We start from the raw sequence: 72,089 nt of genomic DNA on the forward strand, positions 1-72,089 counted from the left end.
AAAAGAAAATCGTGGCCTTTGAAATTTTGGAATAGCAATTGCCAATATGCAGAAAATGCAAGAGAGGAGTGAATGAGGTTTTCTGTGTGTTTTCCAGTTGTGGCTAGGGTTAGAAAGAGCAGGAAATGTGTTTTTATATGTCTGTTTAGCAATGGTTAACCGAGTGCTAAGCTGGCTTAATTCAAAAATCACCAATTGCCACTTTTGCTAATTGCTCACAAGTGGAAAATGGAGGGTATAAGTTGGTCGAGTGGGCCTTAAACAGGCTGTAAACAGACTTGCCAACTGCTGTTTTGCATCTGTTTTGGTCTTACTAACAATGCCTTGCTCAAATGAAAATGATTGTACAATTTGTCAATTTGAAAAATGTGGAAAATGGAGGTGCAATGCTGCTTGTTTATGGGCTGGAAAGGCTGCTAGCAGACCATGTTTGTGCTATTTGTAGTGGTACATGTACTGCTGTACTTTGTTTTCCTTTATTTGAAACCAAATGCCAATTTTGCCAATTTTGCATTTTAATTCAAAATGATGGGAAAATGGTGATAGGATGATGGTTTAAGGCTTGAGACAAGTCACAAATGTAATATGAAACACTTCCCAAATGACCAAATCAAGAAAAAGTCAAAAACTCAAAAAGTCAAAGTTTGGTCAAACTTTGAATTTAAATGCAAAAGGTCCAAAAATGCCATTTTGAATGGTAAGGTTTTAGGTCATGAAATTTATATTTTTGGAAAGAGGATGAAAAATGTGGTTTGTAGGAAAAAACCCCACCAAATTTGGCCTTATGGTTTGAGAGTTATGGCTTGTTGAAGTTCAAAAATTGGTGAAAATGATTTGATCATATCTTGACAACCACACATGGGATTTTGATGTTCTTGGACTTTTTGAAAATGGGAAGACAAGATCTTCAACTTTCATGTTGGGCAAAAATTCATTTGGAGCTTGTATCATGATGTAAGTTGAGGATCAAGAAGTTTCCATTTTTGGCAGTTGAAATTACAGGTCCACTTTCTATTTCTGGAAAATTTTCTGATTGACTTGATTTTCTTCCATGATGAGGTTGAACATGATAGATGAGGTTTATACAAGAATGAATGAGCTTCTTCAAATCAATTCTATCCATTAAATCCTTGATTAAATCCACAGTTGACCAAGTTTGACTGTCTGTTGACTTTTCTAGGGTTTTGAGTGACTGGACTTCTTCTGACGATTTCCAAACCCTAAATCCTTGAGACCTTGATTTCAAATGATGTCCCAAGATGTATGAACCTTTGATTATTGATCATGGTGCCCAAATTCTGCAAGAATGGCCACCATCCATTGCTTTGACTGATCAATGACTGACTTTGACCTAATTTCTGATGATTACTTTATCTGCAAGCAACAAGGTTAGACAGACAATATTTTTGTACTTTTTGAATGATAAACATATGAAAAGCAAGAATATACAAATGCAAAGTATGCTTGGTGATCAAGAAACAACCCACAAGGCAATCTATCCACCAGGAGGAAAACAAAAGCATGCATTGATCCTTGAGGTTATGATATGAATGATATGGGCCATGAGGGATCTTAGGGCCCAAAATTGGGGTCTTACAGTTCCAACCACAAAAGTGATTACCCTCCTGATCTCATCGATAACAATTTGGTTACACCTCTATATGGCTTCGACAATCCAAGCTATCATGCCGAAGAAGAAGGCGAAGAAGATTGTGATCTGTTGGAAGATTAGCCAGGTTGTTGAAACAAGAGGAGAAGGTGATTCAACCACACGAGGAGCGAGTCAAGATGGTAATCCCAAGTACCGCCGAGGTCAGAAGGGAAATGAAAGTTGAGGCCGCTTCAGAGGCAAGTCAAGAACAGAATGGTAGCCCTGTTGAAAGAGCAGGTTGATATCTTCACCTGGTTGCATCAAGGTACACCAGGGTGGAATACCCATGTTGTGGGGCACGAGCTACCATCGAGAGAAGATTATCCTCTAGTGAAGAAGAAGGCCGGTGCCACGAATCAAAGGGTTACGGTGACTTTGTTTCATGATATGACTCACCGTGAAAGCGAATGCCATGTTGATGACATGATGACAAAGTCCCAAGTAGAAGAGGGGCATCCGGTGGACTTGATCAAGTTGTTTGACCGGTCGGGATAACTCACACTGTTGAGTCAGAATCAGTGCACTTATGGAGTGCTGTCCGGTAGGCTGCCGAGGCTTATTGTGAACGAAAGAGGAGTCGAGGTCGATCCTGCTAAAAAAAAAAAAAAAAAAAAAAGAAAAAAAACAATACTAGAAACGCCTGAACCGAAAAAAAAGAAAACAAAAGAAATCAAATGGTCAGGTGGAATGATGACTGCCAAGGGGCATGGAAAGAAAAAATGAGTTGTAGGAACCTCCGATTCCGATACCTTCCGGGGAAGAAACAACTGTTAATCTGGTACTTGACAGCCTTTAAGGGGTCTATGAGGCGTATTGGGTCAGCATGACTAGTCTTGTCGAAAAGAGCACGCAATTTACCTAAGCAAAAAGTTTATCGACTGTGAAACAATACACTCACTGTTCGAAAAAACTTGATGTACTTTGGCATAGGCTGCTCGCCGACTGAGACAGTATGCTGATTCATACCACCTGGTGGATGTCCAAAAATGGATCTGATCAAGTATGTGCTTGAGGAGATAGCGTTGAACGGACGGGTGCGAGAGGGCAAAGGGTGTCGACTGAATACGATATTCGGTATACCTCCCAGAAAGCAATCAAGAAGAGGGTATTGTATGGTTATCTCGCCCAACAACCCATCGATGATTCTCAACCAAGGAAGTCTGAAGTCCCTGATGAGGACATCTCGAGGTACTCAAATCGAAAGATTGAGAGTGACCGATCCCGGAGGAGGGGCCTGACCCTGAATCCGAACGGGTTCTGATGTCTGATGGGGAGAGTTTAAAGTGAGTGAGCTAGTGCTTCCCCGATAACATTTGAATGCACCAACGATGGTGGCTGAGTACGAAGTCGGTATCCTGAGTGTCGTACTTCGACACGTGCATCTACTGGGGCAACACCTTCCTCATTCAGTACGGGATGGAAATGATATCGCCTGCTGGAGGCTAGATCTCATTGTGGAGAGTCCAGATGGATGAGAAATTAGGGAAGGCTGAGTGGATGAGGACTCGGTATAACGTGTTGAGCCTGATTGAGAAAAGAGTTCGACAGTTACTTGTCATGGGGCAATTGTACCCAGTGAATGAAGCGTGTTGTTAACTAAGAAGTGAGACCTCGTGGGTAGCATGGAAGAGATGTGGTGTTGAAAAGGATCCTTCCTCCTCAACGATCGTGGGGCAAGCGGACACACAGTTATGAATGTCCATTCGTGGTCAAGAAGGTTTTCTCTGACAGAGCCTTGTTGCTGACGACCACGGATGATGAGGATTTTCCCTCCCCTGCAGATGTGGACGCAGTTAGAAGATACTTCGTGGAAAAAGAGACCCGCTGGACAAAAAGAACAAAAGAGTCCAGGCAAAAAGGGGCATCCCGGCGAACCAAAAAAAAAAAAAAGAGAAAAGGTTCGGGCAAAAGTTAGGGATAATGAAAAAACTGTACACCCGGCAAGTCGAAAACCCCACAAGGGCGACTTGGGCAAAAAAGGGTATCCCGGTGGACTGAAACCCGAAAGGGCGGTCCAGGCAAGAGAGGGATTGAAACGAACAACTGCGTCCAGCATGATCATTTGTGCTTTGGTTAAGACATCACAGCTAGTCTCCGACAGAGATCGATTGGAAGCGTCTTGTTCAGAAGGCCGAAAGTGCGGAAAGTCTTGAGGACATATGAGGTTTAACCGAGTTGGAACCCGATGAGATCACGGTTTCACATTGCCATTAGGATAGATTTTTTCCTTTTGTGCGCAATCACCTCTTTCCAGGGTTTGCCTCCTGTGTGTTGCTCAATTCTGAGCCATCCTTTTTGTTTCAGTCAATAAAGTGTGTGTTCAGTCAAATAGTTTTGTTTTTGTTCTCATTACCGCTTTGATTACGAAAACATCCGTTCGTTTTGATAAGAATATTTGCATTTTGAAACATAGAGGTCCCTTCCGATGCATGCTTATAAGATTGAAATCTGGAAATCTTATTCGGAAGTTGGAGTGACTTAGATGTTGAAGTGTTGGCACGCCTGGGGCACGCTTTTATCTAACAATCTCTTGTGCAGGTGCCGTTAGATATCTTCATTCGCTGGCAAGTAGTGATATGAAGCCTTTTGACAAAAGATCCCCACAGAGTCCAACCAGGGGCAAGGGATAGACGAACAATGAAAGGACGGTGAAGGATTACGACGACGATCCTGGAAAGTTAACCAAGAGGACTCTTCAAAGTCTAAGGACTGGAAAGTTTGCATGAATCCCAGGAGTTCGATCCTCGTGGGATGAATCAGAAAAGTCCAGGTGAGCCTGGGAGTTCTCAAAGGTGGAAAGTCAACACTATGGTAGGATGGTGAACACCAGTGTTCGACGAATCGAAGGGCGGCCCGTGTCCGATAGGCCGTATTTCCCCAGTGGGTGTGAGAAGGTTATCTCCCTAACAGATTTGAGATCGGTGCCTCCTCAGCAAGCCTGAAGGTTACCGTATCCCCAACGGAGTTGTGATTGTTTTCCAAATCTGAAGCGGTCTTCCCAGCAGAGTTTGTGTCGATGGTTTTCCCTCAGCGAGGTCCTCGAGCGGATCGGGTTCGGAGAAAATCATCCCCAGTAGAGATAAGCATGGGTTGCCTCCCCTAGCAGGGTGATCGCCAAGCAGTCCGGGTTCGATGGAGTTCATCCCCAGTGAAGATTGTCTTTCCCCGGCAGGGTGGAAATTGACGTGGCAATGAGATCCTCAGCACAGTCCCTGGAGTTCCCCGATGTTGTCTCTGGAGGGGACGCGTGTTTATGCATTCATCATGTAGATAAACATAGCATATTGCATCATTAGTGCGTAGCCTTTCCATAATCATGGGGCATTACGCTAAAAAAAAACTCATGCATCTGCATTGCAAGCATATCCATTAGCCCGAGGCCGTGGTGAATTGACCAAGAATGGGTTGTTGGAAAGAGTTTAGCATCGCTTGGATCGATTTCAGAATTGGGTTCCCCAGCAGGGTTGAGAGAGGGTGTTTCCCCAACAAGTGACCCCGCAAGTGAGTGGGTATCCCCAACATTGTTACTCCCCGATTGGTAGCATCTTGCCGGCTTGGATCTTTTTCCCTAGCAGGTGTGGGTGTGTCTGATCTCTCCATGTAGAGTCTACCCCTTAAGCAGAAAGTGTCTACCATTTCCTTCTGTGTTCCCCCACTGAGTTAGATCCTCGTGGATGACGGTTGTTTCCGTTCCCTCCCTCACGGGACGGGTTTCCCTATTGAGTTCTTTCCTCATTAGGATGAGTCTTGTTTCAGTCTGCCTTTTGGGATTGATCCTAAATTGGCTCCCTGTTGACTGTTTGTGGGCCTCTACCTACAAACCGGTAGTTGTAAGTCCTATCTTTGTGGTTTTCTACCTACTCCTGGTAGTTGTAAAATCCCACTTTCATCCCCTAGCAGAGGTAACCTTTGTGGTTCATTCTGATCGTTGGCGGATTTTGTGGTCTTCTACCTACTACCCGGTAGTTGTAAATCCTTTTTTCTCACTCTGTCTCTCAGTAGACTGTTTGTTGGCCTCTACCTGCAAACCGGTAGTTGTAAGTCCTATCTTTGTGGTTTTCTACCCACAAGCTGGTAGTTATAAAATCCCACTTTCATCCCCTTGGTGGAGTTAACCCTGTGTGCTCATCCTATCGATGACTGGTTACTTTCCCGTGGTTTTCTGCCTACAAACCGGTAGATGTAATCCCCTCTTTGCAGTTATCAGTACCCAGTTTGCAGTGTTGATATTCTCTTCCCCTGGATACTTGCCTTGATCAAGCAGTATTGTCCCCAGTGGGTCTCTCCCTTTCTTTTGGGTACTTGCTCCGAGTTAGCAACTTTATCCCTTTTTGATTGGTCATCTTTTGCATACCTAGTCTGGTACCCCGATGCCTTTCTTTTCGGTCGTTTATCCATTTAACAACCTCAACCCGGTTATGGGTAATCTGCCATGCGAGTATGCAATCTACGTTTTGACGGCTATAGATAATATGTCTCATGCACTCTCTGGTCAGTCCTTTGATTGTTTTCTCCAGCAGAGTAAGATTCGTATTCCTCGTGGAATCGAATGTCCATCCTTTAACAAGTTTGCCTTTGCTCTCTTCAGGATGATGTCGGTTGATTTATCCATTTAACAACCAATCCGGTTATGGACAATCTTCCATGCGAGTCTATTATCTACGTTTTGACGGCTATAGGTAATCTGTCTCATGCACTCTTGGGTCGAAGTCGTCCTCCCCAGTCGAGTAAGATTCGTATTCCCTATGGAATCGAATGTCCATCCTCTAACAAGACTGCTTTTCTAGCCCTCTTCAGGATGTTGAGTGTTTTTGAACACAAACCAATTCATGTTTGGTCGATCACCCGTTTCACACCTGCAAACCGGTATCCTTGGTGTTCCTTCCTGTTGGCTCGCTGTCGTGACCTTGTTCCCCAGTGAGATCCCTTGCAAGTATGTGGCCTTGCCCAGACATGTAGATGTCAGTATCCTGTCAGCACCCGCGTGTGTTGTTTCTTTGGTGTCGGTAAACACCATCTTTCGGTGCTTCCAGTCATGCGTAAGTGTCTGGTCTCCTTTTGATGTTTGTAAACATCATCTTTCGATGTTCGTAACGTCGTCCTCCTTCCCTAGTGAAGTGATTTTCCTCCTCTCCGTTGGTGTCGATAAACGTCGAGTTTTTCCCAATTATTCGATGATAATTTGGTTGTGTTCTCACTCTCCCTAGAAGAGTTTCCTCCTCTCCGTTGGTGTCGATAAACGTCGAGTTTTTCCCTATCATCCGTTGATGATTTGGTTGCGTCCTCCTCTTCCCTAGTGAAGTTTCCTCCTCTCCGTTGGTGTCGATAAACGTCGAGTTTTTCCTATGCGTCAGTTGGCGTATAGTTGATATCTTTCCCCACAGGGTCTTCCCCAGTTGAACCTCCTCTCCGTTGGTGTCGATAAACGTCGAGTTTTTCCCGATCATCCGTTGATGATTTGGTTGTGTTCATTATCTCCATTACTCCTCTCTGTTGGTGTCGATAAACGTCGAGTTTTTCCTAGTCGTCCGATGATGTCTAGTTGCTTATTCCCTACAGATTATTTGGTAATACCATATGATTCCCCTCAGAGTTTCCTCCTCTCCGTTGGTGTCGATAAACGTCGAGTTTTTCCTATTCGTCCTATGACGTCTAGTTGTACCTTTCCCCAAGTGGATCTACCTCCCCGTTGGTTTCGATAAACGTTGTGTTTTTCTCATTCGTCCGCGAACGTCTGATTGTGTACCCTATTCCCATTCATTCATTAATGTCTGGTTGATTTCCCAACCCGAATTCCCAGTAGACGTCCTATTCGGTTTCCGGTTGTGGTGCCTTTCCCTCGTGAAGTGGCTTTCTCCTTCTCCCTTTCGTCCTATGACGTCTGGCTGAGTTTTCTCCTTCTCCCTTTCGTCCGATGACGTCTGGTTGAGTCTCCCTTTCGTCCTATGACGTCTGGCTGAGTTTTCTCCTTCTCCCTTTCGTCCTATGACGTCTGGCTGAGTTTTCTCCTTCTCCCTTTCGTCCGATGACGTCTGGTCGAGTCTCCCTTTCGTCCTATGACGTCTTGGCTGAGTTTCCTCCTTCTCCGTTGGTGTCGATAAACGTTGAGTCTCCCTTTCGTCCTATGACGTCTGGCTGAGTTTTCTCCTTCTCCCTTTCGTCCTATGACGTCTGGCTGAGTTTTCTCCTTCTCCCTTTCGTCCGATGACGTCTGGTCGAGTCTCCCTTTCGTCCTATGACGTCTTGGCTGAGTTTCCTCCTTCTCCGTTGGTGTCGATAAACGTTGAGTCTCCCTTTCGTCCTATGACGTCTTGGCTGAGTTTCCTCCTTCTCCGTTGGTGTCGATAAACGTTGAGTCTCCCTTTCGTCCTATGACGTCTTGGCTGAGTTTTCTCCTTCTCCGTTGGTGTCGATAAACGTTGAGTCTCCCTTTCGTCCTATGACGTCTTGGCTGAGTTTTCTCCTTCTCCGTTGGTGTCGATAAACGTCGAGCTTCTCCCTTTCGTCCTATGACGTTTGGTCGAGTCTTCCCATTCATCCTATGATGTCTGGTTACCTCTCCGTTGGTCTTGGTAAACGTTGAGTTTTTCCCCATTACGTCCGCTGACGTATGGTTGTATCTCTCCTTCCATTCATTCATTAATGTCTGGCTACCTCTCCGTTGGTCTTGGTAAACGTTGAGTTTTTCCCCATTACGTCCGCTGACGTATGGTTGTATCTCTCCTTCCATTCATTCATTAATGTCTGGCTACCTCTCCGTTGGTCTTGGTAAACGTTGAGTTTTTTCCCATTTCGTCCGCTGACGTATGGTTGTATCTCTCCTTCCATTCATTCATTAATGTCTGGTTACCTCTCCGTTGGTTTTGGTAAACGTTGAGTTTTTCCCATTGCGTCCGTTGACGTATGGTTGTATCCTTTCCTGGTTATCCCCAGTAGAGTTGATTTACCTCTCCGTTGGTCTTGGTAAACGTTGAGTTTTTCCTAGTTGTCCGTTGGCATCTAGTTGAGATGATTTCTGTTCCCATGCAGCGTGTGTCGGGGTTTGGATGTGGTTGTACCTCAAAAACAAAAAAAAAAAGAGACAATTCCCAGCAGTGTGCAAATTCTACGGTTCTTGGTATTCAATCCCTGTTTACCCTGAAAGTCTGACAGTCGTTGCTCTCATCCATTCGGGTTCCCAGTTGATTGAATAGGGGCAGCTGTAGCACCTCAAATTTGCACCCTACCATTTTGTACATTCATTTCATATTAGGTCATAGCATTAACGATGTCCACTGCATAACATTGCATTGTCCATTTGCCCATGTGCAAGCTCAATTGATGGATTGGGTCAGACTGATCAAGAGAATCAGTCAATCAAGCAAGTGAGTGCCGTTTTCATTGGGACAAAGCCCTAGGGTTGATTCATCAAGCTCATATGGTCCAAGGATCATTTTGAAGTGGTTTGGCCAAAGATTGGGTGCTCAGAAGTCACCAGTCATTGTTCAGTCTACCAGAAACCCTAGAAAGTCAACTGTGGTCAACTGTGGTCAACTGTGCCTGATTTTATGGATTGGAAGGTGGGAGATGGTTTGAAAGGCCTCATTCATGTCCATATAAGTCTCATTTGACATGCCAAAGACCAAGGTTGAAGATTTGGAGGTCAGACAGAAAGTTTCCCAAAATAGCAGGCGACCTGTAATTTCAGCTGCCCAAAATGGAAACTTTTTCTCCTCAAAATAACTTCATCATACAAGCTTCAAATGGAATTTTGTCCAACATGAAAGTTGAAGATCTTGTTCTCACCATTCCAAAAAGTCCAAGAACTTGAAAATCCAATGTGTGGTTTGCAAAATATGGCTCAGTGAATTTCAGAAAAGACCCGTAATCAGGAGACCATAACTACCACATGGTTGGTCCAAAGTGCAAGTTCTTTATATGCAAAAACTCCATTTGACATGTACTTCAAGGGTGCATCATTGGATTTTTCCAAAAGTGGCCAAGGCAAAAAGTCACTTTTCAACTGGATTGTTAAACTGGATCAGGGGCAAAATTGTCCAAATGTCAAAATATTTGGAATTTTGAGATGGGACTTTTTGCAACACCTCAGGAATGGCATTTGGAATGTGTTTGAATCATCATTTCATGGCTAGGCTTCATAATTTGAGATTTGGCTCGAAGAATGAAAATGCAAAATTGGACATTTTTCTACCATATGGTGAAATTGCAAAATACATGACCAATGGAAATGGGACTTGTTTCTACACATCACATGTGATATTTTGGACTTGCTTGAATCAAATTTGAGCTGATATATGGACTGATTTAGAGGAAGGGTGTTTTGGCCATTTTGAGTGAAAATGCAATTTGCTTAACATTCCAATTTGGTTAATTACCTTGATTAATCATGGATTAGTGCAACATATATATTCCTAATCACTTCCAAATCATAACAGAATTCATTTTCACCAAAATTTTGGATCAAATCATCACAATCCTCTCTAGAATCTTCAAGAACTCACAAGAACCAAAATCCAAAAATCTCCACAAAACGGTGATCAATTTGCATTCTTCTTTTTGCATCGATCTCACTTTGGCCATTACTCCATCTGTTTGTGTTGAAAAACCATCAAAGCCGTGCCATTATCAACTGTCCAAAAGAGCTCCATCCATGGTGAATCGCGGATTCGAGAACTAGGAGCACAATTGAGCAAAACTGAGCTTCACATCACCTTGCCACGAGCTTGTACTGTTGCTGTTTTGCCAAATCGCGCCTTGATTCCGTCGAATTCAATACTACCATAATAGGTTAGCTCAAAATTCGACCTCAAGCTTTCGTGCAATCATTGTATGCGTGTTGTAGTGCGTGTTATGTGGATCACGAGGATGCTTTTAGAATTGCGAATGGTGAACCGTAGTGTAAGAAATCTTAACTCGAAGTTTAGATCTAGAACCCTAAGTTCATCGATTCGCACGATTTAGGAAGTCTTAGGTTAATTGGAATGCATATTCATGCTCTACGTGTTGTAACGGTTCCAACGACTATAGGATTGCGCATTTTGGTTAGGTTTTGAGTGAAGCGTATTCTTGAGCCATGGCTGCATTTTCTGGAAAATTCATTGTTGAAGACGATGAGATTGAAGCGTTTGATCCTATTTCCAGTTTGAAAATTCGAATTGGGAGTTTCCCTCCCCCGCGCCCAATAATTACAATTCTGCCATTATTGTTTTAATTTAATTAATTTCAATTAATTCTAAAAATCCAAAAAATACCATAACACTTTAAAAAATCATATAAAATTATAGAAAAATCACAAAAATATGGAAATAATTTTGTTGACTTTGTGGTTGAGTGTAGATGATTTTTGACCTATTGGTCAAAGTTGTGCATGGAATATTTTTCATTTGACCTAGGGTTTCTTCCACATGTGTATATTTTGATACCTTAGACTAATTTGATCATGAAATTCTCATATTGTATGATAAATGGCTGAAAATTTTTGTGATGGTTGTTGACTGGATGATGCTTGTTTCCATATAAATTTCTTGAGTTTTTGATACCTGGCTATGGAGTTATGAATTTTTGAACTTAGGTGTGACAATTTGTGTCACACCTCTTGATGCCAATTTGTTGGATTTTTTAGCATGACCTATCCTTGTTAGGATTGTTTGAAATTTGGGATGGATGTTCATTAACATGTTAGGATCCTTTGTGAATTTTTGTGGAATTATTCATGGTGTTTTCTAATTGATCATGATTTTTCATTTCTGATGATTGAATTTGCAAGCTTGTGTGACATAGGTTGGTAGATTCATTGTGAAATGCTCATATGGTACTGTATCATCATGAAATTTGATATGCTTGTAATAGACACATAATGTGACATCCCTGTTTTGGTCTCATCCATTTCTTTATTGTTTTCATTAAGATATGGATTTTTGAAGTGGAAGTATGTATTGATGTTGTGATTTGGAGCCTATAATTGTGCCTGTTTTTGTTGATTTTCATTGACATGGTTCCATTTGCCCAATTAAGCTGAAATTTGGTGTTCCATACCTGGATTAGGTCCTGTTTAGATGTAATTTATTTGAGAATTTTTGGGATTGTGTTGATGCGGATTTGAATGCAATAATTCTGTTTGTAGGCTTAGGGCTTCCTTTGAACTAGTTTGCCTTATTTTGTGCATAGAATGAGCATGATGAATGATATGACCATGAAATTTGGTAGAATAGTTCCTGACATGTGTAGCTTTCATTTGGCTTTGGTCCTACTAATTTCCCATGTAATGTCACTGTTTACCATTGAATTGAAGTTAATGTACATTTTGTAGCTTCATTTGATTGTGTTTTTGCATGCTTTGTCATGTTGAATTAATTCCCATAGTTCCATTAGTCCAAATTGCTTGAAAATTGACATGTAGCTTGTTGAATGTCCTCTGTTTAGGATATAATTTTTGTGGAATTTTCCATGCTGTTTTGGTATTTTTTGTGATGTGATCTTGCTGATTGCTCATATGTGGTTTAACATTGCTCACTTTGCCTTACATGTTGCATAGAATAAAATGTGTACATAGTTTGGATATGGGACCAATTGGGATCCCTTTGTTATTGAAATAGCTTGACTTTGATCATGAATTGGTTGCTGTTTTAGGATTTCTCCTTCTTTTGGACCCTAGGCTAGTCCTAGTGGTCTTGTCACTTACATTTGAACTTGTCTTTGGCTTTTCAGGTTAAGAAGTTAAGGCTTAAGGATATTGTTTCACATTTGGGATGTTTTGCTTGATACTTGTAAACTAATGTGGCTGTTTTGTAGGATGGTGGTCCACATGGACTTGTGCTATGCACATCATTGGGATTGTTAATTAATCATTATATTGTTGTCTGATTATGAATGGGATGCTGATTCTGTTTGACTGTTTCCAGGTACCCCTAGTTGCTCAGTTCTCTTAAGAACTTGCATTGCTTTGCTTATAAGCAATTGGCATTGAGGTATAGAACCTTCTTCTTCATGTAGTCTGGAGACCCGGCTGTTACCGGGCCGGGCAAACTGTCTGAAGTCCTCCTTAAGAGGCAATGCTTGTGTATGTTTATATTTGTCCCAAGCAGGAAAAGTCCTCATTTGAGGCAATTGGTGGAAGGTAGGGATAAGCAATCTATCCCCCACTATTCTGTGAGTCTTCTCCTTGCTCCCATTACATGGTTGTAGCATTGAGATCCAAGCCCAAGATCTTGTACATTGTACAGTCGAGTCTATGTCCTGAGCGTAGAAGGGTCCCCCCATTCTGGACCCACGCTCCCTTGTCTGATGCTCTCTCTAACCAGAGATAGAAGCAATGAGGCACACCCCTCATCACCTTTCATCTGGCTTCACCTTAGCCCCTCAATGGCAAGGTTAAGAGCCAACCTGACCCCGATACAGAGGCTTGTTTGTTGAGGTTGATATGACCCCTCGACTAAAGCCTAGCCCCGATGTTTGAGCCCCTTGTTGGTGTGTTTATTTCATGCTGTATATGTTTGTGTGGTGTGATTGTATCCCCTAGGTTTGCTAGACTCCGCGTAGTCTCGTTTGCATGTCAATTAAGGTAGCACGGTTCCTTCGTATAGGACTTCCTTTCTTGCTTGAGCTTTCCTAAAACACAAACAAATACTATCCCCTCTTAAGGATACGTCAACTCCTTCTACTACAGGTGAGTAAGTCTCCAAAGGTCGAGCATCCGGTAGATTGCGTAGTGACGTCGTCCACTTAAAAAACACAAACCAACAGGAATAGTTTAGCCGAACTACGGCAACTCTGATTCTCATGTTCAGATGAGATACGTAGGCACGAGACGCGATGTCTTGCCGAGTTTGACTAACAACTAACACTAATCCTTTTCTCTCGCCCTCGTTGCGATTGAGACCTTCCCCTTCTCTTGCCCTAGTTGCAATTGAGACCCTTCTTCTTGTTGCATGTTGTTGTGTGTTTTGGGTTCGGATGCTGACATAATCCCATCAATTGGTTGTCGGGCTCCATGTTTGCCCTTTTGAGTGTGTTTTGGTTCGGATGCCGACATAATCCCATCAATTGGTTGTCGGGCTCCATGTTTGCCCTTTTGAGTGTGTTTTGGTTCGGATGCCGACATAATCCCATCAATTGGTTGTCGGGCTCCATGTTTGCCCTTTTGAGTGTGTTTTGGTTCGGATGCCGACATAATCCCATCAATTGGTTGTCGGGCTCCATGTTTGCCCTTTTGAGTGTGTTTTGGTTCGGATGCCGACATAATTCCATCATTTGGTTGTCGGGCTCTACGTTTTCCTTTGCCTGTGTTTGTTTGTGCGCGTGTTAGCCGAGCTACGAATGCTCTGATTCTCCTTCGTCCAAAGGAGATACGTATGCATAGGATGCGACATCCTAGCGAGCATGTGTCGTTTCCCTAGTCCGAACTACTTAGACTCTGATGTCTATGCTTGATAGACTAAGTAGGCCCAGGATGCGATATCCTGCCGAGTCAGTTTCAGTCTGTTTTCCTGTGTCTCTTTCAGCCAGTTTATGTGTGTGTGAGCAGTATTTTTAGCAACCATTTCCCTTCCTATTGTGCGTGGATCCCGTCGAGTACGACGGATGCGTAGGGGTGCTAATACCTTCCCTTCGCATAACCGACTCCCGATCCCATTCTCTTTGGTCGCGAGACCATGCTTTTTCCAGGTTTACTCTGAGCGTTTCCTTTCCCTCTTTTGGGATAAATAACGCACGGTGGCGGCTCTGTTGTTCTTGTTTTCCCGCCGGTTTTTCGCGTAATGCGACATAGGGGAACTACGTCGCCCTGATCCTCATACCAGATGAGGTACGTAGGCAGGAGATGAGTTGATCTCTCCGGGCGCCCTTTTTCTTTTGTAACCCTTTTGTGTGCGTTGGAGTCTGACATAAGTCCAGCGATTGGCAGTCGGTTTCCTGTGCTTGTTTGTGTGGAGTCTGACGTAAGTCCAGCGATTGGCAGTCGGTTTCCTGTGTGGTTTTGTTTGGCGTGCGTTAGCCGAGCTACGAGTGCTCTGATTCTTCTCCAGTCCGAGAAGATACGTATGCATAGGATACGACATCCTAGCTAGCACGTTTCCCCTGTCCCGAACTACGTCGACTCTGATGCTTAGGGACATATTTTTGTGCTTTTGGTTACTAAACAAAATAAGAAAAGCAATGATATACAATTCAAGCATACTTGGTGATCTCAAACCACTCTCAAGAAGTCCCACCCAAAGGCAAAGGGAACCAAGATGCTTATGATCCTTGAGGCTTTTGCAAAATGCAATGTTATGATGCCATGAGGGATCTTAGGGTCAAAATTGGGGTCTTACAGATGCCCCTATTTAAGGTCATTCTAGCCGGAGAAGTGAAGGTTAAAATCTTCGTCTCGACGAGGTAGAATGGGCTTAAATAATAACAAAGAGACGAATTTTGGTCCCTAAGAGACCTCATGATGCAAATGTATGTATGCAAAAGGTAATACTCTGTGGAGATATATATCCACAAAGAAGAGAAGAAATCAGGCGAAACTGACAATTCATATGAGTAATTCACTCCATGGGACAGAGACTCTAGGACTCTCATGGGGATAGAAGAAAGGGAGTAAAAATGCGTGAGCAGGGCACGACTCAAAACTTGGGGGGCAGAATTCCCAAGGAACAAAATAATGGAAATCCCCGAGCTGACTCAGAGGTGCATGTATTGGGGAATATGCCAATACAGCAGAACTTATCCTTAACGGATACTTCGGATAAAAATCCGGACTCCAGATGGGAACAAATCCACTAAGGGGACAGCGCTGGGGAGAAATATTCACACAAAGAACTCTTCCGGGGAAACAAGGGATGAGGTATTACCGGTTACTGGGTAATAAGCTCAAAGAGACATGTGATCTGAACACCGGTATAAGGGTGAGAGATACAGCATGCCTGGGAAGAATGAATATCTAAGACCGGTATAAAGGTGATAGACATCAAACATTTCAAAAGTCATCTAGGGAAGGCCTAAAAGGTACGCTTCAGCTCAGGAAAAATCTGACTCCACAGGGGACAAAAAGTCATAATAGGGAGCAGAAGGGAAGGAACACCAAGGATACCGATTATTGGGCATATAATAGGTGACCAACCAAGGCGTGAATTGGGGAATATTCCCAAGACACTCATCATCCGAAAGGAGAGCTGAAAAAAGCAAACTCGATTACAGGATGGGCGTTCGACTCCAACTGGGGATACGAATCTTACTCGACTGGGGAAGAACAAAAGGCTTCGACCAAGGAGTGCATGAGATATATTATCTATTACCGTCAGAACTTAGATAATATACTCGCATGGAAGATTATCCACAACCGGTTACTGGGTTAATAAAGGATAAATCGACCGACAAAGAAAGGCATCGGGATACCACAACTAGGTATATAATGATGACTAATCCAGGAGAGAAACAATTGTTACCAACAACAAAGGGTAGACGAGAGATGACTTACTGGGGATAAATTGCTTGATCAGAGCGACTATCCAAAAGATGAAGGGATATCAATACCGAATATTGGATAAAGATAACCGTCAAGGAGGGGATTACATCTACCAGACACTGGGTAGAAAACCACGGAGAAATAACCATTACCAATTGAGGATGAGCAAAACAGTTACTCTGCAAAGGAGATACAAATAGGGTTTACAACTACCGGTATGAGGGTAGAAAACCACAGAAATAGGACTTATAACTCCCGGTATGAGGGTAGAAGGCCACAGACTCCGCCGAGGAAAAGATGGATGATTACTAATTACTGAGCAATCATTCATCTACACCATAGGGGAGTGCAAGAAACAGCCAGAGGAGGCCAATCTAGGATCAAGCTAGATAGGTACGCTGAAACAAATCTTGTCCCTATGAGGATATAACTCATTGGGAAACTCCATCCCAATATATGTGTTGGGAGGAAGCAGAAACAACCAACATCCACGAGGATATAACTCAGTGGGGAATATGGAAGGAAGGATAAATACTTTCTGCTTATGGGGCTGACTCTACATGGGGAGATCAAACACCAACATCTGCTTGGGGAAACGTAATACCCTTAAACAAAGGATAACAAGCGGGGGTATATGGCAAAGAATGCAACATGAATATTTGAATGTTAAGTATGCAATATGCATGGTTTATGTATGATGAATGCTGACGAACAGACATTTCTAACACAAACAGGTCCAACGAACAAGTATACACAAATCTGGTACTACATCTCAAGAGAGAAAGCCAAGCCTACTGGAGGACATCTAGTCAAGATCTCTGCAGGGGAACCAGACTACTGCTAAGGGAAAAGGATCACCACACAGGTAAGATCTATCGTAGAAACAAATCTACTGGGGAACTTACCGAAGAGGAGGATGGAACTCTGTGGGGAACAACCACCAAATCAGAAGTTGCCAAGGGTCATCAAATATTGTCCCAAATAATGAGATCACATTTGCTGAGGAGGAAGAATCACTACTCTGCTGCAGGAAATATGAATGAATAATCCTACCAAACACTCTGCTCGGAAGAACACCACAAAAGGCTCCGGAGAAAAAAGATACAGGCATGCCAGGAATACGAACAAATGTCTTACCCTGTTGAGAATCTTACCATCCTCGGGAGAGCACTGAAGATATCCTTAGTATCCTCTTATCTCTGTGAATGTTCACTTTGTTTAAAAACGAATTATGAAAGATTTTAGTAAAACAGTGATATTTTTCAATTAAAACATGCTAAACATTTGTTGAAACGGAAACAAATAAGAGTGCAAATAATTGGATAAAGGCTCGAATTTATTTGATGGAATGGTAGTCTGCAAATGGCAAGACTCCATAGATCTTTTGAAATTTGAAATTGGTGATATATATTGGAAAAGGGCTACATTGAACATAATGACCATTTCTCCACCAATTCTGAATCCGATGTATTTGAAGCTTCAGTTGATGATGACTGGGCGGAAATTTCTGACGGATGACAGTTGTAAATCAAAACTCTTGTCCGGACGCAGTTACTCGCCAAATCCTTAATTTTTGCCTAGATTGCCCCAGGGTGAGGTACTCAATCTAGCGGGATATACATTCATTTTTTATATGTCTCTAACTTTTGCCTAGATCGCCCTTTCGGGTTTTCAATCCACCGAGACGCTCATTTTTGCCTAAGCCGCCCTTTCGGGTTTTCAACTTAGCGAGCTATTCTGTTTTTATTTTTAGGCGAAGTATTTCTTGACTGCATCTGAATTCACAGGACGAGTGAAATCCTATCCATCCATAGTTGTAAGTATCAATGCACCGCCTGAAAAGGCTCTCTTAACAACATATGGACCTTCATAGTTTGGAGTCCACTTGCCCCTGGAATCGGGCGCGAAAGATAAGACTTTCTTGAGCACAAGGTCACCTTCTCGGAACACACGAGGCTTGACCTTCTTATCAAAGGCTTTCTTCATTCTCTGCTGATATAACTGACCATGACACATGGCAGTCAATCTCTTCTCTTCTATCAAATTCAACTGGTCGTAACGACTCTGAACCCATTCAACATCAGTCAACTTGGCTTCCATCAAGACTCTCATTGATGGGATCTCCATCTCTATTGGGAGCACAACCTCCATGCCATAAACAAGAGAGAAAGGGGTTGCCCCTGTTGAAGTGCAGACAGAAGTACGATATCCATGTAAAGCAAATGGAAGCATCTCATGCCAATCTTTGTACGTAACAACCATCTTCTGGATAATTTTCTTGATATTCTTATTAGCAGCTTCAACAACCCCATTCATCTTGGGTCTGTAAGGAGAAGAATTATGATGTGCTATCTTGAACTCGCTACACAGCTCTTTCATCATTTTGTTGTTCAAGTTAGATCCATTGTCAGTAATGATCTTATCTGGCACACCATAGCGGCATATGAGTTGATTCTTGATAAACTTCACGACCACCTGCCTGGTCACATTAGCATATGATGCGACTTCAACCCACTTAGTGAAGTAATCAATTGCTACGAGAATAAATTTGTGTCCATTGGACGTTTTCGGCTCTATCGTGCCAATCATGTCAATTCCCCACATAGAGAAAGGCCATGGTGATGAAATCACATTCAAAAGTGTCGGAGGAATATGAATTTTATCTGCGTAAATCTGACACTTATGGAATTTCTTCACATATTTGCAGCAGTCAGACTCCATTGTCAGCCAATAGTAGCCTGCTCTCAACATTTTTCTAGCCATGGCATGTCCATTGGAATGAGTACCAAATGAACCCTCATGGATCTCAGTCATTAACACGTCTGCTTCGTGTCTATCCACGCATCTGAGCAACACCATGTTAAAATTTCTCTTGCAAAGCACATCGCCATTGAGGTAGAAACTGCCTGACCATCTCCTCAAAGTCTTCCTATCTTTTACAGATGCCCCAGGCGGGTAAGTCTGGCTCTGCAGGAAACACTTGATATCATAATACCACGGCTTATCATCTTTCACTTCTTCCATTGCAAATACATGAGCTGGTCTATCCAAGCGCATCACAGTAATATTGGGGACTTCATTCCAAAGTTTGACCACAATCATTGAAGCAAGCGTAGCAAGAGCATCTGTCATCTGATTCTCGTCTCGAGGAAAATGATGGAAATCAACCTCAGTAAAGAACGTTGAAATCCTCTTTGCATAATCTCTATATGGAATGAGACCAGGCTGATTCGTTTCCCATTCACCCTTAATCTGATTAACAACGAGGGCCGAATCACCATAAACACCAAGATGTTTGACCCTAAGATCAATGCACTCTTCCAATCCCATAATACAGGCCTCATACTCTGCCATATTATTCGTGCATTTAAAAGTTAGCCTTGCTGTAAAAGGAATATATGTGCCCTGAGGAGTAATAATCACTGCCCCAATACCATTTCCATATTGATGTACATCGCCATCAAACACCATGCTCCATCAGGAACCAGGCTCTGACCCCTCATCAAGTGTAGGTTCATCACAGTCTTTCATTTTCAAATACAGAATATCCTCATCTGGGAAGTCATACTGAACTGACTGATAATCCTCAATTGGTTGATGTGCCAAGTGGTCAGCCAAGATGCTACCTTTTATCGCCGTCTGAGCTCGATATTCAATATCGTACTCAGACAACAACATCTGCCAACGGGCAATCCTCCCAGTTAAGGCAGGCTTCTCAAAGATATACTTGATTGGCTCCATTTTGGATATCAACCAAGTCGTATGATTCAACATATACTGGCGTAAGCGCTTAGCAGCCCAAGCCAAAGCACAGCATGTCTTCTCAAGCATTGAGTATCGAGACTCGCAATCAGTGAACTTCTTACTTAAATAGTAGATGGCATACTCTTTCTTTCCTGATTCATCTTGTTGACCCAATACACAACCAATAGAGTCTTCAAGAACAGTCAGATACATAATCAATGGTCTCCCTTCAACAGGCGGAGGCAGAATCGGAGGTTCAGACAAATACTCTTTAATACTATCAAAAGCTTTTTGGCAATCCTTGGTCCAATCATGAGATTGATCTTTCCAGAGGAGCTTGAATATCGGCACACATGTGGCAGTCATGTGGGATATAAATCTAGAAATATAGTTCAAGCGGCCAAGAAAACCTCAGACTTGCTTCTCAGTCTTGGGCGCAGGCATCTCTTGGATTGCTTTAACCTTTGCGGGATCAACTTCAATACCTCTTTCACTAACAATGACACCCAATAACTTGCCAGAACGGACTCCAAATGTACACTTGTTGGGATTCAGACGAAGCTTGTACTACCTCAAACGCTGAAAAAGCTTCAACAGGTGCTCTACATCTTCAACCTCTGTTCTTGACTTTGCAATCATATCATCAACATAGACTTCGATCTCTTTGTGCATCATATCATGAAACAAGGTAGTCATAGCTCGTTGATACGTGGCTCCGGCATTCTTCAAACCGAAGGGCATCACTCGATAACAGAATGTTCCCAAAGGTGTGATGAATGTTGTCTTCTCCATATCCTCGGGTGCCATTTTAATCTGATTATATCCGGAAAATCCGTCCATAAATGCGAAGACCTCGAATTTAGTTGTATTGTCTACCAACATATCAATATGTGGTAGAGGGAAATCATCTTTCGGACTAGCTTTATTCAAGTCTCTATAGTCCACACACATTCGGACTTTTCCATCTTTCTTAGGCACAGGCACAATATTGGCCACCCATTGAGGATATGTAGAAGTCACCAGAAACCCCGTATCAATTTGCTTCTGAACTTCCTCTTTGATCTTCACTGCCATATCGGGATGAGTTCTTCTGAGCTTTTGCTTCACAAGCACGCACTCAGGCTTCAAAGGCAAGAAATGTTGCACAATATCAGTATCTAGACCAGGCATGTCTTCATATGACCAGGCGAAGACGTCGACGTATTCTCGTAGTAACTCAATCAACCCCTTCTTAACAGACTCTTCCAGGAGTGCCCCAATCTTCACTTCTTGCGCACAATCCTCAGACCCCAAGTTGACTATTTCCAGATTCTCAAGATGCGGCTGAATGATCTTCTCTTCATGCTCAAGTAGACGGGTAATCTCGTCAGGAATCTCTTCAACATCATCTTCTTCTGCCTCAAATACAGGGAATTCGAAGTTGGGAGATGGCGTTGGATCATTATGTTCAATGGGTTTGATTAACCTGCATAATGATTTTGGATTTAAAGAGCTTTAGAATTCAAACAAGGCAAATCATTATGCAGATGAAAAGATTGATTTTATTCTTTTTTAGGGTTTTATGTGATCACCAATTTCATGCAAAAGCAAAAAGGGAAAATAATTGGAAAAACAAACATTTAACATGAATATATTGAATGAAAATATCATTGGATTTATGCGTCAACAATGTCATCACTCCTCCTTTTGGCATGGGAGAAGGGTTTTCAAACATAATGAACATTACTTCGACTTATGGATAACTGTCGGAATGTCCACAGCGACCCAATTATTGCAGATTCCTCCAGGGATGACGAAATTGCCAAAATCCTGTGCATCCTCTTCCAAGATAGCAGCAGCCTCCTCGTTTTGATTGGTGTGGATGAAACCTCCACTCTTGAACAAACCTTGCTTATTGAAAGCACCAGAAGAAGACCCTATGCCAGCCCGGGACTTGTTGTCTTCCAACTTGATCATTTGCCCCAATCCAGCAGTTGCACCATGCTCAATGGCCAACTTCGCATCTTTATAGGAAGCAAATGAAGGAGTTCTCTTCTCAACAGGTTCAGCAATAGATAAAGCTTGAAACGGAGTTCCAACTTCATCCTTAGCATCTATATACGAGAAAGAAGACAAATGGCTAACCAGGAGAGCCTTTTCTCCTCCTACCACCACCAGCTTCTTATTCTTTACAAATTTCAGTTTCTGGTGTAGGGTGGATGTCACGACGCCTGCCTCGTTAATCCATGGTCTGCCTAGGAGACAGCTATACGATGGGTGAATATCCATAACTTGGAAGGTAATCTGGAAATCACTTGGTCCAATCTTAACTGGGAGATCAACCTCTCCAATCACAGTTTTGCGAGATCCATCGAAAGCCTTCACAACTACTCCACTCTGCCTCATGGGAGGCCCCTGATATGACAACTTTGAAAGAGTGGTCTTTGGCAACACATTCAATGATGACCCAGTGTCCACCAACACATTGGACATGGCGTCATCTTTGCAGCTCATAGATATATGTAATGCCAAGTTGTGGTCTCTTCCCTCCTCGGGGATATCAGTGTCACTAAAACTCAAATTGTTACATGTGGTGATGTTTGCAACAATGTTATCAAACTGTTCTAACGTGACATCGTGATTCACATATGCCACATCCAACACCTTCTGCAGAGCTTCTCGGTGTGGTTCTGAATTCAAAAGCAATGATAACACAGATATTTTGGATGGCGTTTGTAGAAGCTGGTCTACAACATTGTACTCGCTCCTTTTGATGAGCCTTAGCATCTCATCACAGTCTTCTTTTGTATTGCCACTTGGGCCAACAGAAGTAGGAGTTTTCAATACAAAGGAGGGCTTAACAATAAGTGCCGGATTCGGAGAGCTCACAGCATTTCCAATCGGGCGCTCAACAAAATCAGCGTCAACACTTCCTCTAGCATCAGCTTGAGGCTTCGACGAAGCTGAAAATACACGACCGCTACGGGTCAAACCACTGACATCAGCAATATTAACAACAGATGAAGAGGGCAAGGACACCTCTTTCCCATTTTCCACTGCTACAGCATTATAGTGATAAGGAACCGCTTTCTCAGAAGAATACGGTACAAGGCCGGCAGGCTTGATGACAAGAGTAGGAGAAGCCTTTTGCTTGCTACCATCATACTTGATGACAACAGGCTCAGGTATCCGGAATACCGGAGAAATCACATTGACTTCGGGCTCATCTTCATCAACATTTCTATTCTGAAGGATCTCAATGACTCCTTCGTCCAACATCTCTTGCACATCTCTACGCACCTGGCGACAACCTCTCTGATTAACAGAGCATACTCGGCATCCATCGTGGTCGTGCTCATAATGACTATAATCACACAGCAAGCGATGCCTCTCAACCAGTGATTGTCAGATATGATTGACATATTTAACCTTGTACCTGCCAGGGCAGCCCTGGACCATATTGACAGACTTCCCATGTTCGGGCAATGGGTTCTTTTTCACATTCGGACCTACGTCCTCGAAAAACAAAATCCCACTTCTCACAAGGTCTTGCACCTTGGTCTTCAGGGGATAACAATTTTCCACGTCATGTCCGGGAGCACCGGAATGATATGCACAGTGAAGTTCTGGCTTGTACCACCACTGGGGGTTAGCAGGTACAGCGGGAGGGTCTCGTGGGGTGATTAATTTTCTATCAATCAGAGATGGATAGAGTTCAGCGTAGGTCATTGGAATTGGATCGAAAGTGACCTTCTTCCTCTCGTAGCTAGCACTGGTATTGTTGTTGTTGTTTCGAGGCTGGTAGGCCTGCTGTTGCGGACACGGTTGTTGTTGATATTGTTGAGTTTGTGGTTGCTGATAATGTTGAGCTTCCCTGAAAACAGGTGCTATATGAGCCACCTGATGCTGATTGTTGACCAGGCGAGCAATCTTCCTCTTCACAGAGGGTCTTCTTTTGATATGGGAAGACACAGCATGTGCCTCTCCATCCTTCTTCTTCGTAAATCTTCCATATCTCTTTGCTGAAGAGCCTTCATCTCGAGTCAAACGTCCTTCACGGACTTCTCTTCCACCCTCATTCCCATACTCACCATCTCGGTGAAGTCTGAGGGAGAACTGGCTATCATCTTCTCGTAGTAAAACGAGCTCAAGGTCTTCAGGAAGATCTTGGTCATCTCTTTCTCCTCAAGGGGAGGCACTATCTGAGCTGCCAATTCGCGCCACCTCTGGGCGTACTCTTTGAAGGTCTCTTTCTCTTTCTGCGACATTGCTCTCAATTGATCTCTGTCTGGAGCCATATCCACATTGTATTTGTATTGCTTGACGAAGGCCTCGCCAAGATCATTGAAAGATCGGATGTTCGAACTCTCCAAACCCATGTACTACCGGAGAGCGGCACCGGACAGACTGTCCTGGAAATAATGGATGAGTAGTTGATCATTATCAGTTTGCGTTGACATCTTGCGAGCATACATCACAAGATGGCTGAGTGGACAGGTGTTTCCCTTATATTTCTCAAAGTCTGGCACTTTGAATTTAATAGGGATCTTCACGTTGGGCACAAGGCACAACTCAGCAGCACTCTTACTATAGAGGTCTTTCCCCCTCAAAGTTTTCAGTTCCTTACGAAGCTCAAGGAATTGGTCCTTCATATCGTCCATCTTCTCATAAACGTCTGGGCCCTCAGATGGCTCAGAGTGGTAGATGGTATCTTCGACCCTTGGTAACATGTGCACAACGGGAGGTGGCACAGACATGACCGGGCTATATGCCGGTAGAGAAGCAAGAGTAGGGGAAAAACCCTCAGGCATGAAGTTGGCTGGCATTCCCCATGGGAACCCGGCTGGCATAGACGGTGCAAAATAAGCAGTTGCAGCAGGCACAGTAGAAGTTACGACTTCATAAATGACCGTCCTCTGGGGAGGAGTTGATGGCGTTGGAGAAGACTGGCTTTGAGCGGCCAAGAATGACTCCATCAGGGTAGTCAACCTGGCTACTTCCTCCTTCAGCTCGCGATTCTCTTGTTCTAGATGATCCATCAGTCTTGAAGAATTGGCTCTGGTGTAGTACCGATGAGTCAGCTTGTCTTCAAAATAAATGAAGAACACAGAGTTAGACCATAGAACGGGAGACCGGGAACAAAACCTGCTTATGCACATGATGCATGCAATGCTTGTGCATATGATTTATTTTTTTATTTCAAAGGAATTTTAAGGTTCTATTTGCAAATATTGGGAAATATTACATTTGTATCACATATGGAAATATCTCATCAATAATATCTGGTAAATATTTTTTTTACACCAAAGAAGTACAACATTGGTAACCAAATACAATACAAGAGAAAAGGAGAATGATCATCCTATGGATCCCTAGAAACAATCATCTAACGCTCGGGACACAGGAAGATGAGATGCACGAAGCCTCTTCACCTCCTCCTCATAGGCTGCCTCCATATCTGCCTTCTCCTTGGCGAGTCGATCGTACTTCCTCTTCCAAAACCTAGAAGACTGAGGAAGTAGAGAAGTCCATGCATCATTAGGATCATCAATAACCTGATGTTCAAGAAACTCAATCAAAGCATCATTCTCCTTAATCTGCTGAAGCAACTCTTCTCGCTCACGGATCCAAGCACGTGAACGGTCTTCGTCTCTCAACTCCTCTACTCCTTGATCAGGGAGGGTTGAAGGCCCATCCATAATCATAGGTGTAGGTCTTGGATACTCGTAAGGCATGAGATACTCAGACACTCTCTTCCTAACCCAAGCAGTATAAGGCTCCAAAGCGATGCAATTCTTCGGACCCAATTCCTTCCTTCCTTTCCTATGAATCTTGCGCCAAGCGCGGACCATCCTAGCTTTCAAGCCTTGGGGATCTTTACCCTCCTGAAAGAACACACCCTCTAACAGAATGTTATTGGGTTTATCCTTTAGGGGGAACCCAAGCTGACGACGTGCCAAAACAGGATTGTAGTTAATCCTACCGCCCGTACCAAGAAGAGGTACATTGGAGAATTCACCACAAGAGTCGATAATCTGCACACCATCATACACACGGTTGTACCAAGAGATATCATCATTAGTGAGAGACATAAGTCTCGTGGACCACCGTAGACATCCCTTGTTCTCCTTGAAGGCGACCGTCTGTGGCAAGTGAGAAATAAACCACTTATACAACAGAGGCAAACATCACACTATGGCACCACCACCCTTTGCATTCCTCATATGCAAAGAAAAATAAGTGTCACCCAACAGCGTCGGAATAGGATTAAGAGTAGAGAAAATCCTAATAGCGTTCACATCCACAAACTTGTCGATGTTGGGGAACAACACTAACCCATAGATGAGAAGTACAAATATGGCCTCAAAGGCGTCCTCACTCATGGCCTTCCCATACATAGTAGCTTGAGCAATGAGGAACTCAGAAGGGAGACCTTGAATTCCACCTTTGGTAGTCATATGAGCACCAACCAGAGACTCATCTATATGCAACATGTCAGCTATCTCTTGAGAAGTGGGAATACTCTCCAAGCCACTGAATGGCAACTGGTCTAGGATTGGTATACCCACAAGATAGGCATACTCCTCAAGCGTAGGCAAAAGCTGAAAGTCCAGAAATGTGAAGCAACGGTACAAGGGATCATAAAACTGCACCAATACGCTCATCAATCCTTCATCCACCTGAGTAGTCAGAAGAGGAAGAAGCTTCCCAAAACGAGATTTGAAACCCAAAGGATCTAATACATAGGATGTCAAATTCCTTAGCTCTTTCAAATCTGGTTGTCTGAAGCTGTACTTGTTTGTATTCCTTCTTTGTCTTTCCATGTCTGAAAATTTGCAAATAGACCTCTTAAGTTCCTTGAAATTTTTTCTTATTATTGATGATATGGATGTAAATGGGTGCATGAATGCATGAATGCAACAATCACACTCAAGGATCAAGCAAAGCACACCAAACAAAGGTCATGGGATGGCTCGTGTCATCCTTAATATCAATCATCCATTTTGGTGGATTAGGGTTTACACCTTATCAACACCCAAGTTCCATTGATATTAAGGATACATGAACAGATCAACCACGAATCAGGGGTTTGTTGCTAGTCACGAGCATGGAGTCTTGGTTAAGAACCACCCAAAGGGAGTGTACTAGGGTTTAAACCTGCCAAACATGTTCTACAAGAGGTTCCCATAGTCATCATCCCATCTCTCGGATATTATCGGAGAAACGACTACTCGTATTCCAAAAATATTCTCAAGAGATACTCTTATGAGTGTAGTATGGCGTAACAATCGTATCAAATCTTACACTTGAACGACTTTCGCACTACATCCTAAGAATAGGCCAAGATGGGCTTGGTAAACTAAGGTCCTTGGCTTCTAAGGTCTATATTGGAAAGAGTAATGTCTAACCACAACTTACTTGTGTGACATTATTGATCCCAACATGACCTCCACCAAGTGAATGGACTTGCAAATCAACTTGCTAAGGAATAACTCCACACAAGTCAACAAGATTATGCCATTCTCCTATCCTAAGTGCACTCGAGTTCGGGTATAGAACTCATCTCACAAAGATCACCAAGCATACAAGGAATTAATATTCAAGCAATTCAATCATTAAATACAATACAGTAATCCCAAATTGCATAAAAATATGTCACAAAGATAATATACAATACAATATAACAAGTATGAAAAGTAGGCAAAACCCACTAGGCAAAGATAAGATATCCCCAGCAGAGTCGCCACTTTTCTGTAGCGGGGTATTCGCTACCATTGGAGATATTGACTAAATCCAAGGTAAACCATACAAGTCGAGTCGCCACCTCACTTCTATTTATCCGAAGGAATGGTTAGAAAGCGAACAAAAACCTAAAAGTTTTATCGAATCAAAAACTAGTAAAAATGTCAGAGATCGGGGTAATGGGGTTGGTTATGTAATGGGAAGGTTTTAAGCACCCAAAATATCCTAGGTACTCCTAGGGAGCCCTTTTCATACTTGTTATAAGGTTGGTATTTTGTGAAAAATTTGTTTGTGCAAACATGATTGAAGAGATGAGAAAAGAATATACAAGTTATTTACATTTTGTGTTTGAATGGATGAACCCATTGCCTACGTACCATCTTAAAAAAGATTAGGATCAAAACCTCGTAGTTCGGGGTAAAAATCTCAAAATGAGTGAGTGGATTGATTGGTCCAAAAGCCTTAAGGTCTTTTGTTATCCAAGGGAGAAAACTCAACCTAAAACCACGAATCCACCATGTGAGGATAGCTTCAACATGCTAGTGAGGGGTTAACCCCATAATAAGCATGGAAGACTCATTGTCCATCACTAAGGATAAAGGTGAGTATTATATCTACCTCAAGGATAACTCAAACCTAATAGCTAAAGGTTATGAAAAAAGTTTTGATTAAGAAAATGGCCATTGAAACCACAAAAAGAAGACATTTGAATGGGTTATATTTACCAATGAAAAGTATTTACAAAAGATGGTCAAAGTTGATTTAGAATTTCAATTCAAAATAAGTATTATGAAAAGAAAGTTTGAAAATCAAAAGCATAAGGCTTAGGTTTATAATGTTTGAAAACAAAGATCAAATGTTTGCACAAAAAGTTTTGACTTGGGTTTGAGTGGAGAGAAGAAGAAGAATGGCTAAGATCCTAAGCACACAAGGAGTGAGGGATAAGAAACAAAACCACAAAAGGAGTTCCTCTCTTGAGATCATATTGATGATCCAAGTAGCTCCCATCCTTTGGAATAAGCAATCACATAAGCATAAACTCAAGCAATCAACAATCAAATAAAGCTCTTGGAAAGTTCCTCAATGTAACTTGGATCTCTCTCTCTCTTAGAAGCTCATGGTAATGGTTCCTTAATTTGGCTCAAGTTGGAATCCCTAGCACAAAGAAACACACACATCAAAAGGTTCTATAATCAATTAATGAATGGACAAGAGGGAGTTTAGAATATGGTCCTTTCATTGTTCATCTTCAAGCTTTAAGCATTCTAAAGGCATGAGGCCTAGTTTCTCTTTGACTTTTATAGCACTCTAAAGGCCCAATGCCTAGTTGCTCTTCAAACTCCATTAGCTTGGGTAAAGTCCTAAAGTCTAAGTTCATTTTGTCCAATTCTTTGCATTTTTATTCACAACAAACAGACAAACACAAGCACAAAAGATATATACACAATTTATGTGCTCAAGTGAGCAAAAGGCAAATGGCATTAACATAAACATGTGCTCAAGTGAGCAAAGGGAAAAGCAAATGAATAAGATGTACAAGAATGGTAAATTGCATAAAATTAAAGTGCAAAAAGTAAATGTTAATGGTTAATGGTTAATGTTAGTAGTTAATGTGCCATAAGGCAAATTTAGCGCTATGTTAAGCAATCGTAATTGGACTTATGTAGAAGTCACAACTATCTGAGGCCGGTCAATAATAATGTAGGCAACAACACAAGTTAGAAGTCTTGATTAGTGAACCAAGTTCCAACAACTTGCCATGCCAAAATAAAAAAAAGAATTGATCTTGTATTGGTTTAAGTCCTTTGCATGATTTAGGAAACAACTTATCCTTAATGCAAAGCCATTCACTTGATCAATTGATCAAGATGAATTAGATTTGGATCAAGGAAGATTAAGTCTCCCTAATTAATTCCAACTTATCAACCTTCAACTCATTGATCAAAAGAAAAAAAAGAAGAAGAAGGAGATGAATAATGGAAATGGAAATGGAATAATTAAAGTGCATTAAATAAAATAAAATATACCAATCATCATATGTTGACCAATGACATTGAAAGTCAAAGTCAAACAATCAAAAACAGAAGTGAGATGAAGATTAGAAGTCAAGAAATAAACAAAATATTTTTTGCATTTTTTAATATTTAAGATTAAACTTGAATTAAAAATAAAAGAGAGGTCAAACTTCAAAATCACTTCAAATCAACTTTGAAAAGTCCATGTGATTTATCCCAAGTTCAACAAGGTCAAACAAAGTTTGACAAAAAAATTTAGAATTTTTAAAAGTCAGAAACTATTTTAAATCAATTAAAAATGAATAAAAATAACCTAATTGAACTAAAATCTCAAATAAATCTCAAATCAATTAGAAAATTGATAAGAATATTTTTCATAGATCCATCATCATTCAAATAGGTTAGGAAAATATTTTTGTATTTTTTGAATATCAAAAACTATTTAAAATGAATTAAACATAACCAGAAAAGAGAAAATTCATAAAAAATATCAAATGACAAAATAAAAAATATTAAAAATAAAAATTAGAAACTAGAAATTATTTGGAGAAGAATGCAATTGGTCCCATATTTTTTGGATTTAAAATGAAGAAGATATGAATTTTTGAAAATAATAGGAATAAAAGAAATTAAATCAGAAAATAGAAAATGCCAAAAATCCAGGAGCGTTGGATCTGAGCTCATTAATTGAGCTGGCACATCACACGCTCCAGAAGCGCGCTTCCACCATAGGTCCAAGTCAATGCGCCACACAAACATTAAAATAAAGTCATAACATTGGACAGTGGAGATTAGATCTGGAAACTCAAATGGACGGATCAGATTGAATCTGGGGACCAGACGGTGGCCAGCGCCACCGTCTTCTCCGGCCAACCTCCGGCCATGTCCAAAATTTGCAGAGCTTAAAATGGAAACCAAAATGCACGATCCATACATCAAAATGAAGCTGGGGTGATGTACATCACCCCTGTAACCTTGAATCACACTCAAGATTCCTATAGAGTAAGATATCTGAGATGGAAGATTCAGGTATGAAAAATGCAGCTCAATAAAACACAAAATTGAAGCTACCACTAGCTTGCCTCTCAAGTGAGGACTTCAGCAAACACAATATCCAAGCAAATAGATCAAAGAATAGTGAGTTTCGAAGAGAAAACCAGTTGATGATAACCTTTGAATTCTGGTAATCTGAGCTTGCTTCCTTGCTTCCTTTGGCCAAACAGAAGTACAATGGAGTATGAGAGAGAGGTATAGGAACTTTAGATCTAGAAATCCAACCAGATGTAGTTGAATTTCAGATCTGAAAAATTTGAGTGAAAATGAAATAGTTCCTTTGGTGAGAGGTTTGGATTTCAATTCAGCAGCATTTCATGTTGATTCATGGATGGAAAATGAATGGGATGATGCTCTTATTTATAGAAGGAGAGGCAAGGCAAGTGTGATTCAATCCGTGTGCATGGCAAATGGAGCTCTTTGCATAGGCTAGCATGATCATTCAAAAGGCCCAAATTCAATGCCAAATGCAATCTGAGTCATAATTGAACTGAAATGGACGTGTAATTGGCAATGTGTAAGCTTGTATAATGAGTTTCAATGTGTTATGCATAATTGAACCAAAAACTTCTCCTCTTCGAAAATACCATTTGCCAAATCCAAACATGACCATGTGAGTAATGGTTGGAAAGGTCTTGATGTAAGGATCAAATGTTATGTTGGGCAAAACTCCATTTGAAATGTGGAAATTAGTGAATTTTGAGTTTAAAGTGTGAGGTGCAAAACATGTAAAGGCAACGTTTCCAAATTTGGCCAATGTTCAAGCCCCTCTGTTTTGATGATGCATGCTTCAAATGAAAAAATCTCCAACATAAAAGTTGTAGATCTTCTCAAGATAATAAAACTGGACTTAAATTTTGCATAATTTTGATTTTTGATGAAAGAGTTATGGGCACTTGAAGTTGGACTTTTTTGCTTTTCAATGCATTTGGTCCAAAGTGACCTATAATGTTTTGCATTATCACATGTATTTCTTTTGAGATTTTGAAATTTTGTTCAACATAACATTTGAAGTAGACATCTTAATATTTCCAATGCATTTGATCCCACCTTAAAATCATAAAAAATGAATGAGTTATGTTCTTGGTAAGTTGACCCAAAATTAGGGTTTCAGTCAAAATGACCTATAATGTCTTGGAATGGATGATGACCTTCCAAGCTTCAAATCAATTTTTGATGAACATGAAAGTTGTTCATATTGTCCTTCAGAACATTTTTTATTTTGGAATCATCTCCATTTGACCAACACATAAAAAGTTAGGTCTCAGTGCATTTCAAAATAGTCAGATGAATTGACTAATCAACTTCTCAAGTCCACAACTCATAACTTGACGGATTGATGATTGAGGGCACTCAAATAAGTTCAAATATGCATGAAATGATGAATTAAGGAACTTCCCTTGATTGTATTTGACCATGGGCTGAGGTTGCTTCATGAGCAAGGCATTGTGGTGCATAGATGAATTAGGGTTTCCTTGGGAAACAAGCCTCAAACCCTTTGATTTGGTTTGATCAAAATGATGAATTGAGATACTTGGGAGGCATATTTGATGGATGAGAGCTTTGGGAACCATTACCACACTTGCTATCATCTTCACTTGGCCATATCTCTGCACAAAGTACCTCCTTGAAGCTCTTGACATTGTGATTGCTCAAGCTACAAACAAGAAATGTTAGTGACATATTTTTGTGCTTTTGGTTAGTAAACAAAAATAAGAAAAGCAATGATATACAATTCAAGCATACTTGGTGATCTCAAACCACTCTCAAGAAGTCCCATCCAAAGGCAAAGGGAACCAAGATGCTTATGATCCTTGAGGCTTTTGCAAAATGCAATGTTATGATGCCATGAGGGATCTTAGGGTCAGAATTGGGGTCTTACACATGTAAAGGGAACATTCAAATAGAAGGAGTGAGAAATCACATTCAATAATAATAGGCACATACTATAAGGTAGGATACCAACACATAACATAATCTACACAATCTCAAATCACAATATATCAATTACATTCTCACAGCAACTCATCAATCACAACTCATTCACATACCAATCACACACCAATTACACACAACACCAATTTCCCATGCATTTATCTCATTATGGATCTCATACTCAAAATACAACTACATGCAACTCAATGCAACTCTATGCATATCGTACCAAATCAATAATGGTTCACTCATGAACCGAGTCTCATCTCTGAACCCATGAGCCCCCTCTCTGAGCTTAGGACAAGCCACTATTCCCCTATCTAAACTAGAAACATGCCTCTTGCACAACTCAACATGGATGTATGAACATGCTAACAAAATTTCAATGTGTTAAGACCCCTTTTCTGATCCTAACATACATGCATTGACAAACTCGCCTAATCCCCTCTTTTGGATTACCATACTAACTCAACATGATACTCAACATAGCAATACAACTTGAGGACATATAATAATTCAAATAAATAAATTATTAACTCACATATATGTAACTCACCTTTAACTCAATAATTCACATCTCAACATGAATAATTTATCCATTCATACTCATAACTCATAAGTAAATTCATCATAGCATTCATCGTCAACATAATGTCAACAATACATATAAGCCTCATCAATTAATCATATTAATATAACATATTCAGTCTCTAATTACATTATCACTTGATAGGAGTCGTGTTAGCTTTCTAACACTTCAAATGGTGCCTCAGTTGGTCCTACAGAATGAAAGATATGACAAAAATCATCATACAACGCAACAAAAACAAAAGCACAAGTTTTCACCATTTTGGCCTATGACAATTGATTGTCATCGGGTGCAATTGATTGTCACCAAAACATATTTCGCTACTGACTTTGTAAAAAATCACTTTGCTGGGATAAGCAGTCGATAAACACAAATTGAACAAAGGAGGACTTTTACCAAGTTAAGATCATTCATTCATTTTGGGAGATAGAATGTACATTCCATTAATCCCCTAAATCCAATGATCTTAACCTAACAAAGTCAAATCAACCTTGACCAAGGCCCAACAACACAAGTCAAACTCACAAAGTCAATTAAAATGGCTTTACACAATTTATTTGGCATTGAATCAATTAAAAATATTAAAAATAATGCATTAAATTAATTATGGTTGGTCAATTTCCTAAAACCTCATCAAAACACCAAAGAAATGGTCATGAGATTTATCATAGGTCAAACAAGGTCAAAGGACCTTGGAGAAAAAATTTCAGAATTTTTGGAAACTTAAAAGTATTTTTAAATAATTAAAAATATTCACAAAATCAATTAAATCATGAAAAATATTAATAATGATCCAGAAAATAATTTTAATTCAGAAAATGGAAGAGGATTTTTTTTTTGGTGAAACTCTCATATTTTTTGGATCAATATTAAATTTAATATGAATTAAAGAAAATAAGAGGAATAAAATGAAAATTCAGATAATCAAAAAAACGTGGACCACTTGATCTCCCTCATTAACTGAGGTGACAGATCAAGTGGTGAGAAACACGCGTTCCATGGTGCATGCTAGTCAGCGCTCCATACGTTGGGTAATCACAAGCAACGCCCCTGATTAAAACATTTTGAATCAATCCAATGGCTTAGAACACATCCAGCGCATCGCCGGAGCCAAGTGTCGGTCATCTTCTCCGATGACCCTGGCCGGACTGGTTCTTTCATCGCCATAACATAAATGAAAAAAGAGGAAATGATCTTAAAGAAAAAATGACGTAGATCACGAATATCACCTCAATTTAACCTAACTCCAAATATATAGAGAGATACGTGGAGTTGAATTTTAAGGTGTGTGAACTGAGTTTCTTTAATTTGAGCTCAAAGCAACTCAATCTTCTTGCCTACATTGGTAGGACTTCAGACAACCAAAGATCCAAGAGAATTGATGAGAATTGAGAGAGAATCGAAGAGAAGAAAAATCTGGAAAAATACCTTCAATGCTGTGCAGAAATGGATCTCTCTTGCTTCAAATCATGTGTGATCTTGCTTATGGAGCTTGTAGAAGTAGATTGGTAATGGTGCAAAGCTTTGGACCCTGGAGTTTTTGAATCTCCAAAAGGTGAGATTCAAACTTAAATTTCAAGTTAAATTTATCAGGTTTTCCTTTGAATTGTGAGGGTTTCAATGGTTGGAGGAAAAGATGGCGCGCCCGGTCCTTGACACTAAAGCAATGGACCTCTATTTATAGCAAATGGTAAGTGTTATTTGCACATTTGAAATTGCTTCCAAATTTGGCAATGTGAATGGCACGCGTGCATGAGCATGTACAGGCCCATGAAGCATTTCAATTAGATCCACAATAAAATGAAATGAAGTCTGAATGAAGATTGCAATGCAAGGCAAAGATGTTTGGATGTTTGAAGCATGATTCTTGCCAACTGATACAGCCATGTTCAAGCCATGCACATACCCTTCAAACTTTGTCTAAAATGAATGAATTTGGACTCTTTGGAAAGGTTAGATCAAGAGGAACAACTCTTATGTTGAACACTTTTCCATTTGGAACTTGTATCATGGTGAATTTTGAGGTGGAAGTTTATAAATTTTAACATGTCAAAATATTTTCTAAGTGTCAAGCCATATGTTCAATTTTTCCACCTTGGCTAACTTTTTATGTGAGCTCCAAATGAGGAAAGTGTCCTCATAAAAGTTGTATCCCTTTCAAAAACCTTCAAAATTCTCACCAATTTGACATCATTTGGATTTGGGATGAATGAGTTATGCATTTTTGAAGTTGAGGAAAATCATTTGTTCAATGGTATTGGTCCAAAATGACCTATAATGTATCCTCATATCACATACTCATAAAAGTTGATTTAACTCTTCCTCCAAAAATAAAATTTGAAGTAGACACCTTTAATTTGGTTGTGCAACTTGGAAACCTTTAATCTCATAAAAATTGAGCAAGTTATGACCTTGGGAAGTTGACTTTCAAATTAGGGTTTACACAAAATGACCTATAATGTTTCAACATACAAAATGTCTTTCCAAGCAAACTTAGATCTATACCTTAACATGAAAGTTGTTTGGAATGTCATTTAGAGTAACTTTTCTCTTGGAATCATTTTCATAGGATGAAAATTGTAGGAGATAAGGTCTAGGGAGACCTAGTTTTGATCAGATGAATTCATCTGGCCAACTACCATCAACCAACTTGCTAACTTGCAATTCTATTGACTTTTTAGGCTCATGGGAGATCATATATGCATAAGATGATGAAATTTTTAGTGTCCCTTGAAGTATTTGATCAATGGGTGAAGAAGCTTGTTGAAGAAGTTACTCAATATACCCAGATGAACTAGGGTTTCCAATGCAAACCAATTCCAAACTCTTGAAGAAATTTTGATCAAAATAATATGTAGAGATCATGGGGACTCATATATGATGCTTAGAGCCATTTTGGATAATTACTTGGTTGAGCTCTTAGTAATGACGGTCTTAAACCCTATATGTGAACTTGATAGATCAATGATGATCATATGCCCTACCTACAAAAGAGTTAGCCAAATCCAAAGACATATTTTTGGTATTTTGGTTAGTGAATGATAAAATAACAAGTATGATACAATCACATACTGCTTGGTGATCTCTCCCAATACAAACCCAATGAATTAGGGGTAAGGAGGATGCCAAGGTATGATCCCAATGCTAATGCATATGATGAGGTAGCATGAGGGATCTTAGGGTAAAAATTGGGGTCTTATACCTTGTCTTAAGGGTATGAGAACATTAATTTTAAGTGTATCATAATATGCAAGTTGGGGAGAACGTTTTATGAAAGAAAAGAAAATTAAGTATGTTAAAATTGGTGATGAAATTCAAAAGAAAAATTAATGTACTTTAACAAAACAATGGAAAATAAAAAGAAAAGAAAAAGAAAAGAAAGAAAAAAATGTCAAAGATAAAAAAACAAAAATAAAAACACCAAAGGAAGTTGTAAGTTGAAAAAAGAAGGCGTATTTATGGAAGCAATTGGACATAAATGGATTTATGCTCTCTTATCTTCAAGGCACCTTTGAATCCAAAGATAAACCAATATTGTTTGTAGCCTAGCCACATTAAAACCATAATAAAGACCTTAGTCATCCATAAATGATTGCATATATTATGATATTTCTTATATGAAATCCAAAATTGATTTGTAGTGTATGTATTGTCTAAAAATGAGGGAAACACAACCCAATTGAGTGATATTTAGTGAGATTATGATTCTGATAAAAATTGATTATTGATCTGAACATATATTGAAATAATACTTTTCTTAATCAAGGTCTTCATCTTTATGCTATGAATTATGGATGGTTTTGAGATTGATTTTGAATTTGCACTTAAAGAATCATGTAAAATTACAATGACTTATTTCAAAGTTTATGATTAATCATAAACCTTAAATGAAGTGTGTATTTTTGAATTATTAGAATCATTTGACATTTGTATGACTTTTATATCAGTACAAACAAAATGATAACTTGCGCAAAGTTGACTTATATAACAAAAAATCATATTAAAAACCTTAATTTGTCATAAAAAGTAGATAGAAAAACTGTGTGAAAATTTTAACTATGTCATTCATATGTACATATGAAAATATAAATGAAAATGACAAAACATAGATGTTGAGTAGAAGAGAACTCATTGGCAAAAGCAGGAGCTCTCCTAGTAAAGGAAGGACAATGAACAAAGCATCATTTTCTGAGACATTCTTTTTATGCGAAGACACATACTCGTTGGGCATACATAAGTGATTCAAATGACTTATGAGCTAAGTTACTTCATTGGAAAGCAAGATAATTTTACTAGGAAAAGTGTCAACCTCATTGGGAGAAACAGGACAGTTCAAGACCCATTTTGCTAAATTGCTTCAGGGTGAAGAAGGGTTTCCTCACTGGGCGAAAGGATGGACTCGGTAGGAGAAATTGAGCAGTCAGAAGCCTCTTAGAAGAGTTGAATATGTTGGGATAGAATATGGAGTAAGAAACAATCTACAGGGGGTGAATAGTGCTCCCAATTAAAAACTTAGTTGAAAATAGTTTTGAAAAACTTTTATGAGAGTTTGAAAAACAAAATGATGTGTGCGGCGGAAGCAACTTTTGGCGTATAAAAAGGTTTTGCTTATAGATGGGAATTTGCACAAAACAACTTAAACTGTATATAAAGCACTAAAGGTTGTATCAAAGATTTTACCTAACATATACAAATCAATGCAATGTATTGAATTTATATCAAAACTAAATAAGATGTGTATTTGTACAACATTAATACTATATGGATTCTAGAATGAGAGTTTTCATCTTAATCTTCAACAAGACAAACTCAAAGTGTTGATTATAACAAAACCTAAACACTCAACAATCAGAAATCTCCAAAGATAAGATTTAGACCCACATGACAATGCAAAAAGAATGAGATAGAAGATGAAAAAATATTGTTTGCAAGGGTTAAAGAAAGATTCAAAACTCTTTTAAAAATACGAGAAAACAAGTGAGTTGTGAGTTTTCAAATCAATATTGAAAGTGTATGTTTTCTAACATTGTGAAGGTCTTGAGAGAAGCTTGTGTTTATATGTGCTGGAGATCTATCACAAAAATGAAATAAAAATGGTGTATAAAGACAGAGGTATGATTGGCATCATAAAAAACCAAGTGATTTGAATCGAGAAAAAAAATGTATGTAAGCCATTCGTGTCATTAGAGTCATAAAATATATGATTCGAGTCACATGATTTAAATCAGACTAACTAGTGATTCGAAACAGAGGTCTAGAGGTAAACAATTTTTTTTCCAGTTCAATGTGATTTTAACAAACACTCTAATAATTCGAATCAGAATGGTGTGATTCAAATCATACATTCTTGTGATTTAAATAATGAAAACTAGAAATGCATTCCTGACCTCTCTGTGAGTCTGATTCCAGTTAGACAAATTGTGTGATTCGAATCACACAGACAAAATCTATTTTTTTTACAAAATTTCAAAGTATATTGAGATTTTACTATGATCATGACTTGAATCATTCTCAAACATAGTTCTTGATTAAAAAACTCAATAGTTTAATTTCAATCATATTGCTTAAGCTATAACCAAACACTTTGATTTATGCATGCTAAAATACAAATCTAAAAGTCAATCCAGAAATGCACAATTGACGAGGAGACTCAATGACAATAATAGAAAAATCAAAAGCTTAAAAGACAAGCCATCACAACCATAACCCTTGAGATATGAGAGACATGCAACTTCAGAACACATAAATAGAGGTCACAACCTACCCACAATTAATTCATTTCATATTTTAGATTTCAGAAATCAAATAGAACATAGAGAATTAAGAGCAAGAAATCTCAATAGAGGTAAATAAGATCAAAGGTGGAGACACCGTCCAGTCAGAGAAATCACCATTGATGTTTTTCCATCTCTTTTTTGATCATCAATGTAAAGCTATTATGATTAAGAGTAACTAAACTTTCTTTTTGTTTGGATTATATGTTTTTGTCAAAAGACACATGCATTCATCTTTGATTCTGGCGTTACATTTGTTCTAGTTATTCTTTAATATTGATAATTATTTTCATTCTTAATACTTAATACTTGTTATCACTTAGCTACTTATATCTTTGTTATATGATTTTGAGTTAAAATTGAGAAATACTTTTTATAATTGGATCAAAAAATTTCATATGATTAAATAGTAAAATTTTGGATCATATTCATATATTTCGTCGAAACTTATTACTATCGTATTTGTTAGACGACCGAGAGATCGTCGGATTTTGAACTTCATAATAAAATCAAATAACTCTTCAATGATACCAATAAATTGATTACATGATACAAAGCTGATAGCACAATCCTCTAATCATAAAAATTTAATTATGAAAATACTGATAAGCTGCAAAATAAGTCTGAGCAACAGTGAGAATCAGCAATACTAAAGCAGCAAAAGCAGAGATAAAAGACCAAGGTGTATCAAAATAAGTGTACTTGAAACTAGCCCATGTAACATGCCAACTATTTCCATAATAATGATGAACTTCATTAAACAAACCAGACAAATAACTCAAATCCAAATCAACCACAACATCTTTTCCAGCATTATTAAAAAAATGTGCCACTTCACCTTCTGCTCCAAAATGGTTCTCAATTATGTTCCTCTCACATAAATACTCAACATCCCTATAAGTATTTATCAAACAATCCAATAATGTTACATAGGTTGTGAAATACTTCATAGAACAACCACTATAACATTGTTCAAAAGCAACACAGTTTAGTAAAAACGAACTCATGAAATCGTCCATAGTAATTGTTGGCATTTCTATCACACCGTGTTTGAATTTCACTTGCAAGAAGCTTTCTCTCTCGCTGTTCTTCCCTGGATTTATCGTAATCCCAGCGTGACGAAGCTTCGAGACGCAATGAATCACGTGTGTAGGTGTTTTTATTCTCTTGTGCTCTTTTTCTTTTTCGCTAACTGGAATAAAACTCGAACGAACCAAATCAAGTAAATGCTTTGGTACCTCGTTTTGCTTTGATACCGTCGCGATTACTTCTTCTGGTCTTTGTAACGAGTTGTTGAAGAATTCCATAGCAAGACTTGAAAGTGTAAACGTTGAGTTTTCACGGGATGGTTTTGAAATTTCGAACAAGCGTTCAAGAACAAAGAAAGGTATTTGATTTTCAAGCTTAAGAAAATCCCTGTAAAAATAGGGTAGAATCCATTCCATGTGAACTAATGGGTCACCATCTTCAAAAGGTACACATCTTGAAACTTTACGAAAAAGTTCAATGATGAAACAACCATCAAGAACCATCATTTCAACGAATTCTTGTGAATCGAGTTGAATTACTTCAGAGTAACACTCTCTAGCTTTGTTTTCTAATGGAGCAACGGCGTTTAGAATCTCTTGTAAGGGTAATTGTGTTCTTGTGAGAAGAGAATTAAGGTAAGAATATTTATGTTCTTCGGTCATGTTGAGACGAGGTTGTCCGCGATGGTAAGGTCCAATGGAAACAATACGAGGTTGGTATGCTTTTCCGTTAGCTTCAATCAGGCTTTGTGGAACTCTCAAGATGCTACAAGATCTTTTTCCTGCGGACTTGCTTAGTAGTTTTGGGTTTTGTGAAATTTTGAGTTGCATTGAAGCTAATCTTTCTTTGTCTAGTTTCCAAATATCAATGACGTGGTTATTTTCATTGGTTTTCATCGTAAAACTTGTATTTGTTTAGGTGTTTCTTGCTGAGGAAGAGAATGTTGTTAAATGGTTAATGATGTGTGGAAATATATGAATTAGTTAAATGATAGTATTTGATGAAGTCAGAGATAGTAACGGTTTGAAAGTGATATGAAAAATTGAAGTAATGTAGAGTGTGGAGATAAGATTCAACATATTTGAACGGTGAGAATGGTACCACGTAATAATGAATTAGTCATAGCTACATCTTAATCCCAGTGAGTAATCAGCGTATTTGAAAGTTCAATTTTTTGTAGGCTCGGTCTTTATTGAATTAACTTATCTTTATTGAATTAACATAGCTACATCTATTAAATTGATGGAATTAACTTATCTTTATTGAATTAACTTATCTTTATATCAAAATTATATAGTTATTAAATTGATGGAATTGAATGACTCGGTCTTTGAAAAAAATTATAACATCTATAAAATTTCAAATTTTTAAAATATCAAAATTTTACAAATTCATTCTTTAAATTCAAATTCTAAATATAATCATCACACACAATAAAATAGTACAAAGTACAAATTCAATTAAATTTTGAACAAAATCTAATTGCAACATAAATTAACTAATAAATCAAATAAGTTTTGAACAAAGTCATTTTTTATTTTAAATTTATTTTTTTTATAAAAAATTTAAAAAACGGCGTCGTTTTGTATGAGTAAAAAGTCAAGCATTTAACCTGTCAGTTTGTCATTTTTTTTATTTTCGTCGGCTCTGAACGGTTCTCATTGGTTAAATAGCTTATTTGGTCCATCTGATTCTCAATTCAACCGATTCGATCTCGTCTTTTAAATACTTATTTAAAGTATCTGACAATTTATTCTTACTACTATAAATAATATATTTTAAAAAAAATAATTTATCTCAGCAGGCATGCCATATTTTAATATTTGTATTTTAAAATATTATATATTTCTTCAATTAAGTTGGTAACTGAGGGGGAAAATATTCAGAAAATACACATTTGAATTTAAACAATTGCATTTTAGAAACTTTTAATTTTTTTTATATTTTTTTATGATCTACTACCTCAGTTAAGTTGTCAACTTAAAAAAGTATTCATGGGACAAGTATTCGGAGCCTAAAACTACATTTTAGTATATTTTATTTTATTTTTCTTTTTCTTTATGATTTATTACTTCGGTTGAGCTGACAATCGAGGGAAAAAACCTTCAAATCCCAGCATTTGCCCTTTATCACTTTTTATTTTTATTTATTTTTGTTTATGACCTATTATATCAATTGAGCTTGCAGCCAAGAGGAAAAGTATTGATCAATTCCCTTTCGAATTTCAACAATTACATTTTATCGCATTTTTTAAATTTATTTTTTATTCATGACATACTACCTCGATGGCATATCACCAATCCATTTGACGAAAAGGTTAAATAATGAATCTTTACCGTCCATTTATAAAGTAGCAATGATCAAGACAATGTCATTTCACCAATCCATATGAAACAAAAGTGATTAGTGAAATCCTCACCAACCAATCTGAACATGAATGTCAGAAGGATCCATTTTAGATGCAAAATGCTAAAACCTAAACTTAACGTAATGAAAACAATTATAATCAAAACACTTACATGAAGTACAATACCATTCTCTGACTTGGATTGTAAGAGCATAAAAATATTAAGGTTGATTCCTTAATGTATTTTTTCTCTCTTATAATTTCTTGTTAAAATATGTTTAATGTTAGTTATTAAAGCGTGGAGTTAACTTAGTAATGGTACTTGTCATTGTTGCGTCAAGTAAGATGTTTATTGTTATTGATATTGTTGTTGTTGAAATTTAGTGTTTAATGATTCTATTGATATTTTTTTTTAATATTGTTGTTATTTTTGAGATTTAATATTTAAATACTCTATTGATTTTATTGGTGTTGTTGTTGTTGATGTGCATTTTCTCGATTAACAATTCAACTAAATGGAAAAGTAGTGTATTTTTTATAATACTCTTCTTTACCTCGTCCACCAAATTAAAGTAAAATCCTCTTTACATCTGAGCTAAAAACTCCAATTCGTAATAGTGTGTTTGAAAAACTTTTATTTATAGGAAAAAGATACAAAGTAACTCCCACTTCAATGACGGACCATGATTGTGTTTACTTTGAGGAACTATTCTTAATAGATTGTATTCTAGAAATTTAGACACGCTCTAAAAATTGCCCTGTCGACTGATATTTTTTTGTTGAATTTGTGCTCGTTCTACAATACTAGTACCTTGTATTTTATCATGAAAAAACATATAATGAGAATGCCTCCCACCTCAATTCTAGAATAAAAATGACTAAACCAAATAATGAACCATAAAAGTGAATGTGATCTTTCTTAGAAATTACAAACTTTATCTAGATGTATCAGTATGACGTGAAAGTTGACATATCTATAATTAGGGCAAGGGAACAACATAAAAACAACATCATATTAACTTCTCATTTCTCAATAAACAAATGGTTTAGCTCATAATGAGATGAGTACAACTTACCTACCTGGTTCTGAAAGGAAACATTCTTAATCAAAAGATGAAAAATAAGTAGAAACCTAAGAGTAACATGAACCCTCCTTGTGATGGATAATCAATAAGTGATGACTCTAGTCGTGTCAGACTTCAGCAGTTGACACTAGAAATGGTGTGAAAAATAAGCTCTCTTTTCTCTCCATTCTTCCTTGCACTATTCTCTTCTGTGATTTTCTCTAAGGTGTTGACTATTTTCTCAATCTTCAACAAGGTCTATTTATAAGCATTTAGCTAGGGTTTCATTTTCTTTGTCTGGGATCATTGGCGCTTTGAAGATCACATAAAGCCCAAATTCAATTTCACCATATTCTCTTCTTTCCTTTAGCTTCAGTTGCAAGAAATCAGGTAGAGGGATGATTATGGGGGACAAGGTGTAGTGTGACAGTCTGCAGTGGCAGGGGTGCAGAAATCGTTGTCCTTTTCTGGATGGTGCGCTCCATAGCGGTCATACTATTGTACCTTCTTTTGTCTTTTAGTGCCATGAGTCTTATCCATTTAGCTCAAGGTTCGACTAACACACAAACATATATTCCTTTCAAATTCACCTCCTTTTCCACTCATGCCCTAGGGATCCAACTGATTGCTTAATTCATTCCTTAGTTGAGTTCACCTTTGTTCTAGCTTGAACTCCTAGATTCTGTCCCCGACCGTCTTGCCTGAGCTCATCAGAACAATATTTAAAACAAGCAACAAACATACCCAGACTACAAAAGAGATCACTTGTTATGCTCTAAGCTAAATACTATACAAAAAGCTAGAATGCATTAAAAACAAATACAAAATAATAAATCTACTAGCTAAAACAATAGATTAGGTTGTATAATAACTCACAAAATATGGGTTGTCAAATATCTGTGTGCATTCTGTATAAAGGTAAACTTTAAAGAAAATAAAGTTTTAATTAAAGTAAAAGAAGTTAAAAACAAACAACATTAAATAAATGCAGTAAATGACGAAATAAAAGAGTGGTTTAATTAAGGAAACATAAAAGGTACAAAGAAAAAAGAGGATGTAGAGTCACTTAACTGCTCACAATTTGTTTCACTCTTTGGCTTCGGTACTCCAGCCCTATAGAGAAAGCATATGAAATTTGTGACCTTGATTACAATATATGAGCCTGAATATATATATATATATATATATATATATATATATATATATATATATATATATATATATATATATATATATATATATATATATATATATATATATATATATATAAAACTGACAGGTCTTCGAATGCATGCAACTCATCTTCCAACGTATTTCCATGTCCTTAGGACTTTGAAACTGCTAAAACCATTATCCCACATTCTCTAAGTGTTCTTAATAAGTAGTAATTGCATGTTCGTCGAAGGTAGTTGCTAAAGGTGTTAAGTCTCTTCTGTCTTTGGTTTCCTCAATTTTCTAAGTCTTTTGGAGTCTGTCAAAAGACTCGTCCTCGACATGGTTTCGAGTGGTTACCTAGGGCAGTTCCTGAGACTCCCCCAAACCAGAGCTCAAGATCTGCCCTTGAGATTCTTCCAAACTACATATAAAAATTTCATTCGGGAAGTCATAGTCAATATACCATTATTGTTAACTCATGCCCATCAAATCTCAACACTTAGCATTTCACTAATGTAGAATTCACTTGACTTTTCCTACTAAGTAAAATCCAAGGTTAACAATATCGCAGCCATGAAAAGAATTCAATGATTAGGACTTTACAAGTTGAATTCATCTTGTTACAATAAGGAGTTCTTCTCAACTATTTCCACAACAAGGTTTCATATTTTGTGCTTCTTCCATTGGATGTTTTTAGATACGTTAAAACCATGTTGCTCCTGTTTGGTGAATATGTATTGAATTTCTGCACCATTTTTGTTAATGTTAGTGCAATTTTCTTCCTACAAGTATTGAGATTTAGTCTTGTTTTGAAATTTTGTCTCAGATTATGAAGATTGAAGACTAGTTTGGGTTCTTTGATCAACTCTTTGTTGTCCTGCTTTGTAAAGGTTGCATTTGGTTATTTTCCGATTGACTAGTTGGTTTTTGATGTGCTTCTTATCTTGAGCACAAAATTGGTATTGTTGCTTCACTCTCTAGCCATAAACCATGTTACTTGATTCTTTTCTAGTTGAATTATTGGTTCTCTAATGTGCTAAGTCACCTTTATCACAACTAGAGTATTGTTACTTCACTTTATAGCCATTAGTCCTTCTGACATTCACTTGATTCTTTTCTAGTTGAATTGTTGGTCATCTATGTGTTAAGTCACCTTTATCACAACTAGAGTATTGTTTCTTCACTTTGTATCCATCACACCTTCTGACATTCACTTGTTGTGCTTCTATCTTGATGTTTTGTACTCTTGATAGTTAAATTTTGTGCTCTTTGTTGGCTTTGTTATTATGCTTCCACCTTATGGTGGTTACGCTTTGGTTCTTCTATTAAGTGACTAAGTCTTGAGTTGAGTTTTTCTCTCATTCCATCCATTATTAGGGTTAATTTGTGGGGTCAACGTGAGAGAACATTTTTATTTTGGGGTTTTTCTTTAAAGCAACACATTTTTGTGAGAGACACACCACATATTCATCCAAAACTTTAAGGTGATAGATGTGTGGATTCTCCCACTTATAAATGCTCAAGTCTCCATATTTTTAACCAATGTGAGACTTCTTCATAGGGGTGTTCAAATCCAATCCAATCCAATCGAAAAAAAAACCGAAAACCGAACCGAAAAAACCGAAAACCAAAAAAAAACCGATTTTTTTTGGATATGTTTGGACCACCTTGTAGAATAACCGACCGGTTCGGTTCGGTTTTCGGTTGGCTGCATGAAAACCGAACCAATCCAAACCGAACCGATATTTATTCATATAGTATTCTCATTAACTCTAATTAATTAAATACAATGCACCGTTACAAATTAAATACAATGCACCTTTACAGCACATCATGCACTAATTAATAATATTATTTAAATATTACAATTTAAATACAATTAAATACTAATAAATACAATTGTTTAAACACATATTATTACTAGAATGCATACTAGTTAATAGTTATAGTTAAATATGATTTCCTACCCCTAAAAAAACGTTTCGGTCATGCTTTAAAAAATATGATTTTCTGCAAATAAATACTATTAAATTTACTAGAATGCATACTAATTAAATATTATATGACAATGAAAAGCCAAACGTTTCGGTGATGATTTCCTACCCCTAAAAAATAGTATTATATTAAATATTTTGTGGGATTCCGCCGCCAAACATTGTCTTTTTAGTCCATAAAACTCAGAACTCAATCGTCCATAATCTCTCCTCAATCTCAATCTCAGATTTTCAATAATATCTACCCAATCTCAATCATCCCCAAAATTAAAAACAATAAATATAATTATTTCTTGGAAAAGCACGTTTAGCTTTAGACAATTCCTCAAGTTCCAATTTAAGCTCTCTCCTATTTCAATTCATCTCCCACAAACCATTATAATTTTTATTATTCACAATTCTCTCTCTCATTTCATCTCAATCTATTTTCCTATTCGGAACCCTCATTCACTATTAAGTAAGTTTGTATCTTTTATATGTTCTAATTTATAATTTTTCTGTTTTTGAATTTAGATTGTATTTTCTAATTTTTCCCGTTTTAATAAAAAAAATATTGTCTGTTTTAAAGGAATGAGCCAAGCAAAATCCTCTGATCCTATTGCTTCATCTACTCAATCTGATCTTATTAGCAGCACCAGTCAGGTATAAAAATTTAATTCGAATTAGTTTGTTTTACCTTAGGAAATGTTGGTTAATGTTCTACAATGGTGTAATGTTGAAACAGTTGATGTTCTACAATTTATTTTTCATCTGTTTCCTATTTTGCATATTTTGCAGGGTGAAACAGTTCAACCTCCACCTCCATTGGTACAAAGTAATGAAGTAAACAATGATGAAGAAAATGCTAATAAGAAAAGGAAAGTTGGAGAAGCTTCAACATTAACCACATCCAACGATCCTAATGTTGCATCTGGAGACTCAGGTAATAGAAAACCTATTAAACCTAGATCTTGGACTTGGGAACATTTTACAAAAATAGGATCAAGAGCTAAGTGTAAATGGTGTGATGTATCATATGCTGCTGATTCACAAAAAAATGGCACAAGTAATTTGAAACACCATTTGTTGCACCAATGTAAGAAGTTTCCCAAAGAGTCTCTTGATCCCACTCAAAAGACTCTTGTTCTTCAACAATTGAAAAAAGAAGATGGAAACAGATATGGTAGTGTTCTCACTAGTGTCCATTTTGATGACGAGACATGTAGGAAAGCTTTAGCTAGGATGACAATTATTGATGAGTTGCCTTTTAAGTTTGTTAAGGGAGAGGGATTTCTTTATTTTATGAGTGTTGTGCAACCTAAACTCTCAATTCCTTCAAGGATTACAATTGCTAGAGATTGTTGGGATTTGTACACGAGTGAGAAACATAAGTTAAAAACTGTGTTAAGTAAATCAAATCAATGTGTCTGTCTTACAACTGATTGTTGGACATTTGTGCAAAATTTGAGTTATCTTTCTCTTACTGCACATTTCATTGATCATGATTGGAAAATCCATAAAAGGATTCTTAATTTTTGTCCAATTGTAAATCACAAAGGAGTGACCATAGGAAAAAAAATTGAAAAATGTTTGGAGGAATGGCTAATAGGTAAAGTTTTCACCATTACGGTTGATAATGCTAGTTCCAATGATGTTGCTATCACTTACTTGAAAAATACAATGGATGATTGGAATTCACATCCATTGAAATGGGAATATATGCATGTTCGTTGTTGTGCACATATTTTGAACCTTGTGGTCCAAGATGGATTAAAAGACTATCATTCTTCAATTAGTAAGATTAGGAATGTTGTTAGATATGTTCGTGCCTCTCCGGGTCATTTGGATAGGTTTAAAACTTGTATTAAGGAAGCTAGGTTACAAGAAAAGTCGATTGTTCAGTTGGATGTTTCCACTAGATGGAACTCCACATATATTATGCTTTAAAGTGCGTTGAAGTTTCAGAAGGCGTTTAAGAGATTGAGTGAGAAGTGTGCTGATTTTGTGTTGATTCAAGGTGGTATTCCAAATAATGAGGATTGGGATAATGCAAAATGTTTTGTTAATTTTTTGAAAATATTTTTTGATATCACAAAGAAGGTTTCAGGTTCTACTTTTGTAACCTCTTCTCAATATTTCAATGAACACATTATGATCTTGACTACATTCAAGGGGTGGATAGGATTAACAAGTTCAGACAACTTGCTTGGAAAGATGGTTGAAAATATGAAAGCTAAATATGAGAACTATTGGGGTGATGTTAAAAAAATGAACATTCTGCTCTTTGTTGCTGTTGTGCTTGATCCTCGACATAAGATGCAGTTTGTTAGGTGGGGCTTGAACAAGGTATATGAGAAGAATGTTGTTGAATCTTTGTATAAGAAAATAGAGGAGACATTATACAAAATATTTGATAGTTATAGGATTTTTGTTGGTCAAGGTCAATCTGAAGTTCATACACATTCGTCTCATGAAGTAGAATTGGTAGAACTTAAAGCACCAGAGGATGCATTTGCTTTGGAAGTTGAGATGGACATGAATCTAAATGAGAGCATGCAGAAAAATGAGGTGGATTTGTATCTCATGGAGAAATTAGAGAAGAAAAGTCATGGTTTTGATATCTTGAATTGGTGGAAGGTGAATTCCAACAAGTATCTTATTCTTGGTCAAATGGCTAGAGATGTATTGGCAATGCCTGTGTCAACTGTTGCTTCGGAGTCCGCTTTCTCTACCGGAGGTAGAGTGCTTACTTGTTATAGAAGCTCTCTTACACCAAAGACAGTTGAAGCATTAATTTGCACACAAAATTGGTGTAAAGCATCCCCTGTGTCAGTTGATATTGAAGAGCTTGTGGATGAATTAGAAAATCTGGAATTAGGTAAATTAATTATAACTTGTATTATTTTTTTGTTTAACATTCTTATCCATTCATATTAATATTTATCTTGTTTTTATCTTGAATATGGTTTACTTTTGTAGAACTTGTTCCAATTCCACAATTGAATGAAGATGTATCTGATATTGATTCTGATTAGCTATGGTACTTTGAGCTAGTCTTGATATGGTATGACTGTATTGCTTATACTAGTATGATCATATTGTTTGTTTAGTTGTTGCAAATGATTCACTCTATTGATATGTTTGTTTTTTTGTTTTTGTTTTTGCAGACCAGACCAATTAGAAAGAATGGATATTCTTATTAACAAGCTGGAATTGTTGTAGGCTAATTAGAAAGAATGGTGATTTTGATTATCAGGAAATACACATGCTTTTATTATGATTTTCTACAGTTATGTTATTGTTCTGTTGATTCCTGTAATAATTTTCTGAAAACTGTTGTTGTTCCTGCAATGTTGTTGATTTTTGTTCTGTTGCAGAAAAATTAAATTTCTACTGGAAAATTAAATTGTTCTTGAATTTGCAATTCAATAATTGTTCTTGATTTGCTTTTCTACAATGATGATGATTGTTGTTCTATTACATACAGGAAAATTGAATTGTTGCAAGATTCTAAAGTATATTAAATTCAATTAAATTAAATTCTTTATTGCAATTCTATTGAAATTATATTAAATTTATTGTTGTTCTTTTGTTCAAATCCAATTGTTGACGGAAAATTAAATTGAATTGTTTTCCTGTCATGCAAATTGATTGTTCAAAAAATTCACCAAGGCATGTAAAAAATATTAAATTGTTGCAGGAAAATTCAATTTAATATTTGAAGTGTCATATTGGAAAATTCACCATCCACGGATTCCACGGGCATGTAAAAATTAAATTGGTTTTTTTATATATATATATATATATATATATATATATATATATATATATATATAATGTCATATAGAAAATGTTTTTGTCAGAATTTAAAAAAAAAAAATTAAAATTATTTTAGATTTAGAAGTAGTGTTTGTTTAAAAACCGAATAAAACCGAACCGAAGTAAACCGTATAAATTGGATCGGATCGGATTGGATTTTTTTTATTGTCATCCAATAACCGAACCAAACCGTATGCTCTTTGTATCTTTGGATCGGATGATTTTTTGTCTCAAAACCGATCCAAACCAAACCGCGAACACCCCTAATTAAATTGGACTTTCAACTTGGTCAATTTTAGCACATTAATATTAACCAAAATAAAACATGCCACAAACATTGCAAATTTCAACCTTAATCACAAAAAAACCAACACATACACATACATGTGGTGACTTGATTCTAAACCAACACACGCATACTTAGAAAAATGCAATTTTAGTTTAAGGATTTATGAATGGTTTAGAAATTTGGCACATATATTTGAGATGTGAAAATGAGCTTAATAACAAATGATCATAAAAATAATCATGTCTCTTAATACTTACTGATAATCAAATGAACTTTAGATCAGTGATGTAAAAAGATTTGAACCACACTTTGCAATATTAATCATGGACATGTTTATGTGAATGAACCTTTTTAAAACCAAGAGTTCTCATGGATAAAACAAAATGAGCCTTGTTAACCAAAAAGTCCCAAATTGCACATACTATCCCATGCTTCAGTTAATAGCAATAATAGACAAATGCAACAGGTGTCTTCCTAAGGATCTCAACAGATGAAAATGTCACTGAAGACTTGATGTCACCAAGGGCTGAGAAACCCTAAGATATAACTTATGTCTCAGGATAAAATTCACGCCTTATAATATCTGATAGTGAATGTTGGTGAAAGATTTTTCCTTACCCGAACAAAATTGGGGTATGACAAAACCCATCGAGTTATAGTCTAGAATCTTTTATTTGTCTTGCAACCCAAACTATAAAATTTAATCTCACAACAATAACTAAGAATAAAAAAGACATAACATTCGTCCGCCAAATACTACAGATAAGAGCAACGATAATCTTAAACGTATCAAACTGGAAAAGAAGAATAACATCAACGCCATCCTTCAGATCTAAAGAAGCTACTCATCTACCTACTTGTTTGCACCTCAAGAAGGAGCACAAAACAACACAACAAAACAAATGGGTGAAAATATGCTCAAAATATACAACAGTGTAAAAGAATGCAAGGGTATCCTAAAGGAAAAACATCCACGTCCATACATTACAATCACATAAAACAATACCACAATTACTCAACAGTAGCCAAAACAACTCATCTATAGATTTATGTAATGCAATGCAACAACGACTAAACTCATGCATATGGTACTAACTCAACAAAGGTTCTTCATACGAACCGGGTCCCAACATGTGAACCCCTAACCCCCTCATCTGAACTCGGGAAAAATTACTAGTTCCAACATCTAAACTTATGATTTCCCTCTTTCACGACAATGACAACATATAATGGATGCACAATATAATGCACAACCACAACAACTGAACAACAAATTTACAATTCCACATCTAACTATAAATAACATCAACAAAGTAGTCCCCATAGCTGAACTACCCACCACAATTTCATTTATATGTTCTTAGTAATTATTTCATCATCAACACAATTCAACATTATTAGATTAATCAAACAATTCAAATAATCAACCAAAACTCATTAAAACACACCAAATAGTAGCCAAATATCGATTGCCCAGAGAAACATCAACTGAACTCATACATATGGTACACACAAACATATATATATATATATATATATATATATATATATATATATATATATATATATATATATATATATATATATATATATATATATATATATATATATATATATATATATATATATATATATATAAAGTAATGAGAGAAAAATATTTCAATTAATATTTTTTCTTCCAATACCAATTGAACAATTATTAATTCAACCAAAAGTGCTCCTTGTTTCCTAATTAAAAACTGTGAGTCACTTTCAATAAAGATTAATTTCTTTTGAGTCTATTTATTACTCTATTTGTCTCAACGTTTCAACTGACAACTTATTCAATACTTAAAGGTATATGGGTTATTACAATCCTAACCATTATTTTGTAATTTTGAAATGTATTATTTTTTTAAACTATATATAATATTATTTATATTTCTTAAAATAATTTTTTAATAATAAATTATTGTAATATAACTTTTTAACCATATTTTTCAGAAAAAATTGAACATGATTTAAATTCAATATAAATAAAATTAAAATTAATTTATAGACGCGCATCGCGTGAGTCTTAATCGAGTAATATATTAAATCTGAAATGGTGGACTATATTATGATATATGCTAACACTTCAATTCCATTTGTGTCACATCATCCGATATTCCTATATGGCACCTCCAAATTCATAAATTTCAAATTGTCGACCTATATGCTGTATGTGTCGACACATGTATAAACAAAAGCTACATACTTAAAAACTTAACAACATGTGTCGACTCATACAATCTATGTGTCAACACATAAGCTTGTGTCTTGCATAAAAATACATAAATGCTAAGATGCACAGATGCTAAATCATTAAGACTCGAAGAATACCGTCCAATATACCTAAATGCTAAAGTATCTTAGTTTTGACATCATACAAAATACATCTAAGGGGAAGTTACACTCACTACTAGGAATCACCTCTAACACATGAAGGTGATGAAGATTGGGGAAGAAAATCAGAAAAATTAATGGTGATGATGATGATGAGTTTCTTATTCTTCTTCCCTTCTTTCCCTTCTCTTCTTTCTTACCTCTTTCCTTCTCTCATTTCTCTTAGTGATTTTTCTCTCCTTCTCTTTCTTATTCTTATCCATCTTTTCCTTCTTTTTTCTTACACCGCATAAATATATACATACACGCGCGCACACATGCATATATATATATATATATATATATATATATATATATATATATATATATATATATATATATATATATATATATATATATATATATATATATATATATATATATATATATATATAATAAGAGAAAAATATCTCAATTGATATTTTATCTTCTAGTATCAATTGAGCAATTATTAATGCTACCAAAAATGCTCCTTCTTGTACTAATTAAATTTTTTTAGTCACTTTCAATAAAGATTAATTTCTTTTGAGTCCACTGTTTACTCTATTTGTCCCAACTGAAAACTTATACAACACTTAAAACTATATGAATTATTACAATCCTAACAACTATTTTGTAATTTTGAAATGTATCATTTGATTAAACCATTTATAATGTTATTTATTTTTCTTAAAATAATTTTTTAATAATAAATTATTATAATATAACTTTTTAACCATATTTTTCAGAAAACATTAAATATAATTTAAATTCAATAAAAATAAAAATAAAATTAATTTATAAACGCGCATCACATGGGTCTTAATCTAATAATATATTAAATCTGAAATGGTGGACTATATCACAACATATGCTAACACTTTTATTCCATGTGTACCACATTATCACATATTCCTAAATGACACCTCCAAATTCCTAAATTTCAAATTGTCGACATGTATGTTGCAAATGTCGACACATGCATAAATAAAAGCTACATATTTAAAAACTTAACAACATGTGTCGACACATAAGTTTGTGACTTGCATAAAAATTATTTTTCCCATGTAGAATCATTTCTAATCTTTTCTAAATCATTTCCAATTTTTTTATGATTCATAATGCTAATATTATTGAAAGAGACGAATCATTTTCAAAAAAAAGTTAAATCATAAATATATATTATTAAAGTGAATTATACTTTATTCATTTCTTTTATAATAGTAACCTTAGAGAATATAATAAAAATATTGTGAATAATATTTGAAAAGAGAACACTCATATATATTTCAATTCATATCAGCGACAAAATAAGAATAGTTTTTTACAATCCAATTAATAAAATTAAAATAATCATTTAAAAAAACAATAAAACTACTATAAAAAACTATCATTTTCAACCTTTTATTCATCGGTTAACTAAAATTTGACAAAATAGATATAAATTTTATAAAGCTAATAAAGTTTTATTCGATAATAATTGCAAAGAAATTTTTAATTTTATTAATACCGAGAATAGTTGTACACTTTTGACAACTTAAAATTAAATATTTAAATTAAATATTTAAATTAAATATAACTACTAAAAAACATGAGAATCAAAATAAAACAAAAAATCATTCTATAGTTATTTAAATTTACAAAACTAATTACGGATGTCAGTCTCAATTTACCATCATATATTTTTCTTTCAAATAAAATGAATCTTTTTATATGTAATTAGTTCATATTATTGTCTCAATTATAATTCACTATAAATTATTGTAATATAGATTTAGTAATCATATTTTTTAAAACAAATTTTTAACATATTTAAAATTCAATAAAAAACGAATAAATTAATTTACAATCGTGCATTAGGCGAATCTTATCTATTATATAATTAAAAAAAAGTCTTTACAATAAAATTTTATTAAAATATTTAAATAATAGTTTAAAATTGTGAGAAAAGTTGGAGAATATTTGAATTTCAAAAGTGTGAAAAAAATTAGAAAAATTTTGAAATATGAATTTTGAATATAATTGTCTAAAATAATGAAAAGTGAAAGATGCAGCAAAAGAAGAAGTAATTGAGTGAGAGGTAGAGAAAATGAGAAAAAGTTAACTAATGAGATGGAATGAAATGGAGTGGAGTGATAACTAATAAGATTCTATTGTTTGAATTGATGGTATGAGATATAATGAAATGGAGTGAAGTGGTAACTAATGAGATTCCATTGTTTCGATTTGCAAATAATAGATGAAATGGAATGGAACATGATGGAATCCATTCCATCCAATTTCATCCATATCTCTATTTTTTGTTCATCCAATTTGGGGTGTATGAGATGGAATGAAACATTTTGAATAAAATAATTAAACAAGGGAGTGAGATCTATATTCCACTCCGCTCCGTTCCGCTCCGTCACGTTCTATTCCGCTCTGCTCCGTTATGTTCCATCAATCCAAACATAGCCTAAATGTGAGGAGAAATAAGTGAGATAAATTAGAGGAATCAATAGAAAGAGAAATAATAATAACTTTTAATAATAATAATAATAATAATAATAATAATAATAATGATAATAATTTCAATTTTAATTTTTGAAAAGTGAGAAAAACATGAGTGAAAGAGTGAGAATAAGGGCAAAAGTGTGGTGAAAAAAGTATCAAGTAAGGATTTGACACGCAACAAAATTTGGGGAAAGAATAGTGAGTTAATTTATGAGATTTGTTATTTAGTGTTTTAAATTTTGGCAAATATAGTAATTTTATTAAATAAGAATTTTGCTTCTCAAATTAGTATAATTATTGATTAAAATAAAATAGATATTATGTTGATAATGACCCGTCAATTGAAACAGAACAGACTCTCTTCAATCATGGTTTGAAAATAAATTGTCTCTCAAATAAATGTAATTGTTGGATTGTTAACATTATTAGTTGTATGGACGAGTACCGAGTATTATTCAATTTTATAAAATAAATTGCTAATTTGATTACAATTGAATCTAAAATGTATTTAAATTCACATAATTTTTTTAAATGAGTTACTTAATTGTAAAATAAATAAATAATGATCATATAAATTCAAATGTATTAAATGATTATATAAAAAGAAAAAGAAAAAAAGAGGACTCGTGAGATGGAGAAAAAAAAGAGAAATTTTCACATTTGAAAATAAGATATTGTGATCATAGTTAATCTTGAGATAAAAAATTAATTGTCTAATAAAATAAATTATTAATTTTATTAAAATAAAAAATAAACTATTTAACTTTTTTAGTGATAATAAATAAATAAAATTGATTAAATATATCATAAAATCTAAAAATAAAATAAATTCAAACTCACCTTTATGTAGCCGTAAACTTAGAAATATATAATTAGAAATATTCTTTGCAATAAAATTTTATTAAAACACTTAAATGATAATTTGAAAGTGTAAGAAAATTTGGAGAAGATTTGAATTTCAAAAGTATGGAAAAAATTAAAAAATAAAATAAAATTTAAAATTTGAATATATTTGTCTAAAATAATAAAAAATAAATGATGTGGCAAATGAAGAAATAAGTAGACGAGATATAAATATTAATCTGGTGACTCAATAACTCAATCGGGTCGATGACCGGTCTAAATTTTAAAACATTGCTCTAAATGCCTTTAAGTATCACATTCTTCAAAACAGCTGAAATGATTATGAAACAAAACACAATTTCTTTTTGTTGAAAAACAAAACACAAGAAACAAAATAAATCTAACAAACCAAAAGTGGTCATGTATTATTATTCAACTCAAATAAAACTAGCAAAATCCAATCTTAATACTTATGTAACCAAGAGCATCTCTAATGGTGTGAATTTAGTGGTTACTTAACCTTTAAGTTTCATGGCTTATTTTTTTAATGATTGAAGTGCAATGACGTGGCAACATTAGTTTATTGAATTTAAGGGATGGAATTTGCTAAAACAATTTGAAAAAATACATAATTTAATTTTATATATAATTATTTTTGAATCAAAACAATTGAAAAAATGGTTATTAAATTATAGAAAAATATATATATAAATTGGTCGGGTCATATATACATTGTTTATTTACCATTATCATTGGAGTAAACATAGTTAAAATTGCTTAGAGATGCTCTAATGATCATGAATTTGTTTAAGAGCATTGGTTATTCTTAGCCTGGTATAAACAGCACGCCATCCAGCATCAGTAGGATGACCCAAATCCCAAAAGAAAGCAGATTTAGGATTCTCACAAACCGTATACTTCTTAACCTTCTCCACAACCATTCCACAAAAATAGTTACTACTCACTCCAACACAACAAGGTTCCAACTCATTCTTAATATTGTATGTGGATGGATTCTTCAACACCCACATGAAACTATCGTATAGATCAAGAACTATAAAGGGTGATGAAGAATGATACTTGATTTGTTGGTTCAATTTTGTGACAACTTCGGTTAACAGGGTGTTATGGTAAGCTACGAGGAGGTTGTTGGATGTTTCATTGCATTCTTTGAATGATGATGAAACTGTTTCTGAAGGTAGACATCCCACTGGTTGTAGATTTGATATAATCACTTTTTTCACTCCTAATTCTTTGATACGAATCGCGTTTTTGATTGTTTGATTAACCACTGATGATATGAATGATGGTAAACCCTGCATGTATAATAAATAGACAAATAATGTTCAGTCTCACTCATACCGAAATCGTAAAAGCCTTTATGCGAACCAATATGTACCTGAATAGAGCCATTTTTGAAATTGTAAAAAGTGTAGTCATTTCCAGCTATAGAAACAAGAGCAACTGATTTTCTAATATTTGATGTTGTGAGTACTTTGTCTTGTATTGCCTTTTCAAAAAACCTGATCTGAGTTGTCATGTTTGGACCTTGATTCAGTGTCTCAAACACACCAGTACCTCCAAATGCAAAGTTCATTCCATTTTTCAAATGATGTGGTGCCAAATGTTTTCTTATTGTATATGATGCTGGTGATTTCACTTTCAAATACTTGGCTGCAATTGCATGCATAATGTAAATAATCACATACATTTTTTTTTAAATACAAAGCTTTTATTCATGAAAAAAAGAGTTAAAGATATAACATGTATATTAAATAGTATTATAGTAATAATAAAAAATAAATAAGAAAGAAAGAAATGACAACATTTGGATAGAAACATACCAATGTAGTCGGTGAGGACTCTGCCGTCAGAGAAACGACCGGAGGGTTTGCCGGGAAAGGTGACACCATAAGGTTCGTTCCGGGAAGGAACAAGACTACTTTTGATGTTACCTGTGTCAGCATATGAATCTCCAAACACAAACAATTTTGTTATACGCTCTTTATGATAATGGTGACGACGTTGAATATCAACCTCACCTTGTACAAATCTTTGTCCTATAAATAAACAAACAATATTAAGGTTAACATGAAACAATAAATTTAAAACAGAAAGAAAAAAAACGTTTTAGTTAGTTAGTTAGTTTGTACCTGAGAGATGAAGAATGATGAAAATGAAAGAGAGGAGAAAGGGAAAGAAATCCATGAATGAGTGGTTATTAGTAGCTAAAGGTTTGAGAGTGAGTGAAGTGATGAATGAAGGTTTTGAGATGGGAAGGGAATGAAGGAATGAATTGCTATTTGAACATCCATAAAGTTAACAACGTATATATACACGTATGAATGATGCAATTAGATAAGTAGCTGCTGGATAATTTGTATTAAAATAGAACAAAATTAAAAAAGTTTCTAAATATAATAAAACAAAACCTTATTGTTACACGGCGTTGGTGTTAGTTTAGATGTCAAAATATTGCTATTTGAATATCTGTAAAGTCAACATCATATATACACAGTATAAATGACACAATCAGTTGCTGGATGATGTATATTAAAATAAATTAAAATAAATAATTTTCTAAATATAATAAAACAAAATCATATTTTTATAAGCGTTGGTGTCAATTTAGGTAACAGAATTTCGATATTGTGAAGTCAAAATTTCCCTATATCAATTTAGGTAACAGAATTTCGATATTGTGAAGTCAAAATTTCCCTATACAACTATACTTATACATGTAATTTTTCAATAGACAAGGTAGTCACCTATTCATATCATTACTATATATTGAATTGGTTTAAAAATTACAGCATGTTGATTTTATGTGTATTGGTTCGAATAGACTGTCTAACTTTGGTAGAGTTCTTTATCTAACTAGTTCAAAATTTACAACAATAGGAATTTTATTTGTTAAACTTTGACCTACAATAAACTACAAGTCATAAAGTATCATTCTTGCATAAAATAATGGTCACAATTAACATAATGTACAATTTCTGCGCACAAATCAGAAGTAACTGCATTTCAACGAACCAAAACTAATAAACAATAAAAACAACAATATATACAAATTAATCATGTAAGGTATATAGATCAGATGAAACTCAACTATGAAATTATTTCTAAAACAGTATCTTATATATACTTTTGAACTCTCTTTTCATTCATAAAATTAAGTGATGTGAGATTTCTTCAACATATATATTTTCAACCAATCCCAACAATCTCCACATTGATTGAAAATAATACATAAGTTTTCATTGTCTTCATCGACAATCATACTCCACCGTAAAGAGTATCAACATATACATTTTCAATCAATCTCAATAATTTCCACATTGATTGAAAATAATACATCAATTTTCATTGTCTTTACCGACAATCATACTCCACCATAAAGAGTATAGTCACTTGAAGATACACCACTCCAAGAATTTTCACTTTATCTTCACCGACAATCATAGTTTTAAAAACTATCATACTCTCTCATGAAGAATATATTTTACTTGAAGATAAACCACTTTTAGAATTTCACATTGTCATCCCCGACAATCATATACTTTATCATGAAGAATAAATTTCACTCGAAACTAAATCACTCTAAGAATTTCACATTGTCTTCACCGACAATCATAGTTATAAAAAATATCATACTCCACCTAAAGAAGAGTATACTTCACTTGAAGCTAAATCACTTCAAAAAATTTCAGTTGTTGAAAACCAGGTTGAAACATTATGGTAAAACTAAGTTTTAGTCAAAGCCTAGTCCATCATAAAAGCTAGTTTCAGTTCGAGATCATCCCGATGGTAAAATCTCACAGGTTCTTGGTTAGCCCGGTATAGAACCAAGTTTAGGTTCGCGAGCTCAGCCAAGTGTTAAAAGCTCCAAAGGTTTGTTTGAAGATTTAATACTAACCACTCCAAGTTTCTCGTGGAAAGGAGACTAACCGCTTTGATCCATCATTTAGAAGAAAGACTTTCCGCTTCACTTTGTGTTTTGTTGTTTGGTTAAAAGTTAGCCACAAACTTCATTTTCCTTGTATAAGAGGTATCGAGATTTCAATATACTAAAAGCTCTTGAGTTTATTGGATACTCTCAAGATCAAATCTTGGGGACATGACTAAGTCGTTAGTTGTTGAACCTGTATAATTACTGATGTTTTATCTTTTCCATTGACTTTTTATATTTCTTCACTTTAGCTTCTACAATTTTATTTTCCATTGCATAACTCCAAAATGTCTTTTACTCTGATTTTAATCCTAAAAGTTTTTGAAATCCATTTTTTTCTTCTGAAACATGCAATTCATCCCCATCTTTTGTGTGAAGTTACATGTCCAACATGTTTGGTGATATTTTCAAATATTGCTTGGGGCAAGTTCAATTCTTTGCACTATGTACATTATTCATAGTTTAATATTGTATTCGCTTCGTAGGGCGGCAAGGATCTTCCAGTGGAACTCCAACATTCTTATTCGCCTTGTAGGGCGAAAATGATCTTCTCCTAGAAGTTCATCCCATATATTAGCCTTATGGGGAGGCAAAGATCTTTAGTTGGAAGTCTAGAATTTGTATTCTCCATGTGGGGTAACAAGGATCTTCTCCTAGAAGTATAACATGTATATTTGTCTCGTGTGGCAGCAAAGATATTTGCCAAGAAGTCATGCATTTTTAAATATCCTTTTAAGCCTGCAAGGGTATTGAAATAGAAGTCCAACATATATATTCCCCTCGTGGGGAGGAAATGGTCTTTTCCTTCAAGTCCAATATTTATCAATAGACTCTTAATGCGTCAAGGATCTTCGTACGGAAGTCCAACATATATATTCTCCTCGTAGGGGTTGCAAGGATTTTCGCCTGGAAATCCAACATTTTTCAATAGCCTCTTAAGGCGGCAGGAATCTTCGTATGGAATTCTAGCATTTATAACATCATATAAAATATCTTCTTTATTTATAAATATTCAAATATTCATACATAGGTGGACGATCTGCCTCCTAAGAATTAAAAATATATTAATTGTAATAATATTTAAGTCATATGGAGTTCCAACTTATATACCACATGAGTAAGCTTATAGAATATGTGATACGACCCCTCCAAGTAGGGTTGAAAATTTTCCAGTTGTCTAAGTATAACTAATTTCCTCAAGACCAGGTTGCCTTCAAGCACCTTCCTTGGCATGACTTTGGATTTATACCTTCAGGAAGCTCTATGCTTGGTAGAAAATTTTCAAACTTTGGTGACTTCCCTCAACTAATCAACCAGGTCTACAAAACATTTTAGACCTGCTTTGTTCATCTTCTGGTTGAATTAAGGGTGTCTCCATGAGGGCGTGCTAGTTTCTATGGGAAATATCGTGTCTGCCCCTACGATATGAACGCAATATTTCATGGAGTAGTTAGGCCCATAAGACTTTGGCGTCATCGAGCTTCTTTTTTAGCCCCTTCGGGATCATCTTGTTCGTCGATTCAACTTTCCCATTCAGGTAGGGCTCCGGTGGTGCGCTGGATCAATCCAGACCATCTGATCCTTGGTCCATGTTCTAATCTTGTCCTTCCATCTTGATTACCTTTTGTGTTGCGCATTGACTTTGGAACATGGTGGACTTGATGCGCGTGGCCATCAGATCTGCCACCTCAATCAATGAGGGAGATCTGATAGCCCTTATTTTTTTGATTTATCTAACTTTCTATTTTAATATTTGAATTAGCCTTTTCTCATTTAATTCATTATAAATTTAATTCTAATCCAAAAAATATGGGACTTTCACCAAAAAAACTCAAAAAATTTCCTCTTCCATTTTCTGAATTAAAATCATTTTTTGGATTGAATTTGATAGTTTTAGTGAATTTAATGATTGTGACTTGTTTTTGATTGATTTTAAATACTTTTGACTTTTCAAAAATACCAAAAAAAATAGTCCAAGGTCCTTTGACCTTGTTTGACCTATGATAAATCTCTTGGCCATTTATTTGGTGATTTGAAGGGATTTTAGGTTTTTCATTGTCGCAACCTGAAAAATACAGTGCGCGAAAAAACAACCGGCGAAAGAAAAAGACAGGAGAGTCGCCACCGTGCGTTATTCATCCCAAAGGAGGGAAAGGAAACGCTCGAAGTAAACCTGAAAAAGGAAAGGACAAGACGGGGTCTCGCAACCAAATCTTGGGTTCGGGAGTCGGTTATGCGAAGGGAAGGTATTAGCACCCCTACGCATCCGTAGTACTCTATGGGATCCACTTTTTTGGTTTTCGTCTAAAGGGTGTGGGTTTACCTAATGTGTTTATTTACTAAAAAGGTTAAGAGAAATGACTCGCGCGGATGTCGCATCCACTGCATACGTATCTCATATGAATATGAGAATCAGAGTCTTCGTAGCTCGGCTGACCTATGGGTTAGGGGATGTGTGCTCGCTAAGACATCGCGTCTTATGCCTACGTATCTCATCTGGAATGAGAATCAGAGCAAGCCGTAGTTCGGCTAACTACGGGGTTGTGGATTGGGTTTTGGACGAACGACGTCACTACGCAATCTACCGGATGCTCGACCTTTGGAGACTTACTCGCCTGTAGTAGAAGGAGTAAACGTGTTGCTTTGGGTTTTAGGGTTTGGGATGCTCGAGGGCAAACAGGCAGTCCTTGACGAAGGAACCGCGCTACATGTGGGGATATGAATACAAAACACAAAACATGTATCTCAAAGTAAAATGCCACCAAGGGGCTCAAACATTGCCTCCTATCGAGGTCTTCCAGCTAAGAAAGCGATAAAGTACGAGAAAAGGAAAAAATTACCACACGGATAAAGATCCGAAGTTACAGCAATTAAAGGATTAGCAACCCTGAGATCTCTCCAGTTAGACCATCAAAGAAAATCAGTCAATACGATTAATCAGGATAAACCTCCGGATGGTATCCCTGCAAGAGTATGTGAGCCCTCACGAAAACTCAACAGAAAGGTTAGACAAACAAGGTGAAATCCAGGGAAAACAATGCCATGGTGTCGCATCCGCGAAAAACAACCGGCGGGCTGAAACAAAAACAACACAGAGCCGCCACTACGCGTTATTTATCCCAAAAGAGGGAAAGGAAACGCTCAGAGTAAACCTGGAAAAAGCAAGGTCTCGCGACCAAAGAGAAAGGGTACGGGAGTCGGTTACGCAAGGGGAAGATATTAGCACCCCTCACGTCCGTCGTACTCGGCGGGATCCACGCTCTAAGAAAAGAAAAGGTTGCTAAACAAACATCACACACACACTCACCGAAGACAACACAGGTGGGGTTAAGAGGAAGAGGGCTCGCTAGGACATCGCGTCCTATGCCTACGTATCTCGTCTGGAACGAGAATCAGAGCTGTCGTAGTTCGGCTCGCGCATGCCAAACAAATAAACAAACACACAGGCAAACATGGAGCCTGAATGCCAATCACTGGACTTACATCAGCATCCGAACCAAAACACACGCACACTGGAACCCGAATGCCACTTGATGGACTTACATCAGCTTCCAAGCACACAACAACCAACAAGTTAATAGGGAGTCGGGAACTCGAGCCTATAACTGTCAAGCACACACACAAAAGAAAGAAAAGTGCCCGGAGAGACCTCGCACGGTCTCCTGCCTACATACCTCGTCTGGAACGAGGATCAGGGCGATGTAGTTCCCCTGAACGGGAAAGAAATTCTAGCCAGAAACCAAGGGGAGACACACTACCAGGGAGCTGTACTCGAGCCTAGTGTTATCATGCATCATTGCCCTATGTCATGGTTTCTACCTACTTGCACAACAGCAAGCTAATCCTATCCAGGAAGAAAGCAAGCATGCAAGCATCAACAAACAAAACAAACATTTCACATAGCACACACTATATCCAGTCAAGTGAGGCTCAAACAAGGGTGGACTGTCGAGGCAAGTCATCTGTACAAGGTAGAGTTAGCTCTTAACCTTGCCATTGAGAGGCTAAGGTGAAGCTGATGAGAGGTGAGTGAAGATTAGACTTCACAGCTCTTATCCCTGACCAGGGAGAGCTTCAGACAAAGGAGCGTGGGTCCAGAATGGAGGGACCCTTCTACGCTCAAAGACTCTGACACAACTGTACAAAGTACAAGATCTTGGGTTTGTGCCCCAATGCATCTACACAGTGGTGTGAGCAGAGGGACGACTCAACAGAATAGCGGGGGATAGATTGCATATCCCTTGGGTTCCGCCAATTGCCTCATAGAGGTCTTTACCTGCTTGGCACAAAAGTAAACAATAACAAACATCGCCTCTTAAGGAGGACTTCAGACAGTTGCTTGGCTAAATAACAAGCCAGGTCTTCCAGACTACATGAAGACAAGAGACTCTACCTCAACTGGTTTATACAACCAAGCAGCAGCAAGCAAGTTCTTAAAGAACTTTAAGCGACTTAATGTACCTGAAATCAATCAAGTATCATCAGTACTCAGACAAACCAACAGTAAACAGTAAATGTTAATCTGTACAGTCAAACACAAATTAATGCACACAAGTGCAAGCCATGAGCCCAAGCTCAAGCATCAAATCCTACAACACAAAATCAATGTTAGTTGACAACATCAAACAAACTCAATTTACAACTTGCATTGTTCTCCTTATGCCTTTTGCATTTCAACCTGAAAATCCAAACCAAATGTGAGAAACTAGACCACTAGGCCAAGCCTAGGGTCCAAAGGAGATAAAAAATCCTAAACAGCAAGTGAAAATTATCCAAAATCACATTCAAACAAATTAGAAGCAAATGCAATTGGTCCCATGCTCATATCAATCACCATTATCATTTCATGCACAATTTATCACAAACTAGGTCATTTGCAACACCAAAAGTCCAAACAGAAAGATCTCAATCAAATCCATATCAAAACAATTCAATTAATTCCACAAAAATTCACACCTAAACAGGACACATTAAATGAATATCATGTCAAATTTCAGCTCAATTGGACAAAAGGAAGTTGGTCAATGAAAATCAAGAAGTTCAGACAAGTTCAAGCAAACCAACACATGGTATCCAAACAAGTATCAACTTCCATAAATCATAAAATAGTGACAATACAAGATAAATGAATGGGATCAAAACCACAATGACCTATAATGTGTCTACAATGCTCATACCAAATTTCATCTTCATCCAATACACCATGAGAATTTCACAAGCAAAATGCCAACATGTGTCCCACAATGTCACACAATGACCACACAGGAAAGAAAATTATCAATCAATTAGAAAATGCCATCAACAAATCCAGAAAAATTCACATGTAATCTTGACATTTATATGTTCATGCATGCAAAATTTCAACTCAATTCAACATCCCTAAGCATTTTAAATAAAATCATGAAGTTGACCTAGCTTGGTGTGACACAAATTGTCACACCTCTATTCAAAAATTCATATCTCAACAACCAAGTATCCAAAAATCACAAACTCTACATGAAAATCACCATTAAAATGTCCAAAATATGCACAAAAAATTTCATCCATTTATTTGAAAACCTCATCATTTCATGAAGGATATGGCATGGTATACACAAATGTGACACACACAATCAATCCCTAAGCCAATTAATTTTATACCCGTGCAAAAAATCCACAAAAATCATGATTAAATTCTACATATCATCAGGAGAACAATGCAAAAAGTCTCACTCAATTTGGATGAAAAATGAAGTCTCTATGAATTTTCTAAGATCATGCATCAAAATGAAAAAGAAATAAGAAAGAAAAATGAAATAATATTAATTAATATCTGATAATGGCATTATTGTAATATTAAAGCACAAGCGCAAAACGGCGCCGTTTCAAATAGATGCAGTGGCGCGTTTTGATTGGTTCTGGGAAGCGGTAAACAGAAATTCAAACACAGCGAGGCAAAATATGGATCAAACAGCACATTTGAACGCACTTTCATCGTCTTCATCAAGCGCCATTCCAGAAAAATTGAAAATACACAAATCTCAACCAAATGCAACAAGTCATACATCATCGTGACCGTCTCATCATGCACATTACGAATATGTATTCCATTAAACCTAACTCTAAGCACAGCGTCGGGATCGAGCAAAAAAAAGATATGAACACAAAACTTCAAAACACGATTTCTCATCCTACACCTAAACAAATCAAAAACTAAGAGCATCATGTTCATCTACGTTGCAAGCTCTACAAAAGCCATGTAATAGTTGAAGCAATGAGGAGATTCGAAAAATACCTTGTAGATGATGGCAGATGTTGATTTTGATGTTTCACGATGCCAAAGCCAAAAACAGATGGAGATTAAGGTTGAGGAAGATGAATGGAATAGCTAGTTTAGCTTCAGCACGATCCAGATGCAAGAATTATCAAATCACCATTGATGAGCAAGCCTTGAACAGTCCACGATCTTGAGGTTTTTGGCACCAATTCAGCAAAACAGAGGGAGATTGAGGCTTGTGGAGAGTGAATCCAAGAAGAATCAGCAAAAATGATGAAGAATTGATGAAGTTTTGATCAAAAATGCTTGATGAGATTTTGAGAGTTTTGAGAAAATGGAGGGAAAGTTTGTTATGGATCTTGAGAATTGTGATTGTGATTAGTATTTTCTGTTATAGTTAACCATTTATACCTCACACTAATCCATCTCTTAATCTCAATTATCCAAAATTTGGAAGATTAGTGTAATTGCATTTTTAGGTGCTATGTCAAAAATGACCTTGCCAAATATTGCAATGTGACAGCTCATGACAGTTCACACAACTTCTAAATGGTATTTGGAGTGTGTTGGAATGGTTCTCATGTTCAAATTCCAAGTATTGCTCAAAATCACATATTCACACCAAAAATGCACTTAAGTCCACTTGAAATTTGACTTTTTGCATTGACCATTTTTGATGAATTTGGACCATACACCATGAAAGTACATGTGAAATGGGGTTTGCTCATAAAAAGATCACTCAATTTGGACATTCCATGTGAAAGTTATGCCACTTTGATAATAGGCATTTTTGGAAAATGAATGGACCATAACTTGCCAACCATACATGGGAATTTCGAGTTCTTGGACTTTTTGGAAAGATGAGAGCAAGATCTACAACTTTCATGTTGAACAAATTTTCATTTGAAGCTTTTTTGGACACGTAATTTTGTGGTGAAAAGCTTTCCACTTTTGGAAACTTCCATTACAAGTCACTTTCTATTTTTTGGAAATTTTTGTCCTGACTTTATTTTCTTCATTCTTGAGCTTTGACATGTCAAATGAAACTTGTTTCAACATGAATGAAGTGTATCCAACTCTCTCCCACCTCCAAATCCATAAAATCAAGCACAGTTGACCACAGTTGACTTTTTCAACTGATAGATGAATTTGGCAATGCACTGATCCATCTGAGCCCCAATTCTCTTGATGAAATGGCTCAAGGATGAAACCCTAGCCTCCATAAGCTCAATATAATCATGAAATGATCCCCATATCCATCATAGACCCCATCTCCTTGCCAACCCCTGATTGGCCCAATGCAACTGATTAGGGTTGACCATTGGTCAAAACCCTAATCTCAAGGTATCTGATCAATCTTCTGAATCTCCTAGATGATAACAAAACCATGATGATGATGATGTATCATTTCAACCAAGATCAATACCAATCTCCTTGAGAAACCCTAATTTGGACCACAACCCTCAGACAGTTAATGATCCAGTCCAATGAAACCCTAGCTTGCACCATGACCTCTTCATCTTCTGATCAAGACTTAGGAGGATGCCTTGCACAATGTAACCACATGATATGCAATATGCAATGCCTAATGACCTAAAAATGATATGCAATATGTTAAGCCAGTCCCAAGAGAGGAGGGCAAATTTTGAGGTGTTACAGCTGCCCCTATTCAATCCACTGTGAACCTGTCGATATGAACAGCCTCGGCTTTCAGATGATCAGGGTGAAGAGTGATTGAATACCAAGAACAGACGAACAATTTGCACTCTGATGGGAAAATAATTAACAACACCTGTCAGAATCGGCGAAGAAACAATCTTGAAACAAGACCCGTTTGGAACGGAGAAAGTCGGCCTGATCACCGAAACAACAACATCCACCTGGATACCAAAATAAATGGTAACGCAGGGATAACCATGGCCTGAACACCACATCCGCTGGGGATTATTATCTCTTTTTTATGCTTTTCTTGAACCCCGAAATCTTTCTGATAATCTCCCCTTTTTTTTTATTTTCTTGAACCCCAAAATTTTCTTTAGGCGCAAATGATCCCCGATCACTGCATTTGAACCCCGTTCTCCTGTTTGCCAAAATAATGAACCCCATTCTCCAGTTTAAACCCCAGTCGCCTGACGATAACTTGTGATCGCCATTGTGAACCCCATTCTCCAGAAAACACCTCGTGTCTCCTTTTCTCCATTTGGACCCCGCTCTCCAGAAAATGCCTCAACACTTCCCTTTCTCCATTTGAACCCCGATCTCCAGAAAATATCGCAACATTTCCTCTTCTCCAGTTGAACCCCGTTCTCCCAACTCTCGTGATAATTCCGCTGGCAACGACGGAAATAACACCAAACACCACTCTGAGGGCGACATATCAGAGGGTACACCTTCACAAAGGAAGGTAACATGTGCATCTCTTCATCCGAAGACACCCATAACGACCTCTGCTGGCATCCGCCAAAGCCTTAGGTGACACATGAACAGAAGATAATCCTGAGGACCTCATCCCGGATGTATTCTTCAACTCCAATCTCCATTTGAACCCCAGAAAATGCCTCAACACTTCCTTTTCTCCATTTGAACCCCGAAACTGCGCTGATCGCGTAACATCCTTCGACTTCACTTCCATCTCCGTCCGACGGAAAAAACTCATCCAGTATCGCACTACTGGAGAACATTGCTGATCTGACATCATGATGCTAAACTCCTCAGAGTAACATCTTCACCATTCGGCGAAACAAAATTTCAAGCGGTAACCACGGCTTGAACTGTGCTGATCACATAACACTTCTCATCTCTGCTTGACGGAAAAATTCCTCCAATATCGCACTACTGGGGAATACCTCTGATTAAAACCACGATGCTAGACTCCTCGGAGTAACATCTTGCTTTGCAGATAAAATCACCTCTCAAACAGTAACCACAGTTTGAAACTAGCTTTATGCTTGCAACATGATGCACGATTGTTTTTTTTTCTCTGCGTAATGCTCCATAATCATGGAAATGCTACGCGATTTATTATTTTTCTATGTAACATGTGTAATACCCCAAAATTTACCATTCATTTTTCCTGAAAAAAAAAAAACGAATAAATAAATAAATAAATAAAAATTTAATTAATTAATTAATTAATTAATTAATTAAATAAATAAAATAAATAAATAAAATATAACAAATTATTTTGGACTTGGGTCTCCCTCATTTGAGCCCATTACCCACGAAAATCAGTCTATAAATACTGAAGTTTCAGTAGAGGAAAACACACTTGGAGTTACACTGGGAGATTCACTGGAGAAAGAAGGAAGAGAAGCAAAACCCTGAGGAAAAGATAGTGAGAGAAAAGCCAACAGAGTTCAGAGCAACCTCCAAACCCTGAAAGGAACTCAACTTGTAAACCTCACGGGCGCAACTCAATCAAGCTCTCCAATCAGGTTTGCCCTATATCCATCATCTTTATGCCTTTTATTTGAATGCTCTAAATGTATGAGGTATTATGGGTGAATTTGATACCTTTTTGTGAGCCTTTTGTGAATTTTGATGGAATTATTCATGTGGTTACATTTTGATTTAGGGGCAACTCTGGGTTACCCTATTTTGTTTATTCTAACCTGTCTTGTGTTTCCATGACATTGTTTTCTCTTGATTTCATCCTACTACTCTAACCCTTTGTCGAGTTTTGTGAGGGCTCACATGGCTTTCGCAGAGACACTCGCGTGGTTTCCCACTTTATTTGTGGGATACCCCCTGGAGTTTTATTCTGATTATTCGTGTTGACTGATTTCCTTTGACGGTCCAGCTGGAGACATTTCAGGGTTTCTTACCCCTTTAACTGCTATAGCTTCGGATCTTTATCCGTGTGGTAATTTTTTCCCTTTCTCATACTTTATCGCTTTCTTAGCTGGAAGACCTCGATAGGAGGCAATGTTTGAGCCCCTTGGTGGCATTTTACTTTGAGATACATGTTTTGTGTTTTGTATTCATATCCCTGCAGGTAGCGCGGTTCCTTCGTCAAGGACTGCCTTTTGCCCTCGAGCATCCCAAACCCTAAAACCCAAAGCAACACGTTTACTCCTTCTACTACAGGCGAGTAAGTCTTCAAAGGTCGAGCATCCGGTAGATTGCGTAGTAACGTTGTTCGTCCAAAACCCAATCCATAACCCCGTAGTTAGCCGAACTACGGCTTGCTCTGATTCTCATTCCAGATGAGATACGTAGGCATAAGACGCGATGTCTTAGCGAGCACACATCCCCCCAACTCATAGGTCAGCCGAGCTACGAAGACTCTGATTCTCATATTCAGATGAGATACGTATGCAGTGGATGCGACATCCGCGCGAGTCACTTCTCTTAACTTTTTTAGTAAATAAACATGTTAGGTAAACCCACACCCTTTAGACAAAAACTACAAAAGTGGATCCCGTAGAGTACTATGGATGCGTAGGGGTGCTAATACCTTCCCTTCGCATAACCGACTCCCGAACCCAAGATTTGGTTGCGAGACCCCGTCTCGTCCTTTCCTTTTTCAGGTTTACTTCGAGCGTTTCCTTTCCCTCCCTTGGGATAAATAACGCACGGTGGTGACTCTTCTGTCATTTTCTTTCGCCGGTTGTTTTTTTCGCACACTGTATTTTTCAGGTTGCGACAGCTGGCGACTCTGCTGGGGAGTTTAAGAAGTTGACCTCTTGCTGGTCCATCTTCCCTAAGCGAGTCCCTCCTAGCTTTTGTAGTTTGTTTGTTTATTGGGTGTTCATGCTTTTGTACAGTTATTTATTTACCTGCTTTACCTTATTACATTGTGTACATATCATTGTTGTATCTGTTTCTGTTGGCTGGCTGCTTGGTGATCTTTGTGAGATGAGTTCTATACCCGAACTCGAGTGCACTTAAGATAGGAGAATGGCATAGTCCTGTCAACTTGTGTGGAGTATTCCTTAGCGAGTTGACTTGCAAGCTCATTCACTTGGTGGAGGTCATGTTGAGATCAATAATGTCACATAAGTAAGTTGTGGTTAGACATTACTTGTTCCAATATAGACCTAAGAAGCCAAGGACCTTAGTTTACCTAACCCATCTTGGCCTATTCGTAGGACGTAGTGCGAAAGTCGTTCAAATGTAAGATTTGATACGATTGTTACGCGATACTACACTCATAAGAGTCTCTCTTGAGAATATTGTTGGAATACGAGTAGTCGTTCCTCTAATAATATCCGAAAGATGGGATTATGACTATGGGAACCTTTTTGTAGAACATGTTTGGCAGGTTTAAACCTTAGTACACTCCTTTTGGGTGGTTCTTAACCTAAACTCCATGCTCGTGACTTGCGACAAACCCTTGATTCATGGTTGATCCGATCAGGTATCCTTAATATCAATGAAACTCGGGTGTTGATAAGGTGTAAACCATAATCCGCCAAAATGGGTGGTTGATATTAAGGATAACATGATCCATCCCATGACCTTTGTTTGGTGTGCTCTTAATTTCTCTCCAAACAGTGCAACCTGACAGATGTTCAAGCAGATATAGCAATCCTGATTGACATACCACTGCATCG

At 37.0% G+C, this 72,089-nt stretch overlaps 2 protein-coding genes across 2 annotated transcripts; both read right to left on the reverse strand.

Moving 5' to 3' along the window:
- Positions 1–39,436: 39,436 nt before the first annotated feature.
- Positions 39,437–41,114, reverse strand: LOC127125683 (UPF0481 protein At3g47200). Its single transcript, XM_051054479.1, has one exon. The coding sequence runs from the start codon at positions 40,855–40,857 to the stop codon at positions 39,520–39,522; it is 1,338 nt and encodes a 445-aa protein (XP_050910436.1). The 5' UTR covers positions 40,858–41,114; the 3' UTR covers positions 39,437–39,519.
- A 15,832-nt stretch (positions 41,115–56,946) lies between these two features.
- LOC127128969 (GDSL esterase/lipase At5g03610) lies at positions 56,947–58,534 on the reverse strand. Its single transcript, XM_051058313.1, has 4 exons — positions 58,480–58,534; positions 58,171–58,386; positions 57,726–58,000; positions 56,947–57,642 (listed from the first exon to the last, which is right to left on the reverse strand). Exons 1-4 carry the CDS (start codon positions 58,532–58,534, stop codon positions 57,115–57,117), a joined length of 1,074 nt encoding a protein of 357 aa, XP_050914270.1. The 3' UTR covers positions 56,947–57,114.
- Between the last annotated feature and the right edge of the window lie 13,555 nt (positions 58,535–72,089).

The sequence above is a fragment of the Lathyrus oleraceus genome, chromosome 3 (genome assembly GCF_024323335.1).
Source record: "Lathyrus oleraceus cultivar Zhongwan6 chromosome 3, CAAS_Psat_ZW6_1.0, whole genome shotgun sequence".
Taxonomy (NCBI): Eukaryota; Viridiplantae; Streptophyta; class Magnoliopsida; order Fabales; family Fabaceae; genus Lathyrus; species Lathyrus oleraceus.

Coding starts and splice junctions, on each gene's coding strand:
- LOC127128969 (XM_051058313.1), bottom strand. CDS start 58,534: ATGGATTTCTTTCCCTTTCTCCTCTCTTTCATTTTCATCATTCTTCAT. Junction 58,387..58,479: donor CATCATTCTTCATCTCTCAG/GTACAAACTAAC, acceptor GTTTATTTATAG/GACAAAGATTTGTACAAGGT. Junction 58,001..58,170: donor AGTCCTCACCGACTACATTG/GTATGTTTCTAT, acceptor ATGCAATTGCAG/CCAAGTATTTGAAAGTGAAA.
- LOC127125683 (XM_051054479.1), bottom strand. CDS start 40,857: ATGAAAACCAATGAAAATAACCACGTCATTGATATTTGGAAACTAGAC.